Source organism: Polyodon spathula, chromosome 29, assembly GCF_017654505.1.
Source record: "Polyodon spathula isolate WHYD16114869_AA chromosome 29, ASM1765450v1, whole genome shotgun sequence".
Classification (NCBI taxonomy): domain Eukaryota; kingdom Metazoa; phylum Chordata; class Actinopteri; order Acipenseriformes; family Polyodontidae; genus Polyodon; species Polyodon spathula.
The window spans coordinates 7410553-7480729 of record NC_054562.1 but is presented as its reverse complement, the minus strand read 5'-3'; the positions used below and the strand labels follow the sequence as shown (position 1 = coordinate 7480729).

The 70177-nt window shown below is 40.7% G+C and overlaps 2 protein-coding genes across 4 annotated transcripts; one reads left to right on the top strand and one right to left on the bottom strand.

The window, feature by feature from the left end:
* Window positions 1-9530: 9530 nt before the first annotated feature.
* On the top strand, window positions 9531-39698 carry LOC121302376 (serine/threonine-protein phosphatase 2B catalytic subunit gamma isoform-like). Of its 2 annotated transcripts, XM_041232307.1 has the most exons (13): window positions 9531-9724; window positions 12963-13087; window positions 19904-20015; window positions 22384-22529; window positions 22899-23038; window positions 23912-23989; window positions 24197-24291; window positions 25420-25545; window positions 26320-26397; window positions 29608-29692; window positions 30837-30934; window positions 33773-33799; window positions 37430-39698. In XM_041232307.1, the coding sequence occupies exons 1-13, from the start codon at window positions 9559-9561 to the stop codon at window positions 37609-37611; spliced, it is 1458 nt and encodes a 485-aa protein (XP_041088241.1). In that variant the 5' UTR covers window positions 9531-9558; the 3' UTR covers window positions 37612-39698. The 2 variants fall into 2 exon arrangements, with proteins under 2 accessions (XP_041088241.1, XP_041088242.1); XM_041232308.1 differs by lacking the exon at window positions 33773-33799.
* Window positions 39699-39796: 98 nt separating this feature from the next.
* Window positions 39797-57203, bottom strand: LOC121302375 (zinc metalloproteinase-disintegrin-like lachestatin-2). Of its 2 annotated transcripts, none has more exons than XM_041232305.1 (23): window positions 57056-57203; window positions 53681-53769; window positions 53389-53465; window positions 53044-53122; window positions 52748-52824; window positions 52241-52427; window positions 51347-51409; window positions 50930-51001; window positions 50113-50282; window positions 49919-50000; window positions 49686-49816; window positions 49243-49420; window positions 48622-48711; window positions 47606-47801; window positions 46976-47081; window positions 46722-46881; window positions 46297-46377; window positions 45863-45950; window positions 45319-45427; window positions 43368-43464; window positions 42574-42696; window positions 42049-42165; window positions 39797-41562 (listed from the first exon to the last, which is right to left on the bottom strand). In XM_041232305.1, exons 1-23 carry the CDS (start codon window positions 57114-57116, stop codon window positions 41530-41532), a joined length of 2466 nt encoding a protein of 821 aa, XP_041088239.1. In that variant the 5' UTR covers window positions 57117-57203; the 3' UTR covers window positions 39797-41529. The 2 variants fall into 2 exon arrangements, with proteins under 2 accessions (XP_041088239.1, XP_041088240.1); XM_041232306.1 differs by having other exon boundaries at window positions 42058-42165.
* Between the last annotated feature and the right edge of the window lie 12974 nt (window positions 57204-70177).

Below are 70177 nucleotides of genomic sequence, written 5' to 3'. Positions count from 1 at the left end.
ACTGTTGACAATAGAGCTGCTGTTCTTTTAAAACAAAAAAAAAACAAACAAAAAAAAAAAAAGTCGAACTAGTCAGCCATAAGGCTACGGTCCTGAAGCTAGTTAAGGGGAGGGAAGTTCCTGACTTGCCCTGCACGCCACGTGGCTGTGCTTTTACCAGATGAGCCTCTTGGAGACCCCAAGCTCTGAACATTTAAGGTCGAATGTTATAATTATATGGTTGTTGATATATCTGTAGGTTAACACACAAGTGACAAAATCTGTATATTCCATTTGAGGATTGCAATATAAAGGCTGTTCACATACTGTGGGAGTAGGTAGTAATGCATTTCTTGTTTGTTGGTTAGGGGGGAGGTATGTTTTGCTAAAAGTCAACTCTGTGTCCTGCAGAGTCTGTGAGTTGATGCTTCACGTACTGTGAAATTACTATGCTGTGAAGTCGACGCTTTCGTTTAGCGTTCACACGCAACGAGACACATTTTAGTTACTCTAGTAATTGGTTTCTGATGTGTGTGTTTTTTCCCTTAACATCATGTGTTCTGTTTTTGCTGAACACTTCTGATCAACTAAAAATAACCTTCTATTGCTGCACTGCCATGGTTTGGGAGGAAACCTTCAAACAAAACGACCTCCTGAGGAGCAGACAAACTGGACAGTCAACAAGGTCTGGTAAATCGTGTGCAGAAGGCAGATATTTTTATATAGTTTGTGTTTGAGTGGCTGCAGTATTGCGGTGTGCTCTGCTCTTGCTCAGCTGCAGTTCTCATCAGTTGGTTAACCCCTCGAGGACCATAGGCAACAGATCTTTTTATTTAATAAATGCAAAGCAGTTTCCCATGGGGCTTGTGTGCACTGACACACGTCTCCCGCTAGAGAACACGGCCGCTGTTTATTTCAGCTCTGATTATTCATTCAAATATGGAATATTTCGAAGACCTTCTGAGATGGCAGGATTTAGGTCACAGATAAGATTTCAATCTGTAGCGACTAACATGAAGATAAAGTAAAAGCCCTGAAAGAAGGTCTGATTTAAAACCCAAGAACAAAATCAACATAACATGTTACAAGTACTGTACAGCTTAATGGGTGGCTGCAATTCGTAGTTGAAATTGGACCCATTTTGAGAAGAGCTTTTCTTTGGTGCTAGTCTACTTGTACCGCACTAGGCAGAGAAGCACAGCTGTTCCTGAATGTTTCCATGCTCTGCAGGTAATGTATTTGTTGTCATAACCCGAAAGAAAACGATCAGTTTTGAATGTGACAGATTTTTTTTTTTTGTGCTTTTAATAAATGTTACGATTGATCGTGAAATAGCTATTTTTAGACCGTGAAGTGCTGTGAAACAAACCTTTTTTTTTTTTACATTGAAAAAAGTAAATCTATCCCTCTGCACCCAGGTATTGGTATGGGCCCCGACGCTGCTGCTGCTGTCCAGACTGACAGCTGAAGTGACAGCCCTGAGGGGTGCTTGTTCTTCTTGCTTTTAGCAGGGCTCTGCATTGCACTTGGCAAAGCTTTTCATCACACTAGGTCAGCCAAATGCCCCCGTGTGCTGATGTGGCAGAAAGATTAATTCAATAGAAAGAAAAGCTGAACGTTGCTTCATAAAAAGCTCAACGTTTGTACAGTAAATGGCAAAGAAAGAAAAAAAATGGCGCAAGTGACTGTGACTGTAATGTTGTGCAGTGCGTTCAGGGTTAAATGCAGAGCAATCTGTGAACATCTTGGTCTGGTGCCAAACTTTCCTCAGCTATAGTTTGCTTCCTGAGTAAAATGATAACCCCATGCTGCTGCATGCGTTGGCATGAGGATGCCTATGTTTACTACATGTTGCAAGTAGGTTTCAAGAGGTTTTGAAGTTGTGCCACATACAGCCAAAACTGCTTTGGGGGATTCACGGAAAGAAACTGTAGTGCCAACAAAGACTTCAAGAGAAACCAAGGAGTTACGCTTAAATCATTGTACGACTCCCAGCTAAAACAACATGAAGTAGCCGACAGCCTGTACAGTACATTGCATTTATAATAACTAATGGCTTGTTGCATGGAGCGTTCTGTTAGAGGACTTGAACCAGGTCTGGGGTCAATTACAAGTGTAACGCAGTTGTAATTATATCATATATTGATCAGTTACAGTTTAATTACACACCTTTCCAAGCTTAGTCATTTGCAGTTCCATGTTGTGTTTTACATCGAGCGATCATTATATATATATTCAGCCTCTTTTAACCCCATTTGTTTGAAAAAAAAAAAAGTTATTATACGATAGTGTTTCTGTATTTGTACCTGTGATTATTGCTTTGCTTATTGAGAATTAAGAGCAAATATGTTAATGTGTGCAGTTGGTTGTTACTTTTTAGTAGAACTGTAATTACTCTGGTGAAAAGCTATTATAATTTGCCTTCAAGAACAGACCGTGTTTACTGAGCCTGTTCTTATTCTGTAAACCACATTGTTAAAGCTGGGATACCTCCCTGAATCTCTGGCGTTGTTTCCCAGTGAATGAAGTACTTTGGGTGTCTTTGAGAGTTTTTCTCTTTGTAGCCCCCTAATGGCAGTGCATTGATGCATGGCGGTTTAAAATAGCTCAGCGTTGCTTATGGCGATCAGTCATTTTGGGACTGACCCAAAAGGGGGTCAAGTGGCCTGCCCACATGGTCATGCAGGCAGCGAGTCGGGGCCAAACTTGGGTTCCAGGACTAAGATCTCCTGGGACCTTGGGACCAACACCTGCTTAAAATACATGGCTTTTAAACCAGGGTCACAAGATGACTTTCTTGACCTTTCCTCTTCTCCTGTTTGTTTTTGTCAAAAAGTAATCATTAAAAAGTTACTTTTTGTTTTTTGCTGGTTTGTAAGGACAGATACATTGCTTTTTGCAGCAGTAAGTGGATACAACTGAACTTTATTTAGTCTTGACTCATTTACCTTCCAATATGTGTTTCCAGTTTCAAACACTGCCCTTTGTGCATATGTTGCTGTTCCAGTTTACTAAAAAAAAAATAAAAAAAAAAAGTCAATTTCATGGCTCGTCAAGCATGAAGCCGGTGTGCTATGCAGTAGTTCCTCTTTCTTTACTAAAAAACAAAAACAGCAGCCAGGGTTGGCTTCATGCTCCTGTGCAATACTGTCTGTGTTTTGTAAGAATGCATGAGCTGTTCATCTCTGAATCTTGTTAATTGGATGGACGGACACCAAGTCACACAGAGCCAGCATACAGATTGGGACAACATTTGCAGTGTTTAACCTTGAAATCCTGCTACACATCCAGGGAACACTGTTCCTGACTGCAGTGCACCGCGTCCTCTGCATAGGCGTGAACTGCAGCTGCACAACATAAACTGCATGCAGATGAGAAATCAATTCTGATTCCAAGTGTTTTAAGGGTGAAGATGTGTTTCAGCATTCCAGGTGAGAGAGGTAGAAATCTAGACAGAATGATTAATTGCACACACTTCTACCCAGCTCCAGTCTGTTTCATTTAATTTAATGAAACCTGGCTTGGCCCAGACTGCTGTGCAGTGGGGATCTATGCCTATTCTCAAACGTGCTGGTGTATATTTCATTATGTTTGTACAGTACACTGAATTCATGTCTTTTTTGAGATCTGTCCTGGACACAGTCAGGGCATTAAATAAATGGTACTCTCTGAAGCCACAGGCTAATACCAGCCTTACCTAATCTCTCCTTTGTGTCCCTGCACAGTTTACAGATCACTCCCCTGGCTACATCGCTTATTAGTCCGTGGACTGTTTACAGTTTGTTTATACTTCTACTAGTATCAAGGGACAGTCTTCGTAATGCAAGACAGATACAGTCAAACCTGACCACCTGTGCTGTAGTGAAACAGACCGCGGTTTCTCCTAGCCCTTAAACACAGTTTAAATGAAGACATTGTCGTCTAGATGCGTTAGGAATATAGGGCTACAGTGCACGGAGAGCTTGGGTCATTGATCCCAAGTGTAAAACAGCATAGAAACTGGATTGGCTGTTGATAATGACCTTAATAAAACTATGCAATTTAGCTTTTTATTTTTGATAATAGTAATCGAATGGTTCCGTTTACATGCAGAAGTGACTGGCAGACCATAAAATCAGATCCCAGTCTTTTGAATTTCTACCCAGAAAAGGGAGAGCCATCTTAACACACTCCTTTAAATACAAAAACACGGCAGGATATTGGATTAATTAATTGCATAATGGGAGAAGCTGTGTATGTGTGTGTGTGCATGTGCCTACACCATTTGAAAAATACCATTATCAGAGCCAAGGTTATTTTAACCAACCAAATTTAGTCCGATTCCTGCTATTGGCAGAGTTGGAAGATTAAGGAGACTTGTGTAAGAGCACACTTCTTTTTTTGTTCCCAGAAAGAACACAAAAGGAAAGTCTAGAAAGATAGTGTATTGAACACTCCTAACAGCAGGGTATTTGTGTATTTTATTGATCACTAATGAGTGATCCAGTGCTGCTCCTGTCTGCTGTGTTGCATTAGCCCTGCCGTTCTAGGATCCAGGTAATAGATGTAGACTGCAGTGTTTGCAGACAGTAAGTGGAGTGTATGTATTCTAACTACTACTCTGCAGCCACGTTTCACATTGAGGGTTGGTCTGAATCCAGTAGCTAGGTCAAATGGTTTTGTTTAGGGATGTGCTTTGGCAAACTTGCGCTAAAGTATGCCGTCAAAGCCCTGCTTTTGCACACTTGAATGATTCAGACCGTCATGCACCGAGCTTGGGGAAATCCCCTTTGCTTTTGCTGGACATCTGCATCTCCAACTCTTACCCCCTTCTGATTTTTTTTGTGATCTTTGGTGTCATGTTTGCTGTGAATTTATGCATTTACTGTATTGTTACTGGATTCTGAGGAAGGCAAAAAAAAAAGATTGTCGCCTTATTAAGCTTTACAATTTGTCTTACTTACAGAATATATTCATAAATCCTTTTTTAGATGTTAGACTGCTAATAAATACTCCTGACCCCACTTTGATCTTTGTCGTGGTTGAGACAGCGTAGTTTGTAAATGTCCCCCCTTGCTTTACGTCACCCTTTTATAGCAAGCCAAAACCTTACAGCCTAGGCTGCCAGTACTGCATAAAGAGTGAGTGTACAGTAGCATTGAATGACTGCTTACTATACCTCATGGTCACAATTTATAACCATGTTATTTGGAGGCGATGGACACACTATCAACCACAGTGGTCTCTCACCCTGTGACTCACAGGTACAGCTCAGTGAGTGAGATCTGCTTTCTCTTGCACAGCTGGAGGCTTTTATATTTTAAAAAACAAATCATGTCAAAGCTACAATGATCACTAGAGAGTTACTGTGTGCTAATCAGCCACTATGCAACCAGGGTACTTTTTTAAAGTATGGTTATCCCTCTCCTTCCCTTTTATAGGGTATTTTAACAGTGATATTATTCTTTCAATGTACTGGTACTGTGCTGGTTCATGTGGACCCAAGTGCACTGATCATGCCTGCCTGTCACACTCTGTCTGGTGTGTTGATTCTGTACACTTTTTGTGTGGTCTGAGATGAAATATTTTAAGAGCTCAGACATTTTAAGCAGGGGGATTTCGCATTTCTTGCGATGTCTTGCCCCTGGCTACAAGGGATTGGGAAACTGAATGGTATTGATCTGTTCGCCTTGGGATCAGTGGGAGCTGAAATATCCATTGGATTAATGGCTCTTCCGAAGGACCTCCTACATTACAGCCCTAAGGGAAGTCTTTCACATACTGTGCTCGATGTAATGTCTGTGTGTTGGTCTAGGCAGCTTGTTTTCATGGGGAATCTGTGTGCCGTCTCTTAAAAGCACAGTTAATTTAGTGCCTACACCTTTTCCTTTAGCTCCACACAGCTACTGTACATGCAGAAGATGAGAAAGGATGCCTGCTTGTTTGCAGTATCGTGCTTCCTAAGTCAATAGCACAGTAGCTTTTGCCATCCGGAGTGCTGGTGCCCACCTCCGACTAACGAATGACATGTTTTGATTTACAAAAAGTTGCTAATTGATCAATCTTGATGCTAAAAGACATAGACTGTAAACCTCTCTTTTGGCAGTCATCTGGATCATATTGCCATTAAGATTCATGGTGATCTTCCTAAAATCTTAATCAAGTTACTTTATCAGAAATCGTCATCATTAGGTTTTGATGTCTCAAGATCTCTATGAAAGGGTGTGTACCAGCGCAGCAGGCTGATTCACTCGTCTCTTGTTCGTGCTTCTGCAGGTTCAAATCACAGTGAAATGAGATGTGTGATCTACATTGCAAAATAAACTGCCATGCGCACAGCACTACAGTCTCTGCTTGAGAAAGCCCCAGGTTAGCCTACTGTGAGTGAGGAGGAGGAATCTCTCGCGGTAAATAAACCCTGAAGCAAAATATAAAACCAGCTGTCCTAATCAAGTTACAATATGCTAGGGAGCCTGCAGCAATGCTACCAATTGGTAATTATCACTGTAGCAGTCTCCTTGCAAGCAAACCCACGTAGGTGTTGATGATGCAACTTGTTACGAACGTCTCATAACGGATCCTGTGCAGATCTTGCAGGACACAGACCCTTATTTACTTTATCATGTCAGTTTAATGTCTAAGGGTGTGAATGTTAAATATCTACTGCAACCCAGAACGTGCTAAGGGGCGGAGAGGGTGTAAAACAAGTTCTCCTCTTTTTATAGCCCTAGTCGGTAACATGATGCACAAGGACGTCTGCAAACAGCTGTTTCCTTCTGTGTGTTTGTGAGAGACGTGGCGCTGTGATATGCGACATCCCCAACCCCTCCCTATACTTATGGAAGACCATGGTGGATTTGGACCAAGTGGCATGTGGGGAAACCTGCTTTCTCTGTTTTGGAGACAGACCTGTTTTTTATGTAGAGTGGGTATATTTTGTATAGTGACTTGAGCCAAGGGAGGGTTTGGATTCTATTGTAACTCAGCCATTGACTCATTTCTGTTATCATGGGCGTGTGTCTGTGAAGTGAGGGATTGGGTGGGTTGGTAGAAGGGTGTGCCGAGCCAGACTACAGCTATGGCCAAAAGTTTTACATCACCCTTTTGTAGTTTCTTTGATTACAGGATGTTAAATAAAAGATCTAAATTATGTTCATATAGTTTTATAATTTTATTTTCATTAAAGTGTCTCAGTCTTAAAATTCTAGGTAATGTAAAACTTTTGTCTATAGCTGTACAGTAAAATGGGGAAACCCAATGAATTAGTGGTGTTTTGAAAAGGTCATGCCTATAAAAAGGAGTAGTGATCTTCAAACTGTTTCAATACAGTACATCTGAATTCTTCAGCGCTGCACACTACTGTAGATCAGGTTCGTTAAAGCTGCCAGATTTTGAAGGGCTGTGCTTTTTTGGCACTGTCTAACAGGGCAGGGCCATGGCACTGTATTCCCTGGATATCATGCTGCAGGCGTTTACAGTCTCTTCAGATATACTTCCCATAGGAAACCTGTTGAGCACTTTGATACTGTAGGCTAATACACAGAGGATTGCTTATAATGAGAACTTGTAGGGGGAGGTGTGTGTGAGGCTGCCTGGAACACAATTCATATTTTTTCAAAGCTTAAGCCAGAAACATCAGTTGGCAGAAAACAGAGAACTGATCTGTGAAATTTACTACTGAACTCTTCAGTCTCTGACAGAAGCTGTCCCCAGTGGGCAGAAAAGGCAGTTCAGTCAAAACATGGGATTCCAGCCAGGTACGCAAACTGCCCTATCATATGTCAGGATCTGGAAATCACTCGGGCAGACACAGACTCTGACTCATCTTGCTTAAATAAACATGAAAAAGGCCTTTGCAGTTGAACCTGTAAATGTCCTTGCTTTGGATCCAGCTAGGAGGGTGCAGAATGGGGTGAATTTGATCAGTAAAGCAAGCATTGGTTTTTGACCCACAGTTCCCTTGCTCTATTATCAAGCAGCTGCACGGAACTTCACTACCCAAAGAATAACTAATTGAATAGGTTCAGAACTAAGAACTCAAGAATGTGTCTGCAGGTTGTACACAGTTTTCCTATTGATGACCTATTTCAGTGATCTTCACCAGTACCAAAAAAACCCCCCAAAGAACTGGCGAAAGTGCAAGACGTTGAGCCATTCTGGGTGGTTTAGCAAGATCAGTGACAAGATGAGCAGTTTATAAGTGGTGGTGTTTTGCTGCTGCCTATAGTTGTCTTGATCACAAACTAGACGTACAGCAGCGTAACACAGAATAAGTTGCAGTACAGGAAGGTGAGTTTGAGGTTTGCTAACCTGAGTCTAGTCTCCTACAACTAGTTCACCTGACCTTCTATTAACCATTGTCAAAGGTAAGCCTGTTGAATTTATACAGACTGCATATGGAACATGCAGGCAATTTTCTTCCCTCTGCTATGCTTCTCAATCATCAAAATCTGAAAGCATTCTTCCTTTTTGAAATAGGTAGGTTTGCTCTGTAGATAGTTAAGTGACGAGGTGGGGGAAATACTTACCCCAGAACCTTTAGAAAGAAAATCTATCGCCAACCAATCACTTCAGCTTTGGCGTGCTGGATAACCACCCTGCACATTCCTGCGGATATGAGAGGCAGCGCTCGCTCCTAAACATGCCGCCACTTGCTTGGATTGGCTTCTACAACAGATTATTGAAACAGCTATGCACAGTAGTTGGGCTTTGTGCATTCAAACTGTTTGATTGCATTTTTTTTTCAGAACATTTTAGTCTAATTGCATTCCGGCTTAAGACTTTCCATGGGTTCCTGTCAGCTGCTTTTAATTTTTTTTGAATAAATGTCTTGAAAAAATCATAGTTTTTTACTGTTAAGGACCTTGAATATATACAAGTCATGATTATCCAACGAGTATCCAATAATATAGTAATTTGAGACATTTAAGGGTTGCCAGAGAAATGTAGCAAGAGGTTTGTGTGCAGATCTTTAAATCGATTGATTACCTACTAAACTAAACCAGATACAGGCAAACGTGGAGAGAATACTGTTAACCTTAAAGCTTAATTTCTTAATAACAGTCATTTAACGGTTAACAGCCTGAAAACCAGGCTTACTCTACTGTGGTTTCTCTCAAGCGATGCGTGAATCCTAATTAGGGTTCAGCAGAAGACACACAAAAGACTCCTTGTGCTCATTTCAGCAGCATGCAACATGAGTCAACAGTACAGCAACCACTCCCCCAAACCATTTGATACAAGGATTACTTTATATTTACTTGTATTACATTGCATGACGTGAGCTCCGGGTATACAGCTTAGAGATGCAGCAGTTAATCAGTTAAATCGATTCATTATTTGCCATGGCTTTTATTTTGCATCACACCTCCCATCGCTAGCCACCCAGTAACAAGTGCATTCCTTGCAAGATTAAAGCTATTCCGATTGAATTCGTTGGGTTGTGATATCCTGCTTTTTAAATCTCAATGCATAGGTAATTGCCTGTGTGATGTGCGTTAGTAGATTGCTGATTGCAGCACTTCTGTTTTTCTTCATGGAGCCGATTCTTCTTGTTTTCCCTTCACAGCTGTGCCGTTCCCTCCCACTATCCGGCTCACTATGAAGGAGCTGTTTGAGGACGGCAAGCCCAAGGTGGAGGTGCTCAAAAGCCACCTGGTGAAGGAGGGCCGACTGGAGGAGGAGGTGGCCCTGAGGATCATCAACGATGGGGCCGCCATCCTACGCCAGGAGAAGACCATGATTGAGGTGGAGGCTCCCATCACAGGTACAGCTGCAGAGCCACGCCGGCTGTGAACAGGTTTTGGATTTAACTGCCACACCAGCATTGCCCCGCCCCTTAACAACCAATACACACTCCTAATTTGTTGGTACACTACTCCCCTGACCTTCCAACTCCCACCTAATAGGCTCTCGGTAACTGTCATCGATAAATGTACTGTAGTTAACATAGGTTAGCCACACCCACTGCTACATACAGGTAGGCTACCGTGTTACAGAAAATAAACAACCGCGATACTTCTGAAATGTCATAAATCATGTAATAAAATATTGCAGCATTTGAAAATCGTAGTATTATTAATAAAGGTTGCCCTCATTTAAAGACCGCCCTCTTAAGCGCCACAATCATTTTGATCAATTTAAAATTAATGCAGTAGCTCCAAATTGAAGTAATACAGTAATTGGACAGCTCTTCTCCAGAGCAATCGCTGTAGCTACACTGTTTAAAGTATTGATGGCTGCCTAGTAGTGCTGTCCTGTGTGTGTACTGGAAAAACAGGGAAATTGAGGACTGCTAGTTTTAATGGTCCAGCGCTCCTACAGTGTCAGAGATTAGCCTGTCATCGGCGCTTCACACAGAAAAGATGGCAGTTTAGATTAGACGATTAAAGGTGCAGCACCTTCAAATGCCAGAGCTTAGCCCGTCATAGGTATAGTATTTCAAGCAGAAAGGATGAAGTTTTTTTTTTTTTTTTTTATTAGCCCATCACAGCCACTCCACTTCAGGACAGTTTTCAGATTAGCCAATCAAAAAACCCGCTGTTGCAGGGGGTCAGAGGTTAACCCATCACAGGTACGTCACTTGGAGCAGAGGGGATTATAGTTTTCAGCTTAGCCAGTGGCAGATAATAGCACTTACAGCTGAAGAGATGCTAGCTAGCATAACAGGTTATTACAGGCATAATATTTTATCTTTTAGATCATTTATCTTCAGATCATTGGAAAGTGTAAAAGCACATTCCTGTAAACAAGATCTCCGGATATCCTGCCTTAATACACAAAAACAAAAACCTGTAAGTTAATTATTTGTATTCGTTTAACATCTGTCCACAACAGTGTAATGATCTACCATAAAAAACTCTACATTTTAGTATCGTATTTTGAACATGAATACAGTGTTAAAAACACACATGTATGACTACAAAATGATTGGGAGAGAAGTGAACACTGATGCACTAAAATAATGTACTTTGCAGCAGTTGCTTTTGTTTCAAGCGTATTGAGCCTCAAGGTCTCCTGAAAATCCACGCTTTTGTAAAGGATGTTCTGTGTTAAAGCCACCTGCTGGCTAACAATAGGAAATCAAGGTTAATGTGCTTAAGCTGCGGTGAGGAACACAGGAAACGGTCTTGAAAATGCATTGAAAAGAACATAGCATGACAATGTCTCCCACCTGAAATGGCAATTCGGTGACAGCCAATAGAAAAAACATTCCCTCCATGGTTACCTGTACATATCGCCTTCAGAAAATAATCAGTTCTTCTTTTGAGTGGCGTGGTGTTCTGTTTAAAAATCAGTCTTGAAGCATTTTAGAAGCACACGTCAAATTATTGTGTAGTCTGATAGAAAACACTGCATTGATTTAATCTACAGGTTTGGACAGCAATGCAGAAATCTGAAGCAGTTGTTTTTTACTGCATTGTAGCGTCGGTTTTAGAAGCTGCGCTGTTGGATCCCGATCGCTTACACAAGTTGTAAGAACGATCTAGTAATGCCCAGCATATCTGCATTTTGAACCGGAACATCACATGGCCGCTCACTGTACTGTAAAGGAACCCAAACTTTCTGTTTGCCAACATATCTGTGACGAGACCTCTGTAAAGATATGCAGACTCAGATCTGGAACTGATTAATCACAGTAACACCCCAGCGAGGTGCAGCAAGTGGATTTGTCCAGGTCGTTACACCAGCGCCTTGGGAATACGAAACGCATAGTCCATGAGTGGCACAGATGGTAAATCCCTGGCTCGAGCCTTGCTCAGACACTTGGGCTCGTGTTTTTTTTTCTTTTGAATTAGTTGCTGGTGTTCTGTGCAGCATGCTGTTGTTTATATCTGTTTGACAGATGTTTTGCATGTGTTCCCTCGATTTTTGTTTTCACCAGTGTGTGACATTGAATCTGTGTGGCTTCAAGCCACGCAGCCAAAGTACAGCCTTGGTCTTAATGGCCTCGCTGTTCTTTGTTTGTTCTTAAAAAGTGCCTTTGCTCGCAGTCCTTTTGTTCCAGCCCCCATTGCTTCTGTAACTCCTTTAGATAATCCCCTTTACTTTATCTTTAGCTTCTTCAGCAAGAACTTCAATCTGTTACAGCCTTCTACATTGTAGATCATGCACGTGATGCCAAGTGTCTTTGGTCCCAGTAGTTAAAACTGCACCTAATCAACAAGGCTGATAAAAGCGTTAAATGGCTTGGAACTCCCTCTAGCCATGCACCCAGTCCTGGGTTTCAAAACTACCCTCAACTAAGTGTATTGAAACGATCAGGAACCACGAGGCTGAACAATGCAGCCTTATTAAATATAATGTTGTTTTAGGTGCATGAACAACTTCTCCACTACTTATGACTCATTTTAGGATGGATCAGCTCTGAGAAGATTTAACAGAAGCCTGATTGCTCAGATTCCTGGCACCTGGTCATTTCAGTAATATACCTGAACAAGGAAAGTTCTGAAAACAAGAACTGCAAATTTAAAGCATTAAGATGATAACTGAAGATTGCACTTTGCATGAATCCCTGGGCTAATAAAAATAGATATACAGTAATGTGACTAACACTAACAGTGGTAGGTGACATTATTGCAGATAATGAAAAGTAAAGAACACAGTAAGGCTGGAATTGTATTAAGGAGCTCTGGTGAGACTATAAACAATGAGAGCAAAGCTTTAAAATGTTCACAACAAGACTAAACCAGTGAGATGGTTCTTTTTTTATTAACCACTGCAGGCTTGTGTAATCTTGGAATGGTCTTGCTGTTAAGGTAATAAGCTCCTGTAGTTTATACAGAGAGATGTGGTGTTATTATTATCATTATTATTATTATTGTTATTATTATTACATGCTCTACTATTCACAGATATGTCTTATTTTGTTCTAAAGCTGTGGCCAAAAGGTTTGCAACACCTAGAATTTTAAGATTGAGAACTTTTGGCCACAACTGTACACACATGTGTCTTTCATGCCTCCTGCTCCTGGTGTGCTGAATGTCTTTGTGTCCTCCCCGCAGTGTGTGGTGACATTCACGGCCAGTTCTTTGACCTGATGAAGCTGTTTGAAGTGGGAGGTTCGCCTAACAACACAAGATACCTCTTCCTGGGCGATTACGTGGACAGGGGCTACTTCAGCATCGAGGTGGGTAAACTGGGTGGGCTTTGAAGAAGATCAGAAGAGCGAGTGTAATATGGACAGGTTAACCCACTACCCATTTCCCTCACTGCCAGACTGTCACAAACATACATTCAAACAAGTTTTATAGTAAAACGAAGCGTGCAATGGACACCCATGTCACTTGGAGGGGAACGGGTTGCAAATGCCCATGATTTAAATATACATACGCTTTTTTAATTCATCAAAGTACCAGCTTTTACTAGCACTAGATCAGTTCATGTTGTTACTAAAGTCACTGAGAATTGGCCAAAAGTAATTATTTTGCCCAGTATAATTTCCAAATGTATGACCAGCCTATGCACTATGAATCATTGGTAGTATTTTTTTTTTAAATTGTATATGACATTTTCTTTCACTACCCTAAATCCTGTCTAATTAATTGGATTACTAGTTACGCATACCTCATCATGTGTTTATACAAAGCTAGGGGGCCCTCTAACCATACAGGTTAACAACCAGTCACTGTGGCACTCCACATCAAATATCAGTGTTTATATTCCAGTCACACTGCTGGAAAGCAATATCAGTACTCAACTGTTCCCATTTGGCAGAGGGTGTGGAGCTCATTTGAAGGCACTGTTGCCTTTAACTGTTGCCTTGCTGGGATGAGAAGAAGTCTTGACTGCAATGCTGCCACCGCAACCTGTTAATACAGCTGCTGGACTTGGCTTTAAATGCATTGTGCTGCATTCTTTCTTCAATCTGTTACAACCTTCTACATTGTAGATCATGCATGTGATGCCAAGTGTCTTTGGTCCCAGTAGTTAAAACTGCACCTAATGTGGTGAAAAAAAAAAGGTTGGGCAAGAGGGATAATAATAAATAGTCTATTTTTATATAGCGCCTTTCATAGTGGACCACCATCACAAAGCACTTTACAAGATACGAGACTAGGGTGTGTGAACTATGCATCAGCTGCAGAGTCACTTACAACAACGCCTCACCCGAAAGACGGAGCACAAAGAGGGTCACACTATGAGTCAGTGGCTGAGCTGGGATTTGAACCGGGGACCTCCTGGTTACAAACCCTTTTCTTTAACCACTGGACCACACAGCTTTGGTAAATGTATTTCCGTCCTTGTTTAAAAAAAGTAAATAAATAAATTTGCAGTGATCTAAATTGTACTTTTGTTTTGGCTTGGGTGTTAGATCAGCATGGTTTTGTGCAGCCCATAGAAGCAGTTGTATTTGCATCTGGTATTCAGGAAGTGACGAATCAAGGTCTTGGATGATCAAGTCACAGCTTGTGGTCTGCTTTTATTTAAAAAAAAAAAAACCCCAAAAAACCAACAAAAAAACGCTTGGACACTGCTTCCTGCTGTGGCATAAGGCAGCACCAAAACGGTGTCTCTCTGAGGACAGCAGGCTTTGTACATTTTAATGAACACATTCTGTTTGCAGGGCTGTACCTTCCATACCATACTGTTTGTGTTATGAGTAAGCCCTGCAGCGATTGTACAAATGATTTGATTAATCACAAATTCAGCGTCCGTGCTATATTTAGGGAGCTTATTTTAAAAACCGGGTGCCCTAGCGTGCTGATCGTAACTGTGTGGCTGTCTATCACGCTACACATGGCGAACACGAGAACTGCCTGGATTTTGATCTTCACCAAACTTTTATCGTATACATGTTTCAATTGCATTTGGCTTTAATCCGATAAACTCTTCATAAAAATATGAGCCTTTCAGGTACTGTGAAATTATTACACAATTTATAAGGACACTTTTTTGTATGTTAATATACAATTAAACTTGAAATGGCGGAGAAAGTAAATGAGATAAGTGGGGGGGGGAGGTTAATCTTATATTTATACCAACTAAAAATGTAATCATCATTGTAGCTATGTAGTGCTTTTGGTCATGAATCATGGTACCTTTTTCAATGTCATAATTCAATTCTTAATTCAGAATAAGCATAGCGGTAATCCCTGTGATCGTCAGGCAATTTATGAATCATTTCATGTCCAGATTTGATGGCTCCCCATGACAGCTTGATCCTCGTAGAGCAGATTAAATAATGTGAAACGGTTTAAATTAGACCGAAGGTTTAACAGAATGAAAGCTTGTTCCTTTAACACTCGGCTGGAGTCCCGGAGCAAACAAACACCTTTTTCAAAGCGCTGAACTCTCAAACCATCGGGGGGGTCTTTGATTTCTTCTCCTGGGGTCTGATCCAAATGTCATGCATACAACAAAAAGACTACATTAAAGAACAGAAGATTTTCTCTGTTGTAAAAGCTACTCCGGTGATCAAAACCATTCCTTTATCCTCTGCTTTCATAAAGAGAGTATACACTCAAAGCCACAGGGCTGAGCATACAGTGTTATTGATGGCCGCAGTGCCCATGCTTAAAGTGGTTCTGGATGGCAACGTTTTTTTTTTTAACTGTTCATTTGTATTCAACATTTTGACCTTGAGTTCTGTAAACGTCTGTTGTGTTAAGATGTAATAATTAACTTAATGACTTGGTTTGTTTGGTGGTGTGGAATGGACAGGAAAATAAATTCTTTTTTTTCTTTTTTTTCCCCACTCACAATTCACAGGTTAAAATGATCACGAAAAGGCGATCGCTGGTGAATCATCTGCTGCCACTTTGCTTGCAATGCATTTAACTAATGTTTTGAAAACTGATATTTTCTCTGGGAATGAAAATATATATACTTGAAGTAAAGTCCATTCTAAGGGAATTTGTTATGAAAATATATGAGCAGGATTCTCTTACTGTTTTGCTGTTTTCCGCTTTCAGTTTTTCTTGGTCATGGATTGACGGTTTTAGCGTTGCCACACACAATATTTTCTGCATATCTATGCAGTGACTAAAGAAGGCTAAACCCCAGCAGCTACTTTCTGCCTTGCTTTATGGGCTGTTTCTCTACCTGATCCAGGAACCAGGAGACAGGATCTGCACATGGATAAATGAGCTGACAGGGCAACTATCGGGGCTATCGTCTGTTAGACTGATGTTCTTACTAGTACAACCCAACAAAAATATATTCAGTGTGGGACCACTTTACTGTTTGAAAATGAGTCGACATTAACGTTATGCATAGGAGCCCAACCTCATCACAGGGGTATGACTCTGTGGTATACAAGATCTAGGGCAGATGGTTGGTCAGAAGGCAAATAGAAGTATTTAGTAGGTCTGGTTTATGTTTAAACAGTCTCGTGACTGCCTCCTCTCACCCTATAGGAAACAGCAGAACCACATAATTTCCTGTAGTTTTGTTTTTTTAGATACTTTTCAAACACCCGTTTTTAATTAAGTAGGGAAAGTACATGAGTTTCATTAACAGCAAATTTGGATCATATTTTGGGATACCTAAGATATTTAGTGAGGTGAAGTGAATGTGCAATAAATGCCCTATTTAGCATTCTGTATACCTAGAAATGACATTAAAACCCAAGTTGAAGAGAATGCTATTATCTATTCATAGACACCGAGGTATTATTGAATGATCAAAGAAGACTGAATGGGCTGAAAAAAGTCATTCTTCATTTATATTCTAATTTTTGGAGGATGGACCGTCTTCATCCGTTGGGCTAACTTTTTTTTTTTTTAAATGAATTCGGTAAATAAATATTCAAAAGAGCCGAAGCCACAGGCCTTTCTTCAGCAACAGGTTCTAGAACTCCTAATTGGTTTGTAAAGATTCTGAAGTGGGCTGTTTTATGTAACGCATTCGCATTCATTTCAGCCTAACAAAAATCACAGCTATTGAACGGGTCCCTCGCTTGCTCTGCCGTCTTTTATTCCTTTCTGTTTATGATACTAATCAACTCGGAGCCCTCGAGAGTCCAACAATACAAAGTTCAAATGGCTTTGAAGTGGAACAGTCTGCCGCAGGATCCCTGATTACCCCCTAACATGCACACACAGTTTTTCTCTCGTTTTTCTTCTTCACAGTAATTTCTCCTCCATTTCGGCACCTGCTCCTCAATGAGCCTGGGTTGTTACATTTGGAGCTGAGAAGCGTCTTTTTTCTTGTTATTTAATAATTATAATCCCAGTTCATAGTTATATGGCCTCACTTCAGTAGCCTTCATTTAATCATTTAGTACGTTTTGTCTATTAAATAAATCGCAGCGAGGGATGCGGCTTCCCTTAACAGCTCTGCAAGCGAGAGAAGACACAACTCTGACCTGAACATCCTTTAGTGTGGTTACTGAAATATTGCTCTTCAGTTCTAATTGCGTGCCGTACATCTAACATAGGCTGGCTCAGCATTAGCTAGTGCTGGCACCCTTTTTATTTGCTAATCCTAGTTTGCTTGAAATATTTCTGTGGCAGGTAGCTGAAACTGATGATCTGCTTCTATCTAGTCAGAGCACCTGAACACAAAGTGTTTTAACTACTTCAGTAACTTGACATGAGAACCACTTGTAAGTATCCCTTTCAATTCTAGACAACGTAACCGCACAATCACATCCTATGTTATTTTCTGCATCTAAAAGATATGCGTTTTAAACAGATTGCAGATTTCAAGGCTTGTCTTTTTTTTTTTTTTTTTTTTTTTTTAATAAAAATCTGTATATTTCATTGATTACTTTCAGGAGGCATCACTTGCTTTCTCTTATTTTTCCATTGGGAATTGAAGACGCTCTTAGTTACTGATTTTTTGCTTGGCACAAAAAAAGCCACCGAAACACAGCATTTTTAAAAAGCAAAGCCGCCTCGGGGGGGTAGTGCATGCAGTGAGTGGATACTAACTACACACTGTACACAAATTATGCAGCTGTAAGTGTACCACCAAAGCTTGTACGAGATCTATTTCTGTTTGCCTGGCTTGTCACAAGTGAATATTTAAATTCAAAGACGTGCATGTTTTCAAGCAGATTTTTTTGTCATTTTGCAGTGGGGGGTGGCGAGTTCAGCTCTTGTATTAAAACTATAATAACCACTTTTTTTTTTTTTTTTAAGATTATATAAACGTTCATCCCAAGTTAATTGCATTACATTTCCTTAGACTTTTTTTTTTTTTAAGCTGCGTCTGAAACTCTTGTATCCTGCTACAGCGCTGCTTAAGAACAAGTCTCTTGAATTGCTCTCTTGTTTTTATTTTTTTCCTTCAAACTACTGTATGGTGTTTGCACTCATTCTAGTGGAGGCTGGGTTCTCTTGCTCCAGTATTGTGTTGTCATGAGGAAGGGTGTCAGTCCGGGTACATAGGATTCTCCAGACGAGCTCAAAGCCAGATCAAGGCAGATTTATAGAACAGTAGTCATAACTTAACCACGCAGAATTCAACCGCCATAAAGTATTAACAGAAATATAAATATATAAATTCTACTTTTATTTGAAGTTCTTCATGAAGCGCAGATGTTGTTAAACCCTACATCATGTCAAGCATGTTTTGTTATTTGGTCAAAGCCAAGCAGTAGATTACACAGATAAAAACCCAACCGGCCTCTTGCTTGCACGGACGCATATTTCAAAGCAAGTTTAATTATTGGCTAATGAATGGAAATCTGTTTGCAGTTCTGCTTTATGTTCTCATCAATTGCCCATTGTACTGTCACAAAGACTGTTTTAAAAAAGCAAAGCAGCACATTTTCATTTATGTAGATCTGAAATTAGAATTCAGACACTGGCTTTTTGTATGTAAATAGTCTTGAATCTTTAATCTGAAAACCTGTGACCATTTGTGGCTGTTTATTCAACATTCCTCTCTGGTTCACTAGTATTTAATAATAATAATAATAATAATAATAATAATAATAATAATAATAATAATAATAATAATAATCTGTTCTACTTCACTACAGCTGAATGGAAGTAAGATTCCGATTACATAAGTTTCATCCATTTCATCCACTACTACAGACTTGGTTAGCCACACTGTACAGGTAACAAGCTCAGGTGTGTCTTTGTTAAACTCACACTAAAACCAGGAATGGATCAAACTGCTAGCAATCTTATTTCCATCTCTGTACGGCATCTGTAAGTGTTTACTGTTTATGAACTGGATCCAGATGTAGACCAGGGAAAGCGTTTGTTATCGGACCAAGCGGAGAGAATCCCCTAATTAAGTGATTTGTCTTCTTCTGAGACCTCTAGTGTGTCCCTCTGCGTGGGGAGCGATCATGACACTGCCCTCCAGTAGTTTACTTCCAGTCGTCGTGACTAATGTTTGTCAGTGTGGAAGCCTGATGGTCTGGGAGTCTAATTGATTAGCTCTGTACACCAGGGAAACCAAGCTGGGCACACAATGGTTTTGTACAATTTATTTTGATTATTGAACCCCTGAACAGCTACACAGAACGATTTCAAATAGCTACAGTCATGAGGATGTCTCGATCAGACCTCCACCAAAGATAATCAAACAGCAGATCACTTTTCAGTGTATTTACTTCAGGCTAGCACTCAATTGAAATGCAAAAGCAAAACAGGTGTATCCTTTTGAAACTGATAACAGACCCCCAAGTACGTAATTGTTGTACAAGGGTTGTGACGACTCTGAGTTTATTTCAGAATTTAAATCCTTTTGGATTCCATCGGTTGCATTGGAAATGACAGTGAGTCACCTGGACTTTGGGCAGTACTTCTTAATGACAGAACAGGTTTTAACCCGAGCCCCCCCCCCCCCATGTATTGCTGAGGGGTGTCTGTATGAAGTCTTGCACTGTCCTCGGTGATCTGTACTCTGCTCCTGTGTTAATCTGTTCCATCCCCTTGTTCTATTTATTTTAAGGTGATTTGTATGGCTAATGCAGCTTTGTTTATTTTTGAATTGAGCATCGTAAGCCTAAACTAAACAACCCTCTCGCATTGTTTTGCAGTGCGTACTGTTTCTGTGGGTTCTGAAGATCAACCATCCCAACACCCTCTTCCTTCTCAGAGGCAACCACGAGTGCCGGCATCTCACAGAGTACTTCACCTTCAAACAGGAGTGTAAGTGCAGCTCAGTACCAGCCCGACGGGGGCGCCTTAACCAGGGAGCAACGCTTCAGATACAGGGGCAGCGCCGGGGAAAATACACTGGTGCCAACTTCAGATTTCAAATCCATTTTGTTCCTACTTAGTGCTAGCATTGTTGCAACTTACACCACTTTTCTTGTGTTGAAGATCCTTTTTTTTTAATGCATCAGGATCTTTTAAAAGCTCCTCTCAAGCACTGCCTGTGCTGTAGATCTCCCACTTAGCTAGGGTCATGTAACCTAGAGCTCAGGAAACAGCAGATCCATAGTTGCATTTAAAAACCATATATCTTAAACCGGGGCTGGGATTTGAAATAGCAACGTATAAACGTACAACCGTAATGCTTTCAATTACAAGTACAAACTAATTTGCAAGTGCCGAGTTTGAGTTGAGACTATTATACAGTGCTGGAGATGTGTTACTTTCTGTTGGATCTGCCTCCTGTGCCAGTAGGAAACCATGCCTGTATTTAGAATTAGACTGACGGAATCCCACGCAGTTGAAAAATACATTTCAATGAAGTGGTCTGGACACTCCTTTGATAACAAGCTTAAGTGAAGTCCCAATTGATGCGTTTTCAGAAACTACGAACAACTTTGATTTGGGCTGCAGAATCACCAATTACTTCCAGATTTCAGCACATAAGACTCAATTATCAGATCATATTTTTCTAGTCTGTTCTCTACTCCTGTATTTATAATTTTACAATCAAGTGATAGAAGGCCTCTTAAGAACGCAGAAGTCATTTTGTAACAATGTGTAAGAACATTAATGTATTTTTATTAATTTTTTTAGTCAATACTTCTCCCATTTGTTACACCAGTTCTGAAAAGCAACCTGAATTTTCCATTCTCCTTGGGTAATGTCACAGATTTGTTATGCTGTGTTTGTGCTGGCACTATGATTTAATGTGTACTGATCAGTTAAGACCCAAACTCTGACCAGTTAAGACTCAACTCTTAAGACCCACAAGACTGACTCGAGACATTTTTAGCTCTTTTCTTGGACCATTTGCAAACCATGGTTGAGCCTTCCTCTAATAAGATAAAAGTGAGACTTTGGTCATCTGTTTGGGTCCCTTTTAACCACCTAAAGGGATTAATAGCTTTAAAATTCATTTTCATTTCCTCCGATTAGCACCAGCAGCATGACCCAAAATATCCAGTATCTAAGTCTTGGTTATCAATTCACCTACTGTAATGTGAATGTGTGGTCAGCCCAAATGCTCTGATAAGCGAGACTGTGGATGACCATTGCAGTAAACTCGACTACAAAGGATTTATATTTTGGTGCGAACAGTGCCACCCGTGAATTCAAACTTCTTGCATCCCGCTGAAGGAAAGTTTTAGTTAAAGAAGCCGGTTGTATTGATAGCGACGTGGAGCTGTGATTTTTTCCTGCTTCTCCAAACACCCTGCTGCTGCTGTTGCATTGCTGATCCAAGGTCTTGCTTCCATTAAACCTATCTGGGCTGGGTATTAACACCCAAATACGACTCCGAAGGCACATGATTAAGAACTATATTTAACCTTGAAATCCTGAGCCTATGAGTTTGGAGAAGCCCTTTGTGCAGATATATTTATAAACATCTAAGAGGCAGTGGTGTGTGGTGTTATTGATACACCCACAGAAACTTAAGAGGCTACGCTAAACAAACACAAATATTGATTATGTACGATAACATAAATATAAATTCAGTAAAATCAGGTTCCATCTTGAGATGCAAAAGAAACTACATGTGGTTTTCTGCTGTGGGAAAGTTTGCCAGCAATTTGTTAAAGATAGTCCCTAAAGAAAAATGCAACTTTTGAAATGCACTCGTTCAAGTCTCTGTGGCAAGTTTCACTACTCAAAATGAAAGCCCACTTTGTCTACACTGGTGGTTTTTCACGCTGGCCCTGAAGTATATCCCCCCCCACCTCTCCAGGTCTTTGTTTAAAGATATAAAATTGCAGTGTGTTGATGAACACAGACTCTAGAGCAGTTACTGTAGCTGCACAGTTTAAAGTTTCCGAGGCTGTCTCAAGTGCTGTCTTATGCACACTTGAAAACTATCGAACATTTAAAACAAATATTTAGTTTAAATAAAAACTCAGGGCTTTTGGGGGTACTTGAAGGAGCAGAGTTTGAAAAACACCGATCTAATTATTTACTGCTGTGCTTGCTCAGTAAAGCACCTTTTAGCTACTTAATTATAATCAAATACAAAGTGTAACTATTGTTTCTTATCAGTATGGAAGAAATGTAATGGCAGAGAAACATTGTCTTATAACGGGTGAAGGAGCTGCAACTGCTGCTATGACCTATAACCTTTATTATGATTTTACTGTTTCTCCTCCAGGTAAAATCAAGTATTCGGAGCGGGTATACGATGCGTGCATGGATGCCTTTGACTGTCTCCCGCTCGCCGCACTAATGAACCAGCAGTTTCTTTGCGTACACGGGGGGCTGTCTCCAGAGATCAACTGCCTGGATGACATTAGGAAAGTAAGTTGGTATTGTTTATGCCCGTAGAGCCCAGGTTTCAAGTACAACTCGACACAAAAAGGGCTGTCGCTGTGATTATTTTCTGCGAAGGCCGTATTGTCAGCTATCAGTTTAGATTTTTAAGCAGTGTGACACATCATTAAATTAAAGCAAGAGTGTTCATATACCCCAGTGCACAGTGCACTACAAGGTATTGGATTTTAGTCAGTGATGAAATGGGCATGGCAAAATTAGCTGCAGTTAATGTCGATTGATTACAACTGATGCATCATGCAGACTATGCTTAGCACAGCAAATCGTCAAGGATGTATTCACGCTCTTGTTTTGTGCCCTGTTCATTCCTGCCTGTTCCCTTCATGTGTTTTCCAGTTAGACAGATTTAAGGAGCCGCCAGCCTTCGGACCCATGTGTGACCTGCTGTGGTCCGACCCGTCTGAGGATTACGGCAGCGAAAAGTCGGCAGAGCACTTCAGCCATAACAGCGTACGAGGCTGCTCCTACTTCTACAGGTACACGCGCTCAGCACTTGAAAACACTCCAGCGATCACTTTAGATTTACTGTAGATTGCTCCATTTCAGTAATGCTAAACCTGGGCAGTTCTCAATCTATTGTTGGTTTCTAACCCTGCACACATGCAGATATAGTAGAAACCCCTGTCATTTTCCATCAGACTTATGGAATATATATATATATATATAACTTATATATATATATATATGAGACAGCCATAGACAAATGTCTGATGTAGCAAAGCACAGATTATAAGAGTAAAGAATGATCTCCATTCCTAATTGGATTTCATGTCACACACAGTAAAAGTCTCCTCCAGCTTTTTAATATTACCCTCAAGTAGTGTGACCAGATGTGGGAGAATCGAAGCGCTTGAAGTCGCTGCTTTGCTTGGAAGGCAGGGACCATGTTAGTGAAATCCACGATTTCTTTTGGAAAGCCCGTAATTGTAATTGATTTTGGCTATTAGACATTAGACATTTTTTTTTATAGGGCTGGTCATACCCATTCGCCAGCTGTTTGCAATTCCTACGGTCTTAAATGAATGCAGGTGGTCTCGGCAAATTGCAGATGATTTATAAAAACTGCCAGTCTGCCACATGAAAGAGCAAGTTTGTTTGTGTGTGTTGTGTTTTCACCACCGCATTGATGTAAGCAAAGAAGTTAGTAATTACAAACGCACTGACCATGCCAAACTGTAACTGTACCTCTGCAAACTGCCGAACATGAACCCCTTAGAGAAAGGCTGTGTAACTGCAGCTCTGGTTCAGGTGGAGTTTGTAGGGCTGACTTTGCGACTGATGTGGCTTTAAGAATATGGTAGTGTGTGTGTATATATACTGTATTTCTTTTCTCTCTTTTTGTTTTTCAGTTATCCAGCAGTTTGTGATTTTTTGCTAAATAATAATTTGTTGTCAGTAATCAGAGCACACGAAGCTCAGGATGCAGGGTAAGAAAACATCTTTTAGTTTTATTTTATTGTGTTTTGAGTTTTGATCTCGTAGTTTTTGGCATGTACTTACAGAATGGAAATCTGTACTTATGTATGTTTGTCTGTATCCATGTTTATCTGTCTGTTTTGCATCGGTATCCTCTGTTTGTATTTGTTCTGTTAATCGGTATAAAAGTGCTAAAGGCTGTACTGCTGTTTCCCAAGGTACCGAATGTACAGAAAAAGCCAGACGACAGGCTTCCCCTCATTAATTACAATTTTCTCGGCACCTAATTATCTAGACGTCTACAACAACAAAGGTAAGATTTTAAACATAAGAAAATGTTGGTGGAGAAGAGGCAGCTGTTTGGTCCATCCAAGCTTTTCCATTTCTAGCACGGCATTAGTGAGGATGAATGAATGGACGAGTCTGTTTTGTAGTCATTGATTTGTAATTAAATTCTTCTCTTCCGCATGCATTTGTCCAGTGGTAACATTTCAAAATGATTGCTCAGTTTCACCATGTTTGAATCAGGACTGTGACTTGTTTGCCTTCAGTGTATTCTTTGTTGAAAATTGTGTCACGTGCGTCGTTGTAATTCGAAGCTGATATCGATTTTGGCACATCCTGCTTCTTGCCCAGTGAATCAGATTCCTGCTTCCCTTTGGGGGGGGATTTTGGTTATTAGTCTTTCCTGTTCGATACAATTGCTTTGTTGTCTTTGCAGTGCTGTGTCCAGACAGATCATCTTCTTCTTTTTTTTTTTTATTTTAACCAGGTTGTTACCAGCGGGCACAGCCTATCATATATCAGCGCCTCATTAATCTGTGTCTCATTTTTACCTGTGAAAGTGGGTCAGTGATACGCCTGAGTGGGTTAATTGGGAGGCACCTTGCTTTTGTACACCAAGACAGATTCCAGAGACAGCAGCACAAGGCTTAATACAGCAAACTGTCTCCATGTGCACTAATAAAGACCTGATCACCATTTCTATTTGCACAATTGCTAAATATTTTGGGAGCGCCAGCATTGTCTGACCCTCCGATGCTCATGACAGCAACGATTTCTTCTGCCGGTTTTCCAGCTGGTTTGTGATGTGTCTGCGCACCTCTCTTTTCTGTTTAAACCATTTTACCTGGGGACCCTTCTGAAAATCCATCTGAAAATGTAGACTACGTCTTTTTAAAAACTGGATTCAATTTTAATTACCATCATCCCTACCGCCATGGCAGAGTTATCAACTTTGATTTAATTCAGCACAGGGTTTGGAAAGAGTAATAGTCCTGATTTTTGTGTGGTTCTTAAGCTTGTAACCTCATCTCACTGATGGGATCAGAGTCCGATTCAACCCCACTGTGTTGCAGCTCTAAAAGAAAAAGCCCTATACTGAGGTGCATGGGAACATCACTGTGTTGAGGAATATGCTTTCTCTCTCGGTGCTCTGCAGCTGCTGTGTTGAAATACGAAAACAATGTGATGAATATCAGACAGTTCAACTGCTCCCCTCACCCGTACTGGCTGCCCAACTTCATGGACGTCTTCACTTGGTCCCTGCCCTTTGTCGGGGAGAAAGGTGAGTCAGAAAAATCGGTTGCAACTTGGAAGAGAATAACGCTCCTATTGCATAGCAGATTCCATCGTTCTAGGTTTTAGTACAAGCTGTATTGGCCACAGTGTATAGGTAACAAGCCCAGGTGTGTCTTATTAAATTGTTAGTAAAACCAGGAATGAAGCAAACTGCTATACTTGGGGCTGTATTAGTAAAAGTTAATGGAGTTGATTCAGTTGATCTAAACGTCACTATAAATCATAAAAGTAATGGGAAACCAACTCCTTCAGTAGCATGTGTGTGTCGTTAGAGTACAGTGGCACGTTTGGACCTATTTTTCAATGTTTAAACAGTGGGGGTGTGTGATCAGTCAGTTTTTAGACCGATTGAACAGACCCAAATGTATGCTAACATTTTTAAATGACATTACTTAATTCTATTGCTTTTTTGTATATGAATATGTTTTATTTATTTATTATTTATATAAATATCCTTGGAGGGAGGGTGTTTTTCCCCCTTTAAGAAAAACCACACTACAGTACCACAGACATATACTGCACGTTTGCTAGTGTGATATTTGAATACTCTAGAACATAGTTGCATGCCTTGAATCCAGTAACCTGGACTAACGCAGCTGTGAAGAATTCCAATGGTGTTGCTGATCGCTAGCTAATCCTTGGGATTGGAGGTCAATAGGTTTGCACTGAGCAGAGTTAAAGGTGGTTAGTGAATGCTCGCTGCACAGGGAGCCTGTCTGATGCTGCTGGCTGACCTGGAATTGTCTGATCTGTGTTGCAGTTACAGAGATGCTGGTTAACGTCCTGAACATCTGCTCTGATGATGAGCTCATGTCAGAGGGAGACGATACCTGTGAAGGTAAGAAATCCCAGCTCCTGCAGTCAGCAGGAGAGGAGGCGGAAGAGGGGGGAGATTAAAGGCACAGATTTTTTATCTTACACTTTTTTCCTTTTATAAGGAGCACATCACTTTGAAATTGCTCTAGTATTCTATACAGTTAGATTTGTACACAGGAGCAGTACTGTAGTTATGACATCTGGAACTGATTTTATAATCTGCATTTTTGAAGAATGCTGTGAGTTTGCTTTGGAAGCATTGCCCCAGGTGATTACAAACTTCGTAGCAAAACATATTTGTGTACATTAATTTGCAGCAGTACCTAACAGACAAGGCAGCGACAGTAAGGCGTGAGGGGGAATAGTAGTTTCCAAGTCATTATGATTTGTTCCTGCTTTCTTGAACTTGAATTCTGATGGCACAGTGGTAGACTCATCAATCGGCACATAATCTACACAGTGTGGAAAACAAGCTTTTCACACAAAGCTGTCACATTTATAAAAGGCTTTAATGACCCCACTAGTGCATTGAAAGGGAATAAGCAAAGTGCTAGTACCAGGCACAGTCAATGCACATAGGATTAATGCACATAGCGTCAATTCATACAAACACTCCAAAGCCATTTCTGGAAATAAAACCCCCTACTAAAATGATTAGCTTTTTAATAATGCAGCACATCTGCATGCAAGCATTTAATGACTTCATGGTGGCTTTGGTTTGGGTTTTTTAAATTAACCAACAATTCAGGAAATGTGATACTAAAAATAAAAATGTGGTTAAGGTTTTGGTTTCAGGCATGTATAAACTTATGTGAAAAATGCACACAGAAATGAAGATCTACTCATAAACCAGGCAGGGTAGCTTTTGCTAACCCTCTGCATCACAAATGCGATGAATCTGAACCTTGATTTTTGGATGTACTGACAAGATGCAACTCCATTATAAAAGCGTAAAGTCTTCAGTTTGATGTACACTGCATGACATCCCTAGTCCAGTACATGTGAGGATGTGGTGGGCAGCTTGCTTGCAGTTTAACTCAGTCAGCCATCTGGCAGGGTTTCGAAGCCTTTGTGCCAACGATGAATCAGTCAAGGTCCAGCCTCCCACACAGACGCATTTCATCACAGAGTGACCCAGCCAGTTCAGGGCTCCACACTCCTCTCAACTCCTCACTCCTCAATAACTCAAGAGCATGCTTGGTTACTGTCTAGCACCATCGAAGGAGTGTTTCCGAACCGATCAAATCAGTCTTTCTGTTCGCTCAGTGGCAAGCAGTTGACTTCTGAGAGATGTTGCTCTCCGTTTTCGCTTGAGTGATTTAATACAACAGAGTGAACCTCATAACAGAGTAACAGGATGCTGTCGCCCCTCACTGCTATCCTCCCAGTTTGTGAAAAGCACGGCGCTGGCATACACTAACTGGCATCACATTAGTGGGGAGCAAGCTTCCAACTGAAATTCATAGTCATGATGTTCTCACTGTGTAGTCCACTAGTTGAAATGTACAGTATAAGAAAACATAGTATCTACAAATTCTATACTGAAAATTTAACAAATCGGTAATACAAAAAGCTTTTATTGACAGTAAAATCATTGTAATAAGAGTGTCTCACGTGTAATGAACGTGTTTGCTCTACACTAATTTTTCTGTTCAAACTGAACTGATGTCTTTAAAAAGAAAAAACTTTGATAGTTTAACATGCACTTTATTTTTTACTAACCTAGTCGATAATTGGAAGTGTGGTCAAACTGTATTACACCATTGAAGTTACTGTCTCATTATAATGGAAACATCATGCAAAACTTAAATAGACAAGCTTGGGGTATTTGAATTGCATCTTTAATAGAACAGTCTCCCTGGCGGTCTCCATTTTACACTTTGTTACAGTGAAGAGTATTATTAATAATAATAATAATAATAATAATAATAATAATAATAATAATAATATGTATTTGGCAGATGCCTTTAGCCAAGGCAACTTACAAGTGTTACAGGGCAATACAAGGTTAAATGCAAAATTATTATTTAAATACAGTACAGTTTACAATAAGTGCACTTTATATTACTAAAATACAGGCGAAGATAAGGTGCAATAAGTTTATAACAATGCATATATACTGTCGCCTAAAAGTGATAGGACAGAGGAACAAGTCTAGCTCATCAAGAAAGTGAGTAGGGGGACTAGGGGGGTGGTAGAGAACAATAAGAAGCAGATGACAGGGAGAGTGCTTTTCAATGATGTGAAACTCAAGTGCTGACGGAGAGGGAGGAGAGAGCAGAGGGGATCGGAGTTCCAGGATGGAGAAAGTAGGAATCCAGTTTCCCCCTCCTCGTCCTGAGGAGTAGGGGAGAGCGAGAGGGCAGCTTGGGTAGCAGTGTTCTCCGGGGGGGGGGGGGATCAGTGTTTTGTGTTTCTGCGAGTCGAGAGAGATGGGAAGCGTAGGTAGAGATTAAAGCTGCCTTGTTGCAGGCTGATTGGCAGTTCCAGAGAGAGAGAGCGAGCAGGAGGAAGGAGCTGCAGAGGATGGGGGTGCAGAGGTAGAGAGAAGTGCTAGTGAGAGATTCTGTGAGTGCGAGAGGAGGGGAGCACTGGGATGGCAGAAAACGTCATAGTGGATAGAGGGGACCGTGCTGCAGTCAGAATGTAGCAGAGGCAGGGAGCAGTGTAATGTACTGTACAGTACGCTGTCAAAGAAGCACGTGCTTCAACTACGGCTTTGCATGTGTGACAGGTTTATTTATAACTAATAATGAGGCATGCAGCGAAATGAAGCATATGTTAAAGAAAAGCTTGGTTTAGCCTAATGAGCCGTGGGTTATTATAAAATGAGGCGTAGCTAATTGGTTGTAAGCATGATGGTAAACTTATTTAGATGCTAATGTTTTGAGGGGATGGAATAGATTACAGCTCAAGGTCCGATAATACGTGATTTTGTTAAGGTTAGGCCATGCTGACAACATGATATTGTTAATGCTAGTAAATAGATGTCAATGCTGGAGCACTCTCACTGGGGGGCTACCATTCACTTCAGTGCTGTAGATTAAAAATAACAGGAACATTTCTTTTTGAGGAAGCAGATGGGTTTTTTTTTTAATAGGTAGATGTTGCAAGCTTTCCCTGCTCTATAAATATAGGAAAATGCCGTAAGGTTTTTAAACCCCTTGTCTCTTGCATTAAGAAAAGCAGTCGACACTTCAATGAACCTGCTTGCTCTGTTTGCCCGTTGCAGGTGGTACTCCAGCGGTGCGCAAAGAGGTCATCAGAAACAAGATCCGAGCCATTGGCAAGATGGCGAGAGTGTTCTCTGTACTCAGGTCTGTGAAACAGGGTTTGGCTTGCATTGAGTTAGCATGGTCTGCTATCCATTGGACAGTGATTAAAAAAAAAAAAAAAAAAAAAAATGTAGAAGATCCCATTCTCTGCATTTTGGATTTTTCTTGCCAGCTCAGTGTGAAGTGTGATTGCAGGATGCACTTTTAATGTCATTTGAGCAACTTTTTAAAAGGTCAGACATCCTGAGGAAACAGATTTTTATCTTTGCAATGTCAACAGAATGGACCAGAAAAGAGATCACAAATGGTGTGAGCATTATACACTCGGCTTAAAAAAAATAAAAATAAAATAAAAAAAGGGTGGTAGACCACCGTCCCTGATCTCTTTTCTTTTAGTAAGCATTTCTGTGTTTAATAATATTTGTAGACATGTGCACTAACTGCAGGAAACTTTCCCTGTGACGTTTTACAATTGGATACTCCTAAAGACCTCCTATCACAATGAAAAAGTCAAGTGAACATTCGCAAAATGTGTGTGTGTGTGTTTTTCTACATTTCTAAAAACAGAACTTCCTGTTTTTTAATAGCAATATAGATTTTACCAAAATAAACACAAAATGAATAACTTGCTGAATTTGAATTAGGAGCTGGTTTCTCAAGAGTTTTACCTTTTACTTCAAACATTTGCCATTAAATTTCTTAAAGGGGTACCTAATGACTTTTATTGTTACATGTTCCCATGTGCTGCTACAACTGCTTATGTAAGGTGTGTGTATTGTTTTTAAAATATATATATTTTTGACATTTTGACCACATTGTTTTTAAACTTAAATTGCATTCCCTTGTCTCAAGATGGCTTCCCATGTACCCACATGGACCTCTCGGAACTCCATTTCCCATCATCCATTCATGGGAAGCCATCTTGAGGCAGGGAATGCAATTGAAAAGTTTTAAAGTGGTCAAAATGTAAAATAACTATATATAAACAATGCACACACCTTACGTAAACAGTTGTAGCAACACATGGGAACACGTAACAATAAAATAAAAAGGTCCTTGTGCACCCTTTAAGTTTCGTTTTGCATTTCTGAATGTAGCACTGTTGGGGGCTGGGTAGCTGTGGATGAGCAGTAAACTACACTATTAACACGATTAACCCTGACCCTCCTGGAACGTGTCTCCCCAGAGAGGAGAGCGAGAGTGTGCTGCAGCTCAAGGGGCTTACTCCTACTGGAACCCTGCCCCTGGGTGTGCTGTCTGGGGGTAGACAGACCCTGGAAAGCGGTAAGTCCCATGCCTGTACCCATCCTCTACTTCTGCTACTGCTGCCACTGCTGTCTGCTTGATGCCTTCCAGAGCCCTGTGTATGCTTCCTCCTGCATCCCAGTGCACTACACACCAGAGTATACCAGAGTTCTCGCAAAATAAAACTTCACGTAGGTTGGTTTTCAGATGATTTCTTCTAACTTCGCCAGGATTGGAAACTCCTCGATTAGTCCTATTACAGAAAGGAGCCTGGAGTCCGCGTATTTGACCCCCCTGTTTTAAATATAGCTGCATCTCCTAATGGTAAACCTGCAGACTCAGATTCCATTTCCATGCTTTGATAAGTATGATCAGTTCAGAGAAGAGCAGGGGGACCTGTTTGCTAAAATTCCTGGTCATTTCAACAATCTACCTAAACAAGGGGAGTTTTGAAATCCAGGACTAAGTGAGAGGCTAGAGCTTATAACACTTTATTCCCATTCACACACACAAAAAGCACCGCAAACCACAAATAAGGAACACAGAATTACTAGGAGGGCTAACTGATCAGAGATTATATCTGCTACCCATGTGCTGCCTTTCTGTGAAACATGTTGGGTCATGTTAGCAGGCTCTTTGGCACCTAAAGACATTGCTGCCGTTTATAGCCGGCTACACAGCCTATGAGAAGTATACAGTGATCCCTATTCTGGGTGTCTTATGAAACTTGGGGGGTTATTTTTGTCACAACCTGACCTGGAACTTAAAGCCCCCAGTGACCTAACCTGATGATGTAATGACTTAGGAGGCCCAGGCCAGCCACTTGGTTCTAATTCCATGAGCTTTAACTAAAGCAGGCTGGTCACTGCACTCGCACCACCTTGTCACAATACAGAACGTCCTGTGTGACGTCACAAAACAGACGGCAGCCTAAACTCTTAAACTGATCTGAAGATTCCAGCAATATCTCTACTCTAATCAAGGCTTTCAAATAATGCATCAGTTAACGATTATTAGGAAAATAGATTACATTTATTTCATTGGGTGGAATTTATTAACAACGGCCAGAATGAGTCGTTACTTGTAATTTTGTGCTAATTCTGTTTTGGGTTGTTTGTACCCAGTCCTGGGGTTTAGAACTACCTTCAATTAAGTATTATTTAACTGATCAAGAGCCAGGAGCTTATAGCAACATGAACAACTCCTACAGCCTCAGGTGTGACTTATTCACGCTTTGATGAGAAGTGCAGTCACTTCAGATTTACCAGGGGCCTGTGTTCAAACTTGCACATGGTCATTGCAATAATATACCTGAACACAGGGACGCTCTGAAACCCAGGACTGGGCGCAGGGCAGTTGTGAGTTTCAAGTTTTGCAGCACCAATATGTAACCTTACTTTACAGTTTCAAACCCCTATATACTGACCACAGTTGTGAAAAAACAAGAAGCAGAATTAGACTTAACACAAGAAGTCACAAACGAATGTGTTATTAGAAGTTTATAGCAGGCGTTAATACATCCTCTTATTTATAGCAGAGATCACAGTGTCAGCTGACTCTTGTTGCTAATGTGTTTTGATATTTCTGGTGCAATTTTTGTATTGACTCTTGCCATTTGCTGGTGTTCAATACAGCTGGCCATGTAGAAAATACTCTGGTGTGTGTGTGTAAAAGAGCAAAGTTTCTATCTCCTGAATTCTGCATTAAATGCACTCTACCTGCCTGTGACTAACACTTTCCTGTATTTTTTTTTGTCACATTGTTTATTTGAGAGCTTACTGTATTGTAGACCTTTCACAATTCTGTCCTCAGGTGTTTTAAAGGTGCATGAGCTATGTAGGTTGTAAAGCCCCTCTCTAAAGTACTGTAAGTGAAAAGTTTACAGAAAACCGTTTTAGCTAAACTAGATTGATATAAGCAGCGTGGCACGCTGAGGATAATTTTAGAGTACTGTACACTGCTTGTGAGATCGCAAAAAAAAATGACAGAACGTGTTAGAAAATAGCAATGTCTTCTTGTGCGCTGAAGTTAGCATCCTTAATCTGGAAGCAGTGAAGGGAGAAACGCAAAGCATCAGCGTGCACATATTCATCTTTGTGGGTCAGTGTGTTCAGCCATGCAGCTATAGAAAGACTTCAAAGGATCTCCAGTAAACTGAGTCCTAGTGTGAATCTGACCCCAAGCAAGTTAGATGCAGATCACTGAAGCCACTTTTAGCAACTCTGGGTTATAAATAGGGATTAAGGTACTCGACAAGGTCACAAAGGACCTTGGCCATATCCCACATCTGTACTCATTTAAAACAGTAATAATCATTTGCTTGAAACAGTTATTGCCTGTGTTTTTTTTCACGTTGACTCAAGTGATGAAGCCTGTTTTTCCTTCCACAACACTGCAAGTTTACTCCCTTCCTGTGTTGCATGTTATCTGAGCCTTACGCTTTTGTTCAGTTCCCCCTGGAGTCCCCCTCCTATGTGAGATCAAGAAGGGGAGGCGGGGGGGGTATATATTACCTGTAACACAGGAAGGAAGTGAGGGGGGAAAAAAAAATATTGTGTGGTTTCAAGATAAACAACTTGGAGATAAAAGCCAATAAAAATTCACAGATTCCAGAAGCAGGTGATTTGAACTTAAACAAGCAAGGAAAATTGTGTCTGTCAATGATCTTTATTTTATTACTGAAAATCTGCATTAACCTTCCAATATTGTGTTTTTTCTCTGTATGCTTTGTAACTTTGGCTAACATTGGCACATGTGCAGGGGAAGTTGTGATGGGGTGGGGAGGGAGGGAGGGAGGGGATCTCTAGTTGCATTGATAACTTAACTCACTCTTTTTCATTCATTTTTGGCATGGCACTACTACTCACACTTACTCAGCCACCGTAGAGGCAGAGGAAGCACGAGGTATGCAAGTCGTCAGGGCGACCCTGATCAGTGTTTCTGTGTTGTATTTCAGTATGTGGTTTCCCTACCCTCTCTCTCCCTCTCCCTTTCCCTCATAATGTGGTAAAACCTCCATGTGGAAAATGGATACTCTTGCACCACCAGAGACTGAAAGGCAGAACAGAAGCCCTTCAAAATGTATAGTATTTAGGGTTTAGATGAGCAGCAATTTGCAGAATGATCAGGCCAGTATTCATTTATTTTTATAATCATCAATCAATCAAATTGTTTTATTTTATTTTTTTTTTTTTTAAATAATCTGCCCTCCCTTCATGAAACTCTTCTGCAGGTCGTGCCTGCAGCGGATGGGCATGTACACAGTTTGATTTTTGGTCACTTCAGGCTGTCAGACCCTTTAATATATAATATAAATACCAAACATGCTGCCTGATTACAGTATCTACAGTCTATAGTGTTGGGAGAGAGACAAGTTATTTCCTCAGGTATACCTTTGTGTATGTAGATATAGATTTTTTTTAACAGATCCACTTATTCTCTGCCTCTTACAAACAGCTAATGCAGTAGTCCCCTTTTCACCCCTCTGCCAAATGTCACATCGGTTCTCAAAAACACACACATCCTGCCCGCTTAACACCTACTCAGAAAGTAACAGCTCTTGTAGCAGGGAGACCACTACAGCAGCTGCCCTTCTTAACAATACCACTGAGAACGCCAACGCAGATTCTCCTCTTTGTCTTCCAGCCCACTTGGAATAAGATCATCTGCATTTAGAGTTATTGAAGCCTGCAATTTTGTTGAGCACATAATTGTTCTACAGTATGTGTAGCACATATAACTTTTTTTTTTTTTTTTAGTCAGTGCTTTTATATGTACATCCTTATAGACTGCTGCTGATCAGCAGCTTTTGTTGTGTTCAAAACCTGCCACTTATGTTAAAATCTGTCAGCAGCTTATTTAGCTGTTGCATAAGAGTATTGTTATTTTGAGTAGCTTGCTAGTCAGGTGGCTAACCAAAATATTATGGTGAGTCAACCACAGTTTAAAGCGGCTATTCCAGTAGTTTTATAAGTCTTATTTTTATGAAACCAGGAAAATCACATTTGGTTGGAGTTAATGAGATCGTCAATTGCCTCTAAACCTGAAGCGTTGCTTTACAAAGATGCTAAAATGGATGTGTCCAGCATCCCTGGCACCAAAAAACACAAATCCATCTTTGCCATCGTGTTGTATTTTCTGTTTGTTGTGTTCATTTCACAGAACATTTAAGTCAAATTTGAAGGCTTTACACGGTTTTGTTTGTGTTCCATAACCAGGTATAACACTTCTCTGTGAAACCTGTCTCCAATTCTGCATGCATCAGTGCAACAAACAAAAGCACTGGTGGCTATTGAGTGCATGTTAATACAGCATGGCATTTGAGACTGTAGCTGGCTGATTTATAACTAGTGCAGCTACACGGCTCTCCACTCCAAGCGCTTGTGAAAGAGTGCAGTATGGGGGGGCGATGACACGACACTGCAAGATTTCTGGTTGTGCAAGATTAATCAGTTTTTGTTCTGTAATGCCTGCCATTTATATTGTGGAATAATGTTGTTGCATTTAACGTGTGTGTGTGTGTGTGTGTGTGTTATCACATGGGAAGGTTGTGGTGTGTTTCTTTAATTTCTAAAGTGTTTAGAAGAGAGAAAAAAAGTACCTGAACGTTTGCGGAGATTAGGATGTGTTATGTTTCAAAGTTATATATTTCTAAACCGCAGGTCAATAAAAATATATACCCCAAGCATAAGCATGCAACGCAATTAATAATATAAACGAATGATAAATTAATACAAAATGCTTCTATTAAAATAATGTGTTCGATGCACTGACCCAGCGTGTCTGCTTTCCTGAACTGCCAAAAGCAATCGGAAGAGCCACACAACACAAGAAGCAACCAAGACAGTGTAACTTCCACACATGCAAGGATGCAAGCACGGGCATGCTTCACATAGCTTGACGTAGCCATGCCGGTGTAACATTACTGCATGTGCTGCTGTAGGCTTTCATACAAACACCCAGGAACCCGCGGCGGCCGGGCTGCCTGTGTACAAATTACATTTGGATATAAAAACTAACAAAAAAAAAAAAAATCCAGTCAGTTCATTTTAATGGTGAATCCTGGATTGCGTAAATCAGGTACTTTATTTTCAAACTTTGTGGAGTTGTGTTCATGGGATTGTAAATCTCAAGCCCTGTGTTGTAGCCGTTTCCAGCTCGAGTTTGGTGTCTCGTTTAAAGGTGATGAAGAAATGGAGCGGCTGGCTTTTCTCTCTTCCTCTGACAAAACCTGCCGCTAGTGGTGTTATAACTAGTTGACAAAATACACCTCCTGAGGTCAACGTACATCTTGCACTCTTTCAGCGCGGTGCAGAGCGGGCTTTGACCCTGTCCTCTGGGGAGGGGGAGTGTAAAGTCGGGAGCTCCATTTATTTCACAGATGCTGCTGGTTTCTTTGTTCCGATACTCAGCGGTAATTGTATTGCTCGCCAGCTCCTGTTCTTGTAAATGGCGATGAACAGGACGAGTTCGGAGAACACTGAGAACATGGTTCCTCTTCCACATTTTCATTAAAAGGGCAGCGTTACGGAATGAATCTCTTAATCTCACGATTCAGTCTTTTGGTTATTTTTTTAATACAGTACAGATCTTATCACATAAACTGTGCTGGGTCCTAAACAGTCTCCTTCTAAACTAGGATTGAAATGTGACAGTCTTGCTTTTGAACCCATTCTTAGGCTCTTGTTTGAGCCGCTGTCTAGCTGTAGGTCACTCGGAGTCTGTTTGCTCACTGCGTTACGTGGAAGCGGAATCATTCACCAGCACTGTGACTTCCACACTAACCGTACTAATCTGTGTGAAGATGATCAAATACTAACCACTGACCCGCTGTTTGTTCCTCCTGTGCATGTTTAAAGTAACATTTATATGTGGCTCACAATCCCACCCCCCAAAAAATAAATACAGGTAAAATCTGTGTTTCAGGACTGTAGCGACCAGGGTAGGGTCAGTCAGTTTGCTAAGTACGAGGGGGCTCCACCAGTGGGGAGTAAATTTGAATGATTGTAGCATGCAAAATGTTTTACCTGTCGTGCACGTTCATTTGGTGTGGATTAACCAGCCAGCTGCTTCCCCTATTGATGGACTGCTGCCAGCCAGTAATATCCTTTGACCCAGAAGACACTGCTAATGGGATATTGCCTAGGAAGTTATAGATTTCCCCTGAGGCATGGGAAGCTCATAACTTTCTGAAACCTAATCTAGTACCCGATACCACGTTTTAAAATGGAAGTAAATGTTTGCAATTCTTCTTGAACTGCCCATTTTAAGACCTTTTATAGCCAAGGTTTATGGAATCATTTTGTTATCTACAATCGCTTAAACAGTATGTAAGACTATTTGATTTCAGAACACTTGCGTTCATTTTGCTGCAGGTTATCGTTTTTTAACCCAAGGGCAGGTTTTACCTGTATATTATGTCGGCAGGTTGAGGGTTGTACTGGGAGTGGTAGGTGGCGTCCCTTCTGTTTTCCATGAATTGTGAGACCTGCAGTCGCTTGAGGTTTTGATTTCTTTCTGTACGTCTCTTGACAGCAATTCAAGGCTTCTCCCCTCAGCACAAAATCCGCAGTTTCGAAGAGGCGCACGCGCTGGACAGGATAAACGAGAGGATGCCCCCGCGCAGGGACACCCTTGCTCAGCCCGACGGGACAGTGAACTCCCTAAACGCAGCCAACTCTCCAGACAAGAACGGGACGGGCAACCAGACACAGTAACCTGGCAGAGAGAGGGCAATGACGAGAGAAATAAAATCGTGGTTTTATTTATTTATTGACATAAAAAAATAATACAAAAAAAGACAACAAAAAACGCAAAGCGCGCTCGAGAGAAACGCAACGTTGTCCAAGTAGAACTGGTCCAACGGCAGTTTCGAGTAGCCTTTACTTAACTACGACAACGAGAGAGAGAGGGAGAGAGGGAGAGAGAGACCATTTTGTAAATTTGAATTGATGTACAAGGTAAATAACAACACCTTTTTATTATTCAGGAATTATATACGATATAGTTCAACCGAGTGCTTCTGTGTTGTGTTTCTGTGTATGTGAGGGAGCATTTAAAAAAATTATATATATATATATATATATATATAAATCCAAATTCGGATTTGAAATAAGTTGGGCGGGATTCTAAATCAAAATTAGATACAGTGGCATGTTTGGAATACACTCACACCAGCCTTTCACACCAACACCAGAGAGAGAGGAATATGCATGAGAATTATTTGATGAGCTGCTGTTGTCTGTCCAGAAAGCAAAATATCGAAGTAGTTGTACGCTAGGTTGTGCAATGTAACGCTTGGACAGCAGTGTGTAACAAGTGATCAAAAAATGGGTGACTTGATGCTTCCCCTTTGAACTTGTTATGCCATATAATTATATACATGTATGTATATGATGTTTTTTTTATGTGTTCCCTTATTTAAATGTGAGAGAAGTATTTTCTACCGACTGAAATATGGTACTCAGTCTTGGTATAAAACTAAGCCAATTCTGCAGTTTTATGTATTATAAAGTAATTCTATTGTAATCTTCCAAAACGGTTCCTTAGGGAAAAAAAAAAACAAAACAACAAAGCATTATCAAATATCTGGTTTTAATTCCAGTGCAGTATTTTAAAATTATTTGCATCTTAAGTGAAGACTGACTAAAATTTACAGCGTGTAGGGATCTGCTGGTCACCACTGCAGAAATGCACAGCAGGTGTGAATATATTGTCCTGGATTACATTGCGTTTTTATTAAATTAAACTGGTTTGTAGGTTCAAAATCTTCTTTTGCATTTAAAAAAAAACTCTTTAAGTATGAAATAAAGAAGATATTAAGGCCACTTTTTTTTTTTGTTTTTTTTTTTGGCTCTTGTTTCTGAGTTCTGTCGACCGTTTTCAAACATATCTTGCAGAATGTACAGAAATATTGTTTATTGTTCATTTCTTAGCTGTAAAACCTTTTTTGTCAAGTAGTCGTATTGCAAGGCCTCTTTTAAAAAACTGAGTTGTATCACTCAAAAAAAAAAAAGAAAAAAGGAAAAATGTCTTTTTTTTATTTCTGTTAATATTTGACACAATCTTTGGGTGGGTGGGAGAAATAGTTCGCTTTAAAATACTATTCTGAAGATTCTTTACATATAAAAAAAACCACAACACAATCAGTAATGTGTTTATTTTTTGTATTTATTATATAGCGGTGTGTAAATGCAAAATCGCCCCACAGTATTTAATCTATGTAAGTGCAATACAACAGCTGGTCACTAGGTGGCGCCAAGTTGGTAAGACTACAAATACTGTGTACAATGTCTTAAATTAAAACACAGACTATTGAAAAGATACTTGTTATCGCACACTGCCTGTGACTAACAGGGATAGTAATACAGTGTTATAAAACATTAGCGAGCCCTTCAAACTTTGGAGAAAGAATCAGTAAACAAACAAAAAAACTGCACTACTATGAAAGTAGATGTACAACAGCAAAGAAACACAGGCTTCTGCTCAGACTGTGAGATGTTAAAGGGAATCGTGTGCAATCTGCTCCTGGAACCGGACTCTGCAGCTGTTTGCCATACCCGACAAGGGCTTGGTAGTTTCGTCTGTTTTAGTTTCACCAAATGTTTCAGAAATCGAAAGTATTCCATTGGCTTTTTACAGTAGGAAAACAAGTTCCACGATAACAAATCAGTAGATGTGGCGTCTAACATTGAAAACAACTCTTAATATTATAACAACAGATACTACATGAATTAATGCAATATACCTGCATTAACATATAGATCTGCTGTTTATTTTCCCTCCCTAAACTGATGATGAGTGCATCTTGGAGTGAAGTATTGTTCGCATGTATAGGTCTGCAATAATGATAATATACAAAGTAAACTTTAAAAAAAAAATAAAATGCCCAGACAATCCTTGTATTGTTTAAAGTTATTTATGTAGTTTGGTTTCTGGTAATAATAACATACATAATAGTAAACACTCCCATCACAGGTGATCCCAAACGTTCTGCATATTCTCATTCTGTAAAGTGCGTTGTGTGTAAACAATAGCTGCGCAGTTGCTATCCCAGATGTATTTGTTACGCGTGTAAAGTTGAGGGAACGTGAAAGCACTGTGGCTTGGAACTTGATTTCAAGCCACTGAGCGGGAGACCGGGAGAGGATCTGGGTTTGATACAGCAAAGGCACCTCGAGCGAGGTCTCTCTGTCTCCCGTTGATTAGCGTCTGCAAGCAGATCCGAAGGTGCGACATTAATGGACTCTTTCCTGGGAGTCCAGCTTCTGCACCTGCAGCCCAGATGCGGGAGAGAGGAATGGTGGTCCGGATCAGGGCTCTCAACAGGGCAGTGGTAGATCAGTGCTGTAGGATCTTTATGAATATACATGTGGGCAGATAGCAGGCACAGCTATATACAGTCCATAAAAACATCAAGTTCTCTACTGCAACTTTTTTTTTTTTTTTTACATTTTTTTTCTTTATTTTACAAAATGAAAATAAAATGGAATCACCAGAGAACCCTCCCTCCCTCCTCTAACAAACGATAATTAATCAAGATCAAATGTTGCAAAACAAAACCTGTTATTTCCTTGGTTAAATAAACAGTAAATAAATAAAGTGGTCAACAATGGCAGTCTCAGCCTGGCTATAGTCTCACAGTACTTTTGTTTTTAAATGGCCTTGTCTAATAAACATTGTTCGAGACAATTTCATACTGAGCACAGTGCATTGTGTTAAAACACTGCATATTCATGTCTTGTAATCTGATTTTTTTTTGGTTTGAAGTATAGTCTGTTAAACACGAATGCCCCAAATACCCAATAGAACCGTACGTGACTCAATTTCTCTTAGAGTGTACATCTAATGATTGGACGGTAACACCAGTGTGGACAGTACACGTTACTAAAATGTAACATCTTTTTACAAAATGTATATAAAGTGGCCAGTCAGTATGCTTACATGCAGGCTTGCATTCCATTATTAAACTCTGTTTTCGGAATAAGTCCTGCAAACAAGATATTTACAATAAGGTAAGCAGTATAAGAGACGTGGAGCATTGAGCTATGTTGTGGAACATTAGTAACCAGCGTATTCCAAATACCTGTCCTTCACTGTCCCTGTGGTGTGGGAGACCCATCGTTTCTGACGTCAGGGACTCAGGAAATTTGTGATTGGTTAACATGGCTCTGGCCTTGGGGACTTCGTGCCCTGCTAATAACAGCCCATCTGTGTGACATAGCGTTTGTGTTACCGCTGGCAGGAAAAGTGGATTGTGTAAGCATGGAGGTAGCCAGTTTAATGGAAGGAAGCACACACACACACAAGGTCTCATTTTCTGTTCATTCCTGTGTGACTGTAAGGCTGACATTAGGAGCTCAGTTGGTAGGTGCTTCCACGAGTAAACCGCACCCAATTCCTAATGTTTCACAAGCAACAGTCTCAAATGTGATGACAGAGCTCCATACCCAACTCCCATTAAGCCATCTAAACACCTTACAGACATGCACCCTATTGACAGTGTTATGGCGGGTGTTTCAATTATTTTGTCCAACTTAATAAGTCTCTAGATCATCCCAGTTGATTATGTGGTCCAGTCTTAATCAAAAGTGGCAAGCTGAAGTTGTCCTCCTTGCCCACCTTCCAATCCTGTCCTAGACTCTTGGATTATTCACAGGTTTCAGACCCTATGTTATAAACAAGAGAACCATTTTACAAAACAGTGTAAAAATAAGTTTGGCAGGAACAGCTACGTCCAAACGTTTTGCATCACCTAGATTTAGATCTTTTGTTCAACATCACGTAATCAAAGGAACTACAAAATGGTGTTGCAAAAGTCTACCAGGAAGCCATAATAACAGTACAGCATTTAGTGTTAGATTTTGAAATGTCACATTTTTTCAATGTGTCAGTTTTTCGTCAAGTACATCGGAAAACTACAAAGTGGTGTGCAATTCATTATGTTAACTTTACATTATTCAGCAGGTTTCATTCGACTTTATGAAGCAAGATTAGTTCATTCAAAAGGATGATGCAATACTTTTGGCCCCAGATACGTGCAGGCAACGGGTACTTTCACTGATGCCAGCAACTGGTTTTAGGGTTTCGCTTATTTGCACGCTGACAGAAAAGGTGTAATCGTTTATTAAGAGTCGACACTGTGTGGTGCTTACAGCTCTCACATTAGCCAGGGAGACGGCTGGTTTAGAACTTGGGATCGGAGGTGCGGTGGGCTTCACGGTCACCTGCCCGGTTGGTTTGGCGGCAGAAGGGAGAGCTGGAGACGGTCTCTGAGGGAACAAGGTGAAAAAGAGGAGCCCATCACCCAGCTGGGCAGTATAATGATATAGCAACGAAGCCCGAAGAGGCTGGCCCTCTCCAGGTAAATGTTCTGCTTTCTCAGTGTACAGCCCGAGGAGCTGGCCTTTAAGCTGCATCATTTGAAAGGCAGCATTCAGATCTCCTATGCACGACCCAAGCTGATTGTGCAGCCAGAAAGCTTCAACCTCTTTTGTGTATCAGAGCACCCAATTCTGATAATAAAAAAATTATACCAAATGCTTGGAACTTATATTAATAGTCGTGCACCTGCATTAAATCTCTAACTACACACTCATTAAAGATAAAAACATATGTAAAAAATTCTGAATGTTTTTGTTTCCTCTCCTAGAACTCAGTAGTAAGCCCTGTATACTCACAGTGTTGAACACTGGCACTGCAGGAGGGGGAGCCGAGGGTCTGGTGTTTGAGGGGGGTGCTGAGGGGGTGGGGCCTGGTTTAAATGCAGAGTGAGGGGCGGGCGGGGCAGCCCGAGGGGGATACTGAAAAAAAACAAAAAAAAAATGCATTCAGAATTACAGGCTATATACACTGTACATGTTACACACTTTTAAAAAAAACAACTTGATAATCTGTTCTTCTGCAATGCAATAAAAATCCCAGAGCGCTGTACGAAGTTCAAAACAAAACAAGAGAGCTTGCGTTTTACAATGGGCTCCGGCTACAACCCATTATATAAAAAACCCATTTAAAAAAAAAAAAAAAAAAAAAAATGCTGTTTTAAAAAGTTTGTTTACTTTATATATCATTTTCTGTTTCAGACATCACATCCTAGTGACTTTTAAAAAAAGGTTAAAAGCAGCCCTGTGACTTCTATAGAGCTCTCTACAGTTGACACACCAGAGTTTAGCTAGTAACCAACCTTTCCCTGTGCAATATTACAACGAATGTAATTTTTTTTTAACGTCCACTAGGGGGCAGTGTTGCAGGTTGATGCTTGAGAGAGTCTTAAACTTTTTAAAGCGCTTTAACATTTAACATTTCCCTATCATTTCCAGCCTTCTTTTGTATTTGTTTTCATACCAGCACACAGTCATATTTAACATTTCATTGCTCCGTTCCCACCAAGTTCTTGCACAACACAGAGCAGAATACACATTCAGGACCTTTAATGTAACGTGCCCTGCCGTACGGTTTCTATGAAGTGACGTACCATGCTGCTGTACTGTCCTTGAGACGGGGGCGGTTTCTGATGATGTTGTGAAAAGCTGGGGTTTGAAAGTCCGGATACCTGTCTGCTAGAAGTGGGCCTGAAGATCAAATAAAAGACATCCATAATACACAGAATATAAGCACTCCCAACGCCCTCTGTCTTATCAATCTGCTGCAGAGTCCTATATGTAGCATGCAGGGAGTATGACGATCAGGACGAACCCCAATTTGTCATTCCTCAGACTTGTAGTGTTGTTGGGTAAATAAGCAGCAAATTGATAAGAAATCTGAGGCACTGTTGAGAGGTACGTTATAAGGTATTCTGATTTGATCTAACAGACACACCTGGAAAATAAAGACAAAGAAGACGGCTTGGTTTGTGTTCGCTCATCGCGGTGCAATTTAGCGTTATGTTTTGTGATGTTAGCGGATTTGCGAAGTGATCAGGATGCTTTGACGCAGACCTTTTAGGCATCTAATTCATATTTCGGACGGTACACAAAACAAATTAAAACACAGAATCAACATGCACTGAGAATGAGAGAGAAGAGTTGCTCCTCAGAAATTCATTGGCTTATTTGCAGCTCTACCTTCGTTCAAGACGGAGCCTCGTTCTTCCACTGCTGTTCAATGTTCGGTTTACTCTTCTAAACGCATTTCATCAGGTCTCATTATCTTCCCATCTTTTTCCCCCGAAGTTATTTGAAGCTGTTTCTTTGTTTTCTCTGCTTAACAATACCCTGCACCTCCAAGCCTCATTCATTTGATCCGTCCCAAATCCCATTAAGCAATTAACCAACCAATCAACGTTCTTCCATTCTCTCCCCTATCACCATCACTGTTCCAACTAGGGGTGGGCAGAAACTCGTACCCGCAATCGCCTTTGAGAAGTGTTTATCAGCAGCTGTTAAATTAATGCATTCCTCAACGTGCTGATTTCAAAACAAGAAAAGCTGTCCTTCCCTCATGTTTACAATCGAGTACCAATCAATGGCAGTTGAATGTTTAAATAGCCGATTGGAAGAATATTTCCCTCTCACCCAGGACGCTGAAATTTTTACTGCCGAACTACCAAGGCCATGAACTGACTTCCTTTTCTATTCAGTCGTAAACAGGAGGGAGGACAGCTTCTCTTGTTTTGAAACCAACACATTATGAAATGCATTCACTGAATACCTGCCGATAAGTATGCCTTAAAGGCGAGTCCGAGTTTGGGCATCCCCCTAGCTCTAACAGCCTGATCAGCTGGAACTGGAAAAAGGACTCACCACTGGAGTATCTGAGCCATTGCCACCTCTTCGATCACTGTTATATTTCTGGGTTTTGGTGAAGCTGTACTAAATTCCAGCCGATATTGCTATTGCACAACAGATAAACTTTTATTAAAGCACCTCTCTACCTTGGATTGCGAGGTTGCTAACAACCGCCAATGCTGGGGCGCTTCTACCATGCTGTCATGCCATGTGTTACTGTTCTGTAACTGAAAAATCATTTCAAGTGCACCACCGTGCGTGGTACCCTGCAAGTCCCGAGATACAGTTAAAGTGCTTGCAGCTAACAAAACAGTTTCATAAATCACAATCATTGTGCATAGCATACGTTACACACTGTAGGTCTCAAATTCAGTTTTGAAAGAATCACATGCTAGGGGAAACACAATGGGAGCCTTTGTGACGTGTGTTTATTGAAACTGTGTCCTGCCGGATAACAGGAATTGAAACCCAGATCAAAGTGAATGGCGGAGAGATTCCACTTGTCAAATACTACATGCATTTTTGTAGAATTATAGTAATGTTATGGCAACACGTTAGGAACACATGGTGCATGTGGTGTCAGGATCACGCACAAAGTTACAGTCTGCAGCCTTTGTGAAGGTGTGGTGATGCTGCATAAGGTCTCATTAAAATAAACTGTCAACGGTTATAAAGCATGAGCTGGCAGCAAAGTGTTACCTGTGGAGTCGCGTCTGTTTCTTCTTGATAAAGAGTACCACTGCAAGTACTCCGATGAGAAGGATGAGGAGCAGACAGCAGACAGAGACCGCGATGCCAATAATAGTGTCTGAAACAAGAGAGGGAATTTCGGCTCAGGCAGATTATCTATTAAAACACACACTAGACAACACGACTGCATCAGACATATCTGAGTCCACGTTCTTTGGCCTTTAGCTTTGCCTTTCCTGATACCCCTGCCCATAAATTCACTTGCAGATCAGTGGAGAGGCTGGCTGCGTTGAAGCCAGGGGTAATTTCATGAAGATAACAAAGTTCACAAAAGTTCAGCTTCACGCAGTTAGGTAAGATATATAAGATATATAAGACAGGTGCTTGAGAGTGCTCTCCTGACGACAGACCGTTCTCGTAGCTGAGCTGTCTCCAAGAACATTCGCTAACTGGAATCCATAAAGGGAAGTCGCTAACAGATCAGTTGGCTCTGTGCGCACTCGTTCACAGACCTCATGAATTGGTTTCCACACACTGAAGCTAGGAAACCTACCTTTTGACAGGCCTGTGGGATTCTGAGTATGACAACTGGAGGTAAACCACCCTGGCTCACACTGACACTCCAGTTTGTGGTTACATTGCTGGAAAAAAAAAAAAAAAAAAAAAAAAAAGATACAACTAGCTTATATACATTTTAAAAGGGAGTTTATGTCGCTTACATTTTTACTAATAAAATATTTCTCAGAAATCAAAGCTGATTTGGGTGGAGGTGAGTTAGGGAGACTAATATGCATCTAAACGTAGCCATGAGGAGTCTTTTCAGAAGCAGTTTGCTAGAATACCGTGACAGTGATCTAATACAGAATCATGCATTAAAATACTAAAACAGGTAAAGAGTCAACATTACACAGCGGATGATGTAAAGCACTCCTTTAAAGAATTTGTTTTAAACTTTCAAATTTAACATCTATGCAGCGTTACTCTTACCGCGTGTCCTGAGCACTTGGCAGAGCAGTTAGCAGACCTGTAAACAGACTGTATATCATTGCATTCACCACCACCGCAAACCTGAAAATGGAAAATTACACACAAACTTAGTTTAAAAACGCAGGGGGGGCTGCAGAAATACACCGCAACCTCTCCCTTTCAATAGAAATAGGAAGCGGCCTCTCTGCTCCTCCTTGATGTGGCCATGCTAAATTTGCAATGGCACATGTTTTTCCATCCGGAGGCGTTTTTGAACAAAACCACACAAAATTAAAAGTAAAATGCATTTATTTAAACAGGATGAAACCCTTGGGATATACATCTCGTGTTACAAGAGGGTCCCTGGCAGAAAAATGGGTCTCCTGTCCCATCGCATACCCGTCCTGTCCCGTCCCATCGCATACCCCCCCCCAAGCTACACCTACCTTTCCATCCCCACATTTGACGCCTTTTTGCACCAGTCCTTTGTCCTCCTCGTCCTTGTCTCTGAAGAAGCTGGTTTTGCAGTTCCAGAACATTACCCCAGTCCCCAAGCTAGGGCTGTAGTTTCCCCCGCTACAAAACAGCTTTCCGCACTTCACATCCCTGTGAATGAAAAAATAAATCAATTCGAAGATTTCACACTAGTGTTTTTCCATGATTATGGGTGGGGAAGAAAAAAAAAAAGTGTAGACTTTACTTTTTCTGGCAGCCAACATAATCACCAGTTGGTGTTCGTTTACAGAATTCATAGTATGTTCCCTGAGTGTTGCGATCAAAGCATTTATCTTCGCCCACCACAGCACCTGAAAACAATAAAAACATGACATATGTCATACATCGCAAAGCGGACTTGGTGTGAGCAGGGGGAACGGCGCAACGTCATCGTTACTGAACAAAACAGCCCAGCCCACTGCCCATGCCACAGATAAAATAACCACGTGCAATTTGAACCCGTTTCATTTTAAATCCCAGGTTGCCTGTTCTCATTCCTTTTCTTGCTTCTGGAAAGACTCCTCAATCCACTTTTTTTCGTTGCTGTTGCTGGAGAAGCATATTAGCGCTGCACTGAAACTCCCAAGCGAAGCACTGTGCACTAAACTCTCCTCCCGACTTGAGAAAATCAGCTTGAGGAGTCTTTTCAGAAGCATATATTTGTTTTCGTTACTAAGATGATGATACTAAGGTTCGCAGTGATCAAAGAACAATCCGAGAAGCACAGAGAACACACATAGGTAAGAAATATTAGCTATGGAAATGTATAACAAGATAACATACTTGCACTAACAGCTTGTATTAAATTTAAACCCAGATTGCTTCGTGGCATTACCTGATCCCCACAGGCTTCTGCATTGATCCGCTAATGTGGGACATTCCCCATTGTAGCAATAGCCTTGCCCGTTCTGGCATGGTGCTCCGTTGACTGTGAACATGTCCTCAGGACACTGGTTAGAGTCTCCAGTGCAGAACTCCGGGAGATCGCAGTCGTCTTTGCTTTTCCGGCACTCTATTCCTGCCGACATGATCTGTACCGAAAACAAGACCGTTTAAAGCTGTAACAGTTGTAGAGCTTTTACGCGTCTGCCAACAGAAAACAGCAGCTCCATGAAACGCTGACCCAGAAAACCTGAGTGACACGCGTTCCGCTGGTTAGACCTGCAAACTGACATTAAAACCCACAGACCCGAGACATTCATTGAAAAATAAAACTCAGATGTAAGATTGGATTTAGGGTCAGTCTTGGCTGGTTCCCAGCCTCAGTACGCAGCACAAGACTGGAAGTCTAAATAAGCATATGAATGTAGAAAGTGGATTAAGCTGTTTGGGTAAAGTTTGTCATTATCAACATATGACTATGATTTCATGCACAGGTGTGGCCAAAAGTTTTGCATCATGTTAGTATAAAAGAAACTAATTTTGCTTCATGAAGTCGAATGAAACCTGCTGAATTGCGTTAACACACTGAATTACACACCGCTTTGCAGCTTTCCTATACTTACTGAAAAGCTGACAAATACTGAAAAAAGGTGAAAAAAACTACTATTATGGCTTCCAGTAGACTTCTTGTGATGTCATTTTGTAGTTTCTTTGATTACATGATGTTAAATAAAATATCTAAATTACGTGCATATCATTTAAAAACAAAATTACGCCTCAATCCTATAATTCTAGGTGATGCAAAACATTTGACCAAAGCTGTATGAAGTGTTTCTAACAAACAACTGATAATGGGTGTACTGAGTTAACTATGCAATAACTAAGCGATGACACGGAGCACTATACAAGCTTGCTAATAGCAGGTACACAGGATTATTAAATAAGGATTCATTCCACTCTCCTGCTTACCTTACAGTTCTCACAGCAAGGTCCCTCAGCGCACTGGGCTTCCTTCGCTAGCATGCAGGTTTTAGCATCACAGCACTGGTTTGTACACTCCTTAAAAAAAAGAAACCATTTGAACGCGATGAAATGCAACTATTGTCATTCCAACTCATTTCTGCACACACGGAAAAGATACAGCCGTGTGCAAATGCATCAGAACACCCCGTTGCTTCAGTAGTTTTGATTTGTTGTGCATAAGAAGTCAAACCATGGAACTGCAAATCCTTGTCAAAATAGGCAATTTACTGATTGTCTAATTGAATTGATGACTTTTAATAGGCCGCTCATGCAATTCATTTCAAATAGTAAGAGAAACGCATAAGACTTAAGTTGTTTAAGACTCCTAATTGAGCCACAAAGCGGTCTAACATAGCTTAACCATCAACCTGCAGCACTCTGCCATCAGAGTGTAGGTTAGAAATATGCAAGGAAGAAATACCATAAGGAATACAAGATGTACTATTTCTTAGCTCCACTGGGGGCAGTGTTGTTCTCTTATTCCTGATGAACAGGAATCAGAAACTCTGGTCAAGGTTCAGTTAGTTCTTGTTTATTCAGGGAGCATGCCGCGAGAGACAGGGTTACCTCCACGGTGCCACAGTCACACTGCTCTCCACGCTCGACGAATCTGTTGCCGCACACTGGGTCTGTGAGGAGATCCTTCTTGTCAGGTTTATCCAACAAACACTCAGGGTTTCTCTGGGTAAGGAAGTCCTGATAGTTCTGGAAACTGCAGCTGCTGAATAATTTGGGAGTGGTGTAACTGCAAAAAATGAGGGGGGGAGGGGTTAAAACAAGGAAAAAACACCGGTTCATTTGACGAAAACTACAGCCAAACGATAAGTGATATTATTCAATGTCTCTTAAGCCTGCTCAAGTAATTTGTTACTCGTTTTTAAAAAAAAAAAAGAAAGAAGAATTAAATGTTTAGTATATAGAACTGCAAAACAGGACTGGCAGCAGAAAATGGTGCGTCCCGTGACTGAGTGCAATTGACCTTAAATCTGAATATTATTACTGTGCTGTACCTGAGAGCAGGAGCCATAATGCAAGAGGAGTCACTGCAGACACAGGCTGAAGAGTCATGGCTCATGCCTAAGTTGTGGCCCATCTCGTGGGCCATCGTGGCCCCAACAGCGATTGCACTTGTGCTGTGATCCTGGAGGGAGCAGAAAATCTCATAAAAAAAATGGAATGGGGTCGTATTTGAGTTTTGGATGCTTGTACAAACACCCGCACTATAAAAAGTATGAAAGCTTACCTGAATAACCCCAGTGGAGTGTCCTGAACACAACGTCGCTACAAAGGCAAGTCCTACTGTGGCGCCCTCAAAGTCAATAGCTCTGAAACATGAAACCAGCATGCAATTACTTCACGTCATAAGACTCTTCCGCTGTCCCTTTAGGACCGGCACACCATGTTCCCGCACAGGCAGACAGCGACCCTGGCACTCACGTCAGCAGCTGAGCGTTGTCGTGCTTCCTGGTCTTGACCAGCTCAGTGTTTCTCCACGTAGTAAACGCGTCCAGGGTCTGACCAGCGGGCGCTGTCACTTGTATCTTGTCAGTGTCGGTCCAGACCTCCAACCCAACCAGAGCCACAAAGGTTCTGAGGGGCTTGTACACCTGGAATCGAAATCGGAAACCATTACAAATTTATTTTTAACATCAAACTCTGTGACTTTAAGATCTGAGCCTTAGCTCAAGGAGACGATGCATTCCACAAGTTTGGACACACAGTTAAGTGAGGCTGCTTTGAATTTGTTTATAGGTAAAAATTTAGATTGTGTCTCTAATTATGTGTGTTTACATAGTAGTTACTTAGTAAACATGTGTGCTTACACATAATTGCAATGTTATTATGCATAGTTATAATGTGCTTAATGTGTCAATCTGTTAGCACAATATAGTACACAATTGTATCAGAAAAGGGTTAGGGTTTTATCATGCAAAAAGATTTACACATTAAGAACACTGACATTGGCTTCAAAAAAAAAGAAGCCTGGGATGATGACAGATTGACCATGCAGCAAGCACGTCAGCACCCCCCGGAGGAGAGAAAAAAAATCTGCTTCCAACCGGCTTTTAAAACTCAGCGTGGAAGATAATTGCTGTTGATTGGTACTCTATTGCAAAGGTGAGGGAAGGACAGCGCGTCTGGTTTTGAAACCAGCTCGTTAATGAATTCGTTTTGAATACCCGCCGATAATTCTTTCAGGCGATCACGAGCGCGACGATCAGCATACAGCCCTCTTTTCTAACGAGTCTCTTACCATGTTGATGAAGTTGAGCACTTCAAACACCCGAGAGCGAACTGCATCAAAGCTGCTCTTCATTTTCTTGTACTGAAAAGGAGCAAGAGAAGACACTTTTTTAGTTTAAACGCAACAAAGTGCCTCCTCATGAAAGTTAACTAGTAGAAATTGCTGAAGCATGGGAAAAGCAATGGGAAAACTGTAAAAATACCACATGCACTAGTGGTGCGCATCCGGATGTTGCAAAACATGTGCAATTATTAACAAATCAACAATAAATAGGATATTAACCACGGTGTGACACGTAAACATCTGGCACTTGTACATGGTTTAAAACATCTCCTAAAGTTAGCAACGAAGGTGACAGAGGGAAATGACCTTAACATAAGGGAAAAGATGAGGGGAATAGCAATACAAAGTTACCACAGGATTTACCTCTAAATTATCAGCAACAATAAACAGCTCAATGTATTTGAAATCTTGTGTAAGCGCTCTCCCCTGCAAAATAAAAAATATATATATACTATTATTAATATAAATAGTATTAATAATAATAATAATTGCTACTATTGTAATTACAAATCTTCCAATTGGATTCCATTATAATCCCAGCGTAATAACAGATAACAGCAGTACACAATGGACTTGTAACCAATACCTCTCTAGCACAGTGCAGTGGTGCTGACAACAGCACTCCACCTGGTACAGATAAGGTACTGCAGTGAGTTACCAGTATATTCACTAAAACATGCCGCCTAAGTTTTAGGAAGGAACTAGAAAGGTTTACAAAATAAAATCAAATGAACTTGGCCGCTAACGCACCACACAGACATTTTAAACTGCGACAATTTGACAAACCTCAGTGATGCAGTCACTAGTCACAAGAGTTTAACCAGAATTTCCAAAAGGGAAGTGAAATTAAGACAATCACGCTGGATTTCTTTACTAGATTAAACTGAGGCGAATCACGAAATTCGCGCCCCCTTTCACCTGTGGATTCACCTGGATTTGAAGCCCATTCAAGTCAGTTTGGTTACAAACCCCGCCGTACAATCTGACACGGTTCAGCACGGCTAGCTGTCAGTCTGTGCTTGAGAGATGCCCCGGGGCTGACCGGCAGGGAGAGGGGGTGTTCATGACAGGTCTGATCAGGATCGCTTGCAGTGCTGCAAGGCACCGTGTCAGAGCACATCCAGTTGCCCAGCCTCTTTCACAAGCGCTAAATTCACATGCAAATCAACATATATATATATATATATATATATATATATATATATATATATATATATATATATATATATTATATATATATATATAAAAAACTCTTACCGAGGCTCTGGAGCGCACCGTACTGGTTTTGGGATACGTGTCGTCCCAGGACGTGTTGGTGACCCCACAGACAGCCGGCACCTGCTCCAGACTCTCGTATCTGTACACGGCATGTTCATCCGTATCCCCAGCCTGCTCTGATAGAGGCTCGATTAAATAGCGCCGGCCGCGAGTCTTGAAGAATCCCCTTTAAAAAACAAGAGGAAAAAAATCTGCACGGGTTCAGATCACGAAAAGGGGCACACTTCACTGGGAATCTACACCGAAAAATACTTACACGGTTCTCTTCCAAAAAGTTTGAGGGCCGTTTTTGAAACGGTTTTATTGCACCGCGTTTAGAAGCATCGTCTTAGACTGAAGTTGTTTCGAAAGAAGAAAACAAACGTATTATCCTTTATAAAACTGTTGAAAATGGGTTTATTGGACTGCTCACCTGATTCAGTTACTCAAGACAAGGCTGTATAAACAGTGCTTGAGAGGAGACAATACTGTAAGCCAGAAACGTACCTGATTCCTGTGCAGGTGCTAATGCTCGCTGAGGAGCCACTGTCGTTGTGTATGTGCCCATGGTAATAACAGTGATCCTAAATAAACAACAAAAAAGGGCTGTTAGTTAAACAAAGTTAGACACCCCCCCCCCCCCTTTAAAAAAAAAAAAAAAAAAAAAAAAAAAACACAAGATTAATATGTTGTGTTAAAATTGCTTTAGGCCTAAAAGCAAAGCATGATCTCAATACGAAGATTTCATTTTAAAAAGGTCCTTGGAAACAAGTCTCAAAGAACAGTAAGGTAATGTGACCCACCAGGTCTTGAGGGGCTGTCGTTACTTTCTCGCCATCCTCGGTGTAGCGCGTTTCAACGTAATCCTTGGCGAGCAAATCCCTGGTACGAGACGGATAAAACAATCCCTTATAAAAGTGTACACTGCAGGCATAGCACAGTGTAATACAGCATATTAAAAGCATGGCATTGTAAGGACCAGCGGAACGATACTAATAATCATGGCAGACCAGGGTACGCTTCATGCAAACGCAAAGAACTGCAAAAAACACCCTGCAAAAAAACCAAAAACGCTTTTATGGGAACTAGTCATTCAGGCACGGCAACTAAAAGCAGTGTTTTAAGCATGTTTGTCATTTTGCACTTACTCGTTCGTTTCGAGATGCATCTCGACGTGTTCCCCTTCTACCGTCAGCCTGTACCGGAGAATGCTCGGACGGTGCCTCTGAATAATAATAATAATAATAATAATAATAATAATAATAATAATAATAATAATAATAATAATAGCAGCAATTATAAATAATACATTCTCATGCATACGTGTCTATTTTTTGTTGCATCATTTTTTGGTAGGGCGTCACTGAAAGATGATAATGACGATGCGAGCGTATTTTAAGAAACATGAGTGCTGGGCTGCACGGTTTCACTGGAACCCACCTGCGTGTCTCTCTTGTGTAATTCACGCAGCCTGATCGGTCTCACCACCTCGTAGCGCTCCACGCCTTCCAGCCGGACGACAGCGCCCTCTGAAACAACACCGAGAGGGCGAACAATTCAGCCACTCCACAAACCATCCGAGCGACCCGCAAACTGACACCAAAACCAGCCGACCCGCCACAGTCATGCCAGTGCATGCACCGTCACTGTTTGGGTGACGCAAAATAAATGAAGTTTTATACGCCCACGTGTCCACTCCGTTCAATGACGTTGGGTTTTTCATTCAAGTTGCACAAATTCTATCATTTTAAATGAACCGATGTTTTCTTTTTGTTTAATTGATTCTGTAAAGATATTGCGCGTTAACACAGTTTTAGGGGGCATGCACAAACACCTCTCCACTTACAGCATTTCTCACTGAAGTATTTTCACGGAGCGATCCACCACTTTATATTTTTGTTTTGCTGGTAATACACTGCTTGTCCACTAGATGGCTAGTGGTGCTTTAGCCGATTTATCCCCATTGGATATATCTATTACAGGCAACTAGTTTTGAAAAGTCGTTTTTTTAAATGGAACCAAGAAGTAGATTCAACGTGCAGGCAACATTAGCTATCGAGATGGCATTACCTGTCTGTGGGGATTCTCTTTTGTAACTGCGGTTTTGGCTAACCATAACCGTAATATCCTATGCTTTATCATGCATGCAATGCTGTTTTACACATCGCCTGTGCTTTTCCACGTTACACCGACCGGAACAGGCTTGTTCAATTCGTGTTGGTGTGTCACAGTGCGATTTTCACACACACACACACACGTGGGAACAATGAATTTGATTGTGCGTTTTATGCAAAATTGTATTTGATTATTTCCAATTGAATACGTTTGCTTAGCTCAGTGAATTATAATGAACAATGCAACCCAACAACAAGCGGGTTTATTGATGAGCAGCAGGCTAGTGAGTAGATCTTCAGGAAAAAAACTAAAATTATTTTCTCGAAGCACCACATGATAATTTCTTGAGTTCAGTTTATCTAGAGACTGTTCGGCGGAATGGAGAATACTGAAGTATTCACCGGCCGCCACTGGTACAGATCAGTATATCATTATTTTGTTGGTCATTTATTTACATTTAATAAATTAAATCGACGCGATGTGTTTGATTATTTTTGTCTGCCATTTCTCTTCACTTGTCAACTTAATTTAGATTATTATTATTATTATTTTTTTTTTAACTTTTATACGCCCGCCCGCATACCCTTTTGGTCTTTACACAGAATCTCACCAAACATTTTCGCCCTGCTTAAATACCTACCTACTAATTACAGGCAGGTGTCGCTAATTAAATTAATAAACGCAAGTAATCAATTAAACCCGTGGATGCGCAAAACAGCCACAAAACCCACATTTATTTGGCAGGGATAGAAATTAACCCCATCCCTGCCAACACACCCAACCCCCAATAAACCCAACTATCTTTATTAACGATGCCCAATTTAGATGAAGCATGCCATGGACATTAATTAGCTGTCATAACCTGAGAGTATAAAGAGGCTGCCTGTCTGTCTGTCTGTCTGTCTGTGCTCTGAGTTACGGTTACATCTATCTGATGAACAGACCAAGTGTGATGATAAAACTTGGTACAGACATTCTATTTCGTATAGACAGCTGAGTCAGTGGATGTATGTTATTATTGTGAGTTTGCAAGGATGTTGTTGCCTTTTCCACATATGGTGATTCACAAACTGTGAAAGAGGCTGTGTGTTTGTGTGAGTATTGTAACAGCGTAACTGAACTGTGGTTCTTCAGATTGTGTTTAATGTTTGTCAAGGGTGCTGCAGATAAAACTGTAGTGACACAAGGTGACTTGCTCAAAACAAACTGGTGGTGACCGAGCTGGGGTGCGGTACCCTATTAAATTCATTTAAAGCAATTTGCAGTACAATCAAGACTCACTTTGATATTTTAATATGTGATTTATTTGTGTTTGTGTGAGGTTTAAGCATGATCTAGTGTTTACTTCATTTGAATTTAACTAATGCATACACAATCATATCTATGCAAGTACATTTGAATTACATTATAAAGTTTTGTTTTTTTTAATAGTTACTGACAAGAATTAGAGACTCGCAGAGACCGAAACTGCAGTGAAGCGTTGTTGTGCACATTTATTAAACAAAAAAGACACAAAGAAAAAGGCACAAGGGCCAAAACAAAAGGTCCACACCAAACAATGCAATACAGGCTGGGCATTCACCTTCACTGTAAAATTCACAAACACACACGCACACACACACACTCACTATACCTGATTAAACTGGCTTGAGATCCTGCTGCACCTCTTGGATTAAATACAATATATGTGAACAACAGATGCCTGTATCCGTGTGTACTATTTCCAACTCAGCACAGTTCCAGTAATACAGACAGTTTAAGGATAGCTCTAATCCCTAATCCTAAAGGTAACCAGACTAAAAAAAAAAAAAAAAAAAAATTGGTCATAACAACAGCTTTCATTAATGTGAAGTTGTCAGACTACAATAAAGTGTCAAACAAATGGCTTCAAAACATGTTCATATTTGAAGTATAAAACAAACAGCATCTGGTAAAACAGCCCCCCCTCCCAACCCAACCCCCCTTGTCATGCATATGTCATTTTTAATGTTCTGCTACTGCCAGATACTGCTTTGCCTCAGAGAGTTACAAGCAGGTCTCAGTAGACATAAACAAACAGGAATGTTAACAGCGGCTGCATCTTTCTTTCTTTCTTTCTTGTGAAGTAGATTGCCACAAAGGCTCAACAATGAAAGATTGCAGTGTGTTTAAAGTGGCTGTTGGATACGATAGCTTTAAACAAGACCGATCGTGCTATTGTGCTGATCCGGGATCAGAAGAGTGCATTGGCAGGGGCCCTGCTTTGATGCCTCAGGGACGGGTTGCTGTGTTGAAGTTTGTTTGCATGAATTAAAGCCGCAGTGTCTCACATTCCTTATTAATTACACCCAACAAGAAATCTGCTTGGAGCCTATGCAGGACATTCTTTCATAGCTCTCAATGAGTTCTACTTGATCAGACATGCAGACTGACCTCTTTCAACTGCAGCTGCCAGCACATTACCTTACAAATATACAAGTACAAAAACAACTTTTCATTTTTGTACAGTACAGTTAAGCCTCCTTTCAAACTTATAAATGAGATACTTTATATCCCTGAACAGTAAAACCAGTTACTCAACAAGACGTCCTCAACCAACTGGCAAACAACCACTATTGAACAGGATGCAGCACCAATGAAACATTTAAACATAAACATTCCTTAACTAAAATGAAAAAGAAAAATAACCACAGATGATCAATAAAGTAACCAGGCACTTACCAAATGACTGAGGCAAAGCAAAGAGTGTAAAGATCCACAGGAATGGAGTGAAGCTCCCCATTGTGAGGGTATAATGAGCTCTCTGGCACTGCAAGGACTCTTTATATCACCTGTGTGTGTACACAGTGCAACTTCACCACACACTGAGTGACACTCCTTTATTTTATCGGTGCTTTAACTTCTGTGACTCCAGCCTCCTCTTTAGATGAGCGCAGGCTGTCGTTTAGTCTTGCCTCAACACGCAAGAGCTGCAGAAACTACAGTAGCCTAAGGAATGTGCCTGTGCATATTTCAAAACTTTTTTTTTATACTGTGAAGCATTTTGTAACAGGTCTGTTGTTGCGTTAGCATTCAAAGTGTTTACACAAGCGAAAGAAAATAATGTCACTTTCAAGTGAGTTTGTTGGATTTAATACCGCGTATTTAGCATTCAAAACATCGGGTAAGTCCTTTGCAGAAAGTTTTTGAAAACGTGATTGAGCTTTTTAATCCCTGAGTCATTAACAATGTTGTCCGGATCATCTAATAACAACAAACAAAGTGGTCCCTGAGACACGACAAAACAAACAAAACACTCACGATTACAATACACGGTCTCCTTCTGGTTCAGCTTTTAACCACACAAAGGAACAAATCACTTCGCTACATCCCCTTTTTGTACCGTAGCTCTGCCCCCTTTCTAGATGGCCAACTAACCTAAATGAATTGTCTGGCCATCCAGTCCAGGGCACTCTGTTCCTGTTACACAGGGAAGGGAATTTATCACCAAGAATCACTTTGTCTCTGTGACAGGGTTATTCTAAGTTAATGCAGTACGTTCTGTGTAGGGCGTCCCTTATTATTATACGAGGAGCCCTCTCTTGTAGTTTGGGCTGCTGGCTGCTCAAACTGTACAGAATATGTATTGCTGTAATAAGAGACACTCTCCATGCAACACATTCATTGCTAATGAATCACAGGACCCACCATTGCAATCAGGAAGTGCTATTGTGTTTTTACTTCATAAAATTTACACACATGATCAGATGTACTGGGAATTTGCCAAATCCTTAATAATGATTGATTGATTTCTCACCTTTTAGCTACATAATCATTTATTTTTAATTATTAACAGCCTGTGCATGAAAATAAGGCCAAAGGCTAAATGTAGTGTAAAAAATATGTGGATTGTAGTAGTGTGGTCTAGTGTATGTTTTAATAAATAACCAATTGCGTGAGTTTCCTGGCTGAACTGGCTGTATTGCAGTGAGAGACCCACTGTGTGATTGCAAACATAGTAAAGGTGTACGACGACAGTAAAAAAAAAAATAAATAAAAAAATGTAATTCAAAGCGCAGCACAGACACACACAGGAATCCGAGTCCGCGACAGATTGCACAGGATTGGGGTTCACTGGGGCTCAGCTGTGATTATCTCTCTTTAAAAACACACTGATGCGTTTTTCAAAAGTTTACTTCTATTTTTTTTTTTTTTGAAAGGAGAAACAACACCCCAGTTAATTTCACCTTGTGTACTCTGAGATGCCTCAGCAACTCTCGAGGTGTTTCTTGGCCATAAAATGTTAGGTCAATGCATAATTTTACGTTAACACATTGAATGACGTACCGCTTTGTAGTTTTCTTATAGTTAAGGAGAAAAACTGCCGGAAATTGAAAAATGTGACATTTCGAAATCTAACATGAAATACTGTACTTCTGTTCTGGCTTCCAGTCGACTTTTACAGTATTATTTTGTAGTTATTGTGGTGCTGATATTAAATAAAATATCTAAATTATGTTCATATAGTTTTTTGATTATGTCTCAGTCTTAAAATTCTAGTGCAGGGGTGCTAACTCTGGTCCTAGAGCCAGGAGTCTGCAGATTTTCTGGGTATCTTTAATCCATCAGTGGTTAAAGGCCTGGATGTTTTATTTTTTATTTTTTTTAATTGACCAATTAATAAAATAATTGGTTCAATTAAGTAAATGAGAACTCAGGTGGACCAAAAACCAGAAGACCCCCCCTGGCTCTCCAGGACCAGGGTCGGCCGCTCCTGTTTTGGGGGATACAAAACTTTTATCCAGAGCTGTAGTCTAGACGCTCATAATATTGTCACATTTCCTATTTTGTTCTCGCTGTTGTTTTTGTAAAGAACTGTGCTGTTCCAGGGACTGCCCTCCCCTCCCTCTGCAAGCAGGTTCATTCAGATCTGGAAGAGAATGGTTAATGAAGCATTTTGCTGTTCCAGTGACTCCCCTTCCCTCTCTCTTCAGGTCCCAGTGTGGAGAATGGGCAGTAAAGTATTCTCAAGTAAAGTATTATATACACAAGAAGAAAGGGATTTATGTTCAACGAGGATTATGTTCCATACTGTCTATTACACAATGTGGCCACGCTTCCTGGATGAGTCATATTACTGAAGAAGTGACATCATCTATGCTTGCTTAAGAGTCATTGCAGTGCGATGGTCCAGTGGTCAAAGAAACAGGCGTGTAACTAGCAGGTCACTGATTCAAATCCCAGCACTTATTCTTCTTGTGCTGCATCTCTCGGGTGGGACGTTGTTGTAAGTGACTACAGCTGATATATAGTTCACACACCATAGTATCTTGTGAAGTGCTTTGTGACAGTGGTCCACTATAAAAGGCGCTATGTAAAGATTATTACCCCCATAATTTTACAACACCTACACTTGTGAAATAGCTCATAGTACAATCTGTTGACATTTGGACACATTCGTGGTTATAAATGTATCTTTGTTCATGCACAAGCTAAAGACATCTGTGCATTAATATGTACAATCACCTGGCTATCTGAATGAATGCCTAATCAGTTTAGCAAGTACCGTTTTCCTTCTTTGCATGTGAAAGGGCTTTCTCTCAGCGTGTCCTGTGTACGGGACCGGCCACGCTGGAGTTGAGTCTGGAGCAAACCAGGTGGTGCTCAGTGCTGCCCCCACTGTCAGCTCAGTGTATAACATGTCATAGAAGTGTGTACGTGTAGCGCTGCAAACACTGTTTTTGTCTGATATGGGCTCAATAAAATCTAAGCAGAAAAAACAACAACAAAAAAAAAAAAAAAACACAAAATATGATGGTTATGCAATAATCTGCGGAATTATGAGGAAGCACGTAAATAACTCCAGACTCTGGTCATGGTTTGTGTCACTGATTGATTTACAGTATTCTGGCCTTACCCCACGACTATCGACAATGTTTTATTTGCAACTCAGTGGTTCATATGAGACTCCACAAAGCAGAAGCAAACGCTTTTATAAGCCTCGCTGGAGTTTGATAGTTTGGTAAATCCCTTACCGAATTAATCCCAAATGGCTATGCAGTTGTAGCCCAAGGAAAGTTACCCTGGGTTGAAGCAGGACTAAGATTAATAGTGTGCCAACTAAACGCTTTCCAAAGGATCATCAGTGGCAGATAGTAACACTGTAGACACTATATATTCAGTATCTCTTGTTACTGTGTATTTCCATAGCTAATATATGTGTGCTTACACATAATTACAATGTTATTATGCATAGTTACAATGTATTTAGAGAGTACTTTTTTTTTTTTGTATAATAGGTAATTTTCTATTTTGGATCTTTTTATAGTTTCCAGAAGTTTACACATATACAAGCACAATAAGTGGATCACCAATACAATGACGGTCTGCAAGGAGGCCAAGTTATACAAGTTAAACAAAACACCTTTTTTTTTTAAGCATGAAGAGTTAATTTAGGGGCTGCCGGCTTTTGAACAAAACAGACTGTAAAATGTGCTGAAGAGTTGGGCAATAGCAAAAATGCTACAGGCATAATAACAAACAATGATGCAAGCCACGGCGCATACCAAGTACATGCCCGGTCATAGCGTAGGAAACACTGAGCTGCAACACGCATGTGAATATTGTTTAAATACAGAGGGGTGAACAGGAGAAGTCCAGGACGGTTCCTCCACAGATCGCGGCAGTGTAATGATGATTTAAACCACCAGGGGGCAGCCTGCTCACACGGATGGCTGGAGTGCAAAGAATTTTGGATCAGTTTAACAGCATCTGAGGAGAAAGTTGGATTCCTTTAACTGAACCTGAAATAACCAAGACAAGGAATTTTTTATTTGTTTTTTAATTATTATTATTTTGTGAGGACCAGAGATGAAATGACTGACAACTGAACCCTAGTCTTTGCAAAGGAGAGAGTCGGGTTTGAGTGTAATAAAGCACAGTGAAATTTTAGGGAAGCATTGTAAAACACAGAGAGGTATGGTAAAGAATAGGCAAGCATTGTAAAACACAGCGAGGTCTGGTAATGCATAGGGAAGCATTGCAAAGCACCGAGAGGTCTGGTAAAGCATAGGGAAGCATTGTAAAGCACAGAGAGGTCTGGTAAAGCATAGAGAAGCATTGTAAAGCACAGAGAGGTATGGTAAAGCATAGAGAAGCATTGCAAAGCACCGAGAGGTCTGGTAATGCATAGGGAAGCATTGTAAAGCACAGAGAGGTATGGTAAAGCATAGAGAAGCATTGTAAAGCACAGAGAGGTCTGGTAAAGCACAGAGAGGTCTGGTAAAGCACAGGGAAGCATTGTAAAGCACAGAGAGGTCTGGTAAAGCATAGGGAAGCATTGTAAAGCACAGAGAGGTCTGGTAAAGCATAGAGAAGCATTGTAAAGCACAAAGAGGTCTGGTAAAGCATAGGGAAGCATTGTAAAGCACAGAGAGGTCTGGTAAAGCACAGGGAAGCATTGTAAAGCACAGAGAGGTCTGGTAAAGCATAGGGAAGCATTGTAAAGAACAGATAGGTCTAGTAAAGCATGTTAAAAACACAGCAAGGCAAGGTATACTATGATAAATGCAGAGTATAACCACAGGAAAAGCAAGGTTAAAGTGCAAAAGTACCGTGGCACTTTTATAAGGTGTATAGGGTTAAAAAACGAACTTCATCTGAGTGACAACGAGTCTGAAATAAACCATCTGCAGCAAAATTAAACAAAATGAATGTGTGTTTATGGTAAAAAGCTGTGGCAACTGTGTTTGTTGTTTGAGTTGTTTTGTCTGTTTTGGGGTCTCACTGCTAAATCGTATATACAGTATCGCCAGAAGCTACTCAACGCATCAGTCTGTCTACAGCATTAAGAGGCTTGCGAAATAAAAATAAACCACATTCCCTAGACATGATAGAGCTGAAATAACAGGCCTGTGCAGCATTGTCAGCATTGTAGGGCTTCTCTGTTACATATTTAACACACAGCCTAAAGCTCCATCCTTTGAAGCAGCAGTATTCTCAGCCCTGCCTGGTGACGTCTGTACGGGCCTGTCCCACTGTGGCGAGAGAGTCATTTTACAAAAATTCTGTGGATGATGTCATGATTAGGTCAGAATAGAATGTTCATTAAAAGAGGTTCCAAAGTTCCTAGTTTCAAGATAAACTCACCTTCCCTTTATTGCCGAGCTGCGTTTGTTCCACAGCTCTGAATGATCTCACAGATGGTGATGACTTCAGCAGTGTGAAGGTTACACACATATATACTATTTAATGGTAGCTGTTTCAGTCCAGAGATGATAGATAAAGAGAATTGCTCTTTTCTACTTTCACCTGAAAAAGAGACCTCTGAGGTCTTGAAAGCTTGTGATTAATTATTGTTTAGTTAGTCCAATAAAAGGGATCACCTCTCCTTTTGTCCAAACTTCAACAAGAACATGAGTCTACCAGGCTATTTCTACCATGCAATTGCATATGTGGAGGAGGTGTGGTCCAGTGGTTGTCCAGGGCTTGTAACCAGAAGGTCACTGGTTCAAATCCCACCTCTGCCACTGATTGACACACTGTGTGTGACCCTGAGCAAGTCACTTCACTTCCTTGTGCTCCATCCTGCGGATAAGATGTTAAATCAATGTCCTATTGGAAGTGACTCTGCATATAATGCCCGGTTCACAGCCTGCCTCTGTAAAGTACTTTGAGATGGTGATGGCACGCCATACACATTCTGGTAAATTATGTGACTGTGTGAATAGAAATAATATATTTTGAATTTGCTTGGCAGGGATGTGGTTAAAATCTCATCTCTGCCACACCCTGGTGCAGGAGGATTGAGGATTGAGTAAGCCCAGCCACATGCTGTAAAAGGAGAACCAGATCCTTTGTTTGTTTGAAAGAGTTTGAGGAGAGAAGACTGAGTGTTTGGAGCGGTGTTTATAGATGGAAAACTATTGAAAAAGGTCTGAGTGTTTTCCTTTAGGCTCTACTGATTATCACCTGGTTTGTTTTGTACGTTGATCCCTACTTAAAGGAAGCAGCTGCCCTACTCACCACAAAATATACTTCCACTATATATATATATATATTATACAGTATATATATCTACAGTATGAAGTAAGTATGAAGTAAGAAGACTACGTGGCGACCTAATTCAAGCATTCAAAATTCTAAAAGGTATTGACAGTGTCGACCCAAGGGACTTTTTCAGCCTGAAAAAAGAAACAAGGACCAGGGGTCACAAATGGAGATTAGACAAAGGGGCATTCAGAACAGAAAATAGGAGGCACTTTTTTACACAGAGAATTGTGAGGGTCTGGAATCAACTCCCCAGTAATGTTGTTGAAGCTGACACCCTGAGATCCTTCAAGAAGCTGCTTGATGAGATTTTGGGATCAATAAGCTACTAACAACCAAACGAGCAAGATGGGCCGAATGGCCTCCTCTCGTTTGTAAACTTTCTTATGTTCTTATTTTCTTATATATATGCGCACTTCCACAAAATATATGACATCAGTGTGGTATAAATGAGCTTCTATCTTACACAGGACTATATCTTTTTTTTTACAATATGTAGTTAAGCAAAACTATAGCCAATCTGATACAAACTCTCTGATACAAAGTCAGGTTCTTGCACGTGCCTAATACCTGCCGCAGGTGCACAATATGTGAACGAACAGCTTCTGTATTAACGGGGGAATTAACGGGTTATGTAAGGGTTAGGAATTTGTGAAGCAAAAACAAACAAGGACCACAAAGCCGGCTGTGTATTTATCGTTGCTTTAAGAGCAAGAAATGGATCATGAAACGAGGCAATCACAGCCTAATACCCCCCCCCCCCCCCCCCCCACTGGCTCAGAGCAATCAAAGGGCTTGCACAGGATTACAAAGGGTGCTATCAGTATCTTGGTAGATTGTTTTTCCCGGGAATTTTTTTGGAGTAGTGAACTCGAAATAAACTGCACAGCGAACGGAAAAAACTATGTAGTCATCTCTAGTGTTTTGTTTTTTTCTTTGCATGTTTCCTTAAATCAAACCCTCTGGCTGTATCGTATAAGGATCTATGAGTGATCATTCGGACTGTGTTGACCAGCGACATGCTCATAGAAACATGTGTTTTTGTTTTGTTTTAAAAAGCCAGCATGAGTAAGATTTCCCCAGTGGGAGTGACATTATACATTGGCTTGGCGCACAGACGTTGTTTCCAATAAATCCATGGCTGGAAGCTGCCCATTGCTCATTGTAATAGCTGCTTGACATCTGTTTACAGGATTTGGCTCGGCTCTCTCTAGAAAAACACTTGTCAGTCTTGCGTGCCTTTGCTTTCTTTCCATTGCAAAGCAGGGAATTACCGAGAACTTGAAAGAACAGCGCAGGGGCTTCTCCACGACTAAGCAATGCTAGCATTGTTTAATACAGTCAATAAAAGAAGCCTGTTAAATTCAAGCTCTATTGAGTGTTGAATAGTTATGGAGTGTTTCACAGGGAAAAGGCTGTGTTTAAATTAAGACACTGAGGGGCAGATGTACTAAAGTGTTGTGTCTGCCGCAAACCAGCTGCAAACGAGTCGGAAGTCCAGGGTGAAATGTACTAAACAAGAGCAATGCTCAATGCAGCAGTTTTTCTATGCGGTTCAGCCTTAGATGAATATGCAATCATGGGCTTTCCTGCATAAATAAAAATAATAAAAAGGGGGTGGAGGCAATGCAAACGAGGGTTCTCAAATATTATAATGAGACGCGAGACTTCCAATTGCATCAAGAACTTTGGAAGAAATACTCTGCAAATTGTCGCTATGAAAATGTAAATTGCAGTATGATTGCGCTGCGACTGGCCCATCTTAGTGCATCTACCCCTGAGTGGCATTTACAATACCTTCATAACAGGGTAACACCTTACATGAAGTGGCTCTAATTACTGTGTATTTACATAGCAGTTACTTAGTAAATACAGTGGACTTACACATAATTACAATGTTATTATGCCTAGTTAGAATGTACTTAACATGTCAATCTTTTTGCACAATATATGCAAGACTGAAATGCCTAATATTTTTAAGTTATGAATGATTGTCAAACACTTCTTGTGAGAAATTTTTATCTTTTATCACTCAGTTTATTTTTTTATTGCTAATGGAAAGTTTTATGATCGAGAGATAAGAAGTTAAGTGGATTTATTTGAACAGAGCATTGCTTCTGTTTTGATTTGTTGTGCCGATGAAATCAAACCACTGGAACTGAAAATCCGGGAAAATGATCAAAATAGGAAAATGAATTGATGGCTTTAATAGATCACACATGCAATTCATTTCAAACAGTAAGAGAAAAGGAACACACAGCCACAAATGGTCAAATACAGGAAACTTTTAAAAAGCTGTTTAAGATGCCAGATTAAAGCACAAAGTGGTCTAACATTTTCACACACCAGAGCCTATGTTTCTAAATCACTGATTACTGAGTGGAAATTGAGATTCTCCCACCCAGTGGTTTCCATGCAGGTAGGTATACAAAGGATATAAATGATCTCGAGGTTGCATTAGCAGGATACCAGTCAGCATTTGAAATGTTGTTTTAAACGTTCATACAGTACGTCCTGAGTCTCCAAATAAAGTTGATGTTGGGGGGTTGCATAATTTCACAAGCTGTTTAATGATCGGGCTAATGATCTCAGAGCGCTGGTAAACATGGGCTTAACTGGACAGAATTAGGAATGCAAAAAGAGCTTCAAAGAGTTGTGACTCATTACTAGCATCCTATCTCCGTCACTGAAGCAGATACACACCCAGGTCATATAAAGAGGGATGCTGGCATCGTTCTGAGCAGCCTGGTATTTAGAAATAAAGAAGGCTTAGAATCTTAGAATCGGCAATGGTGTGTGTGAAGTTATGGTCGATTTATGATCAAATATGTCTCTCCATATTGCTATGATGAATTCCCCCCTCCAACTTTCGAGAGACACAATTCAAATCAGCAGTGTGTGAGGTAATAGTTTAAGAAAGAGCTCTGACATATTTGCACAAGCACCCCATTTAAAAGATTGAGTTGCATTGTAATTCATACAGTTTGTATTGCAGAACACAACAGCTGCGCTGGAGAAAAGGTCTTGTTAGTAGTAAATACAAGGCAGAGAGTCTTTGGGGTTGACCTCATTCCAAATTGTCTGGTGTAAGATTGTGCAGCTTTGGCCAAAAATTTTGCATTGTCTAAAATTTTACGACTGAGAAATAATTGAAAAGAAAAAAAAAAAACTATAATTTAACTAACATAGTTTAAATCTTTTTTTAATGCAATCAAAAAAACTCCAAAATGATGTTGCAAAAGTCTACCGGAAGCCATAACACTAGTATAGCATTTCATGTTAGATTTCGAAATGTCAATTGCTGTCAGTTTTTTGTTATTTATATGAGAAACTACAAAGTGGTATGTAATTCAATGTGTTAATGTAACATTATCCAGCAGGTTTAATTCAACTTTATGAAGCAAAATTAGATAGAATTCTACAGGGTGGTGAAACGCTTTTGCCCATAGCTGTAGAACAAACATGGTATTTCTTACATTCGCGGGGAGAGTTTGCAGGGGGCCCAGTTAATGGTTACACCAGTGTACTAGCTTAGAGAGAAGCTGGAACACCAGAGTGTAACCATTAACCTGTCCCCCCTGCAAAACCCTTTTGAGGCCACAGGTGCGCTTTCAACTTCAGAGCTGGACAAAACAGAGTGTGGTTTAAAAAGTCACCAGGACAAGACAACTGAAACAGAAAATGATCGTAACAAGGAGAATCCGTCCAGTTAAAAGAACAATGACATAAGGGCAGCAGAATCCATTTCTGATTAACCACCTTAACCAGAAACCGAACTTTGGAAGATGTCATACCATGTGGGAAAAATATATTATTAATTGACTGATGATCTTGTCCAATACAGTGCAATACTGCAAAGATAAAAGGCACCTGTTGAAATCATATGTTCCACTTAACTCTTGCGCTTTGACCTTCTGCCAGGGTTCACGCATGACTTGAAAACAAAACAGGCAGAGGCAAGCTTCCTCATCGAACGCCTGACTGCTGCTGCTTTGAAGAATCCAGTTTTAGCTGGTTGTGCTTTGCTTGGCTGAACTAGCTTTGATGCTCCTCACTGTACATGCAAATGCTAAGAGGAGAGCGCCGACCGAGCGCACTGATGCGTTGAGCTTAGCTATAACCTAACAAAGGTCGTCTGGCTTGTTGGTATGATAAAGAATTCATAGCTCGGCAGTCAAAAGGGATTGCACGGCATGCGACTATGAATATTGTAGTAATACGATGCCCACTTAGGCCGCCTTGATCAAAATAAATCCTGGTGACTATCAATATTTTGTTATGTCTGGATTTTAAAACTCGTGATTACTGTTCCCTTGCAAGGGGGATAGCCATAACCTCCCTCTCGTTATGAATATTCCCTTACAAGGGGGATAGCCATAACCTCCCTCTCATTATGAATGTTCCCTTGCAAGGGAGATAGCCATAACCTCCCTCTCATTATGAATGTTCCCTTGCAAGGGGGATAGCCATAACCTCCCTCTCATTATGAATGTTCCCTTGCAAGGGGGGTAGCCATAACCTCCCTCTCGTTATGAATATTCCCTTACAAGGGGGATAGCCATAACCTCCCTCTCATTATGAATGTTCCCTTGCAAGGGAGATAGCCATAACCTCCCTCTCGTTATGAATATTCCCTTGCAAGGGGGATAGCCATAACCTCCCTCTCGTTATGAATTTTCCCTTACAAGGGGGATAACCATAACCTCCCTCTTGTTATGAATATTCCCTTGCAAGGGGGATAGCCATAACCTCCCTCTTGTTATGAATATTCCCTTACAAGGGGGATAGCCATAACCTCACTCTCGTGATGACTGTTCCCTTGCAAGTTCATTTATTTGAAGGATTTGATATGTATGCTTATGGCTTCTTTCATGAGTAGCTGCATTCCATTGACCTTCCAAACAGCCCCTGATCTGTCCACAAGGGGGCTGTGTTCTAACAGCTGTGCAGTTCTAGATTTCACAGCTGTAAAGTTAGTGCCAGTGGATGGCTTGAGCTCCCTTGATAAAGACATATCCTGAACTTTATAGCCACCAAGCAACAGCGTCTGCCTCTGGGCCACTGCCCAGTTTAATGAGGGAATGTCCTGGCATTCCCTAGCACGGCGTCAGCAGCAAACCAGTGGCGCTTAGACTTTGGCATCTCAGCTCCCACATACCGCTTCTGAAAACGCAGTCAACAAGCTTTAGTAAATGATTAGATTATAGACTTTGTTTGTGTGGGCTTGTTTTGCGTGTATCATATTCTGTTTACTCAGAGTGCACAGTGTTGCCTTCTGATTGTCTGTGGCACTTGATGTTCAAAAACAAGACAAGGTCAGTTTATAAAGGAATGCCACTATTTCGTAAAAGATACTTGAGAACTCAATTTAGAATGTCCAGTAGTTTTTTGCCTCCTCACTGCAGCAGAACTGAAAGGTCAGCGGGCGTCCTCCAATCCCACGACAAACCCAGCTTCCTCTTCTACACCCAGGAACTCGAAAGCCTATGTCACCGAGCTACCGGCCTCTGCAGGACAAAGTCCAGCCCAGCAAGTGTCTGCCCGTGCTCGCTAGCGCGATGAGGAGAAACAATCCCTGCTGGTTTTGCCTACCTAACCCACCGGAGTGCCAGAGACAATGCGACACTCCCTTTGCAATCCCCAGCTAGAATCCACAACTTGGCACAGCCAGGATGTGAACCTGCGCTCCCCTGACTGCATGACTGCATGTAATTACCAGGTGAGCCAGTGGGGGCACCACAACAAAATCACTTTTTATTTAAAAACAAAATCTGATACAGTAACACACTGCCCTGCTGCTTATATTCTAGCATGGTACTTAGTGCTGGGGCTAACATGGGTGTTCTATAGATATATATGCAGTGCTCTGCCTAGTCACTTTTTTTTTATTCAATGAAAAACTGCCCTGACAGAATCTGAGGTAGTAATCATCAAACAAACCCAGCTAGAATCCATTGATCCAACTTCTTAATCAGACTCTGGCGTGACTCATACACAGGGCTCCGTGTACTGCACAGCAGACTCCCGGGACTGTATTGCTATTTCAAGAAGGTGTGCATTGTGTGCCTCCAATGAGAAAACGTTCATTTGTTTTATTAAGCCCTTGAAAATGACAGGTCTTGGGCTAGTCAGGCTGGCGAGTCTTTGCTGTGAAGCTTGCACACCAGCTGGCTTCACAACAATGGTGTTTTCCTCCCTAGGGCACTGTCTGTCTGCCTGGAGTGAGAACACAGTGCTAAGGAAAGGTCATCTTTAAGAACCCGCAGAACAATGGAACGGGGCCTTTACCAGTGCTGTACACGCTGCCAAGTTTATCTTCGTGCTTTTGTTTTCATGGTTTAGTACTTCTGCCCTATTGTTCTAGTTGGCATTCCTGTCTGCATGGTTAGGGTTTCTGTGCGCACAGTGTAAATGTTTGGAGACAGCACTTTGAAAAGGTAGCTCTCGGACATTCTGTCGAGAACGACATGCTCCCTTTGGGCTTAAAAAAAAAAAAATGCCGAAATCTCCTGAAAAAGTATATTATAATGCAGATTCGCTCAGAACAACTACTAAATCAGATGAGCGTTTTCTGTATGATCCCTTTATGGTTTATAGTGACGTTAAACAATTAATTCAGCACAATATGTGTTTTTTTTGTTGTTGTAAAAAATAAGCAGGTTTTTAAATGGGATTTTTTTTTTTTTTTTCACTCTGTGCTAGTCCTGTAGTTCACAGTTTTCCAGTAGACGGGGAAGCCCAGTCATTGCTATCTTATCTCTTACATCTCGTTTCTGGTAAATGGGAACTGATTGGGTTATTATCTCTGCTGACATC

What these genes read in the sequence shown, in the direction of transcription:
- LOC121302376 (XM_041232307.1), top strand. Translation starts at nt 9,559, where the DNA reads ATGAAGGAGCTGTTTGAGGACGGCAAGCCCAAGGTGGAGGTGCTCAAA. An exon ending in GCCCTTTGTCGGGGAGAAAG is followed by an intron (nt 25,546 to 26,319) that starts GTGAGTCAGAAA and finishes TCTGTGTTGCAG; the next exon opens with TTACAGAGATGCTGGTTAAC. An exon ending in GGGAGACGATACCTGTGAAG is followed by an intron (nt 26,398 to 29,607) that starts GTAAGAAATCCC and finishes TGCCCGTTGCAG; the next exon opens with GTGGTACTCCAGCGGTGCGC.
- LOC121302375 (XM_041232305.1), bottom strand. Translation starts at nt 57,116, where the DNA reads ATGGGGAGCTTCACTCCATTCCTGTGGATCTTTACACTCTTTGCTTTG. An exon ending in TGCTTTGCCTCAGTCATTTG is followed by an intron (nt 53,770 to 57,055) that starts GTAAGTGCCTGG and finishes GTGTTGTTTCAG; the next exon opens with AGGGCGCTGTCGTCCGGCTG. An exon ending in TTGTTGCTGATAATTTAGAG is followed by an intron (nt 51,002 to 51,346) that starts GTAAATCCTGTG and finishes GCTCCTTTTCAG; the next exon opens with TACAAGAAAATGAAGAGCAG.